Source organism: Cylas formicarius, unplaced genomic scaffold (assembly GCF_029955315.1).
Source record: "Cylas formicarius isolate icCylForm1 unplaced genomic scaffold, icCylForm1.1 PGA_scaffold_1__22_contigs__length_36826433, whole genome shotgun sequence".
NCBI classification, from domain to species: domain Eukaryota; kingdom Metazoa; phylum Arthropoda; class Insecta; order Coleoptera; family Brentidae; genus Cylas; species Cylas formicarius.
Genome location: NW_026844264.1, coordinates 3,074,580 through 3,146,668, shown reverse-complemented (window position 1 = coordinate 3,146,668; position 72,089 = coordinate 3,074,580). Strand labels below are relative to the sequence as shown.

The following is a 72,089-nucleotide window of genomic DNA, read 5'->3' as shown; positions in this document are numbered from 1 at the left end:
GGTGACTTGCTAGCGTCCAATATACACGGGAAAACTTTTGCATTCCCGCATCCTAGCGTCCTTATGTATATTTTTCATTTATTGCGCAGATTTCTGAGCGTCGGAGCAACGTTGCCCTAATAGGTATCGTCTTCAGAACACGCTTTTCATTTTTAACATGACGGTGTACAGTCGAGCGGATATAAGGCGATTCATATTTTTGCTATATTTTGAAAAACACTTTGTCGGGAACTGTTTTTTTTTATTTTATTTTAGTTGTTTTTGGTAGGTTTATTAGTTTTTAAGGCTCTTTGCTAAAGTTAATTTCTTTGTGTAGATGTTTTCTTTAATACGTCGCCCGATTTCGGAAAGTAATTCTTTGATTGATTTTAAGGCAATATGTTTGCCAGAAATATTGCACTTGTATCTATGTTAGTCAGGCGCGGGTTGGACCTAAACTTGCATAAAAAGTGTCAATTTCAGGGGTGCCCTAATAACCAATATTTTTAAAATGGAAATCTAAACCACTTTTTTTACAACTTAATAATTGAAAATAAATACAAATATTAATTTTTCAAAGAAACTTCCACAGGCTACTGTAATACTTTTTACAAAACTTTCTACAGTGTATTCTTTGCCGCATTTGCATGGAATGCTCTAAACTGCAGGCATCTCAAATGGAATTTTATCATTGACAAACCGAAGATGTCGAGAGATTTTGGGCAAGTAGTAAATCTGGTTTTGATGCTATACTTCTTTCGAACTTTTGATATGTGGTCAGTGATATTTTGAATGTAACTGCCAAATGTAGGCTTCATTCCTATTGGAAGGTTGTGGTTAAGTGTATTTTTTGCTCGAACCCTTAATTTCTTTAATGTGGAAATTATTAGAGAGAAGAGCAGAGGTAAGGTGTTTTAATTCTGGGTTCAGTGACTCAGGCTGAGATAGTCGGTGATGTTGAGAGTTTCAGGAATAGGAAACTATGAAACTATGAAACTAGGAAGCTGTTGCCGAACACAATCACAAAACCGGGCATAAAATTTTATTCGATAAAACTAAAATTCTTGGATGTAATCAATTCTTCTACCAACTGAAAATCCGAGAGTATATAGAAATCTATAAGCAAACTAACAATCTTAACCGCGACTCTGCTCTTGATCTGTCATCAACATGGGAATCGGTCATCCGAGACTTTGTTTATGCCCCTCATTTAGCTCCGCCTCCCTCAAACAATATATAAGCAGGTACAGAGTAAAATGCTAGCCAGTTTGAGTCACGCTCTGAAGAAGCCAACAGGATGATTGGCGAAACGTCAGCAATTTCGACTAAGCAAAAACGACGCAGGAGGAATCCAGAAGTTTTGTAAAAAGTAAATACTAATATTTAAGTACTATAATACTATATACCATAAAATTGATTTCTAAGTTTTTGGCGGATGACTTATTTGCAGATCAATAAATTATTGTACCAAATTAAGAAAGAGTGTTAATTTAGAAACTAACGTCATTTTCAATGATTTTCTTTTACGAGGCCAATTGAGGCATCATATTACTGTGTTGTGTGTGTTTAATGTTGATTTAAAATGGGCCAATGTTAGTTATTTGAAATATTTAGAAGGAATACTTAGAATTTCTTAGAAGCTCTCATCGCAGTTGTCTGTGTTCTTTATAATTTTATAAAAATTTAAATAATTCTTATTTTCACTAAAACTAAAATAGTAAGGATTTTTTAATTTTTTATAAAATTATAAAGAACTCAGACAACTGCGATGAGAGCGGCATTGGTTACTCATCAAAACTAACAATTTCTTCAGAAGGCTATTTACAAACCTTCACCATCGTTTGTTTATAAATTAAGCTAGCTGACGTTTCGCCAATCATCCTGATGGCTTCTTCAGAACTTAAGTGAAGCTTCTGAGCATCCTATTCTGAACCCACCTATATACTGCCTGAGAGAGGCGGAGCTACAAGAGAGACATGAACATTGTCTCAGATTTCCATATTGGTGAAAGACAGAGTCGCGGTTAAGATTGTTTGGTTGTTTAGAGATTTCTATGGATTCTCGGATATTTCCGGTTAGAAGAATTGATTACATTGATCAATTTTTAATTTGATTGAATGAGATTTTGGTTTCATTATTGTTTTCGGCAACTGCTTATGACTTTATTTGTCATAGTTGTATATTTTTCGTTCTGCTTCTCTGGTTAGTTTTGAAATAGCTCTTTCAGATATATTGCAATTCGGGAATCTGGAATCAAACCTATTCAACTAAATTGAAAAATGCTTATCTGGAAGATATTTTTCTTGTAACGGTCAAATTTATGAACAGGACCAACTGTGAGATCTCCAGCATGGTTGACGAGACGTCAGCAAGTTCGATTTATCAACCACCGACGCAGGTAGAATGCAGAATATTTGTAAATAGTCTTAACATTATTATGTGAAAGTTTCCTTTAAAAAAAACTTCAGAAATCTTTGCTAAACAAGTTTGTTAAACGCCATATTAGTTTATTTGGCACGAACGGAGCGAGTGCTTAATAAATGAGTGACTGAAGAAATTTACAAGGTGTTGCATACTATATGTGTACCTTGACCATCAGAATTGACAAACCAAAGCCCTGGCTAATATATCACCGGAAATATGCGAAGTGACTCGCACCCCACGTAACGTCTTTAAGCCACACTGTATAATGGGTATTTTAGAGCAGGAATTTGAAAGGGGGATTTTTTTAATGAATTTGGGAAAAAAATTTAGATGGTATCCAAGGAACTAAAGATAAATTTTTTATCCCGAGGCAAAAGTTTATAGAGAATATGTCGAAATTCACCTAAAAAGACACTTCAGTTCAGAGAGTTCAGATTTACGTTTAGCTACATTAAAAAAGTAATATATAAAAATAATGTTCGGTGGCAGTGGTGACACATTATTGAATATTCCGTACTTTCCTTTTTATCCCTCTCATTCCTTGTTCAACTTTATCTTATATCTTATATATCTTACATGTTAGGGGACATTTAAGCAACATAAGTATTAAAAAGAAAGTGAAGTACGTTCAAAAAAGTAGTTTTTATATGTTGCGGACTTTAATAGGCGACATATTAATATTAATATTAATATAATACTATTAGACGATAAAATCAAAATACTATATTACCCAATTATTTAGATAAGTATTTAGCAAATGATATTTTAATTTGCAAAATTTAACAACTTCTTTTCCTATTGCATTAGACAACCGTTTATATTGAATATTTATATAATATAAATATTTATATCCGATATCTTTAATATTTCGAACACCGCTCTAAATAGTATATAGCAGAAAGTATCGGAAGAAAGTAATAAATCTAAAAATGTACCCAAAAATTAAAAAAGATTCAGAAGATTCAAAACTTGTTGGTGCCACTTTGTTTAATCAAAACATGATTTTAATAATGTTGCTTAATGGAGCTTAAAATTTATATAATGCAATAATAATTAAATAATCCAAAAATAGCAATTCGTGCAACTAAATAAAAAAAGAATATATATTTTTTAAGTGATCGAGGATGACCCATTTGGTAAGTCGTTAGACCTGCCAACTCGACTTGCAGCAAGTTGTAGGTTCGATTCCCACCTGGAGCCTGGGGTGTTGTTATTCCGTTTGTTGTCCGACTATAACGACTGGCTACAATCTAGTTAGCCGTCTAAGTAAAGACGCGAGTTCATTGAATTAAGGGAAAAAAAATTGCAACAAGCGGACAACTAGTTGAAAAAAGATAAACTTTAAGCAATGAGAGGATTTTCTCTGAACGAAGAGAGCAAGCGAAAAAAAAAAAGTCTTATGATTTTTGTTACGTTTACGTTAATTCTTACTTAGCCTACTTCTTATTTTTATTTTTATTTTTAATATTTCGAACACCGCTCTAAATAGTATTTAGCAAAAACTATGTATATGTATATATATATATATATATATATATATATATATATATATATATATATATATATATATATATATATATATATATATATGTATATATAATTAAATAAGTAAATCATCAATAAATAAACAATCAACAACTATCATCAGTTATTTGGTTATTGCCAACGATGTGCCTGGTCCTGGATCGCAAGAAGGAATACCTCCATTTCTGGAAATAGATTACCTACTGAGAAATAATTTTCCATTGCCGAATTTTTTACCCATTTGTTTAGACCATTTCGGGTTCCGGATGTTCGGTACTAATAAGATTAAAAGGCTTGTAAGACAACCGGAGAGACATAAGCTTGCACTGATTGTTGATATGCTCATTCTGAATGTAAAATGTAGTTCAGCAAATATATTTCCAGTAGCTAAATACCTGAAACAAAAATCATAATGTAATAGATTTTTTACATACATTTACAGGGTGTTCTATCTTGAAGATGGTCCAACATTTGTTTTAGCAACTGTTTAGCATTTTACAGACTGTATAATGTAAAAAAATATTGTATAAAAAATATCAGTTTTCCATTGGTCGAATAAAAAATGCCATTTCACCTAAGAAATGTCTTTAAAAAATTATTTGGAAAATATTTTACGTATATATTTTTGTTAAAAATTTTGGAAAATATTTGAAAAAGTAGTTTGTAAAGAAATTTGTTTAAATGTGGAAATACTTAAAAAAAAAACGAACATATTAAGTTAACTTTAAAGTTATCTGAATAAATAATGACATTATCTTCAGCGAAAAAAAAATAAAACAATATTGCCATTGAGAGGCAAAAACTATTCTTAAGGTATGATACCTAATTTGCAGTTAAAATCATTCAGCACAGATGGAAGTCAGCTGGAGATGCCTACCGCAGAGTACCGCAGAGTACCGCTAAGTACCTCAAAATTAGGTCATGCTGCAAAGACCTATGAACAATATAATTATTTTGAAAATTTACCATTCTTGATCAAAATATTAGACCTCAATGAAACAGCAACAAACTTCCAAATGGAATGATTTGGTTTATGCAGAAGAATGTTCTACTAACACAAACAATAACAAGATTTTAATGAAAAGCTGATGGTGCTTTTAGAAAAATCGAAAAAATCTGGGGACAAAGGTAATAGAGCAACATTGGAGACCTTTGATGAAGAAAAATCGTTACAGTTTCGACCAGAATTTCTTCAAATTATGATGGACATAAAAAATATTCCCACCAATTCACAAATAAATAATACTCTACGTAATTCCCAAATTCAAGATATTTTCAACCAAAGGCGTGTTTCATATCAACACCTTTACGTCTAATTCCGCTTCTGGCTATTCTGATATAAATTCAAAACCTGTCTTATCTTACGGTCCTTCATCCAATGAATTGGATATTCCCCCACCATATAGTTACAAGATTATTCGCCCAATCTTAAACCGCACGACAATATAGACTGACTTTGTTGGAGTTGACAAGAGTGAATTATGGCAATAGTGCATATAAACAATAATGTGAATTATAGTTTCAACTGTTTTGTATCTTATTATTAAGTTCTCGATTTTTTTGAATTTAGTTTATGTTTTTTTTTTCAATAAAATATAAACAACTCAGTATACGTATAGAGATCAAAAAATGTAACACACCGGATAACTCATTTAAGATTTTGTGAATTGTTGCTCTGAATTCCAATTTTAGATAATCGAACAGGATTACATCATATTTTGTCTATTAAAAGAAAATAAAATTGTAAAAACGCATATTACGCACTATTATGTCGAAATCTGTTTCATTTCCGATTGATACAAATGTCCAATGTGAAGCTCAACTATTTAAAAGTAAATTATCTCTTCCAAATACTTGTCAAATTATTTTATTATTTGCTAAAGAACATAAGATTCATATTCTAAAATAATTATAGAAAATACAAATTTAACTTTGTACCCTCATTATAGTTCTTTTACTGGCAATACACAAGTACAAGCAAATCTAATCAAAATGTCAAATATGTCTTACTAATCACGTGTTGTAATGGATTCCGTATTATTGTTGTAAAGATTTACTGACTAAGAAGCGCGTGATTCCTCAACTTTCTAGAACTTTTCTACGCCCTCGGTCCAGCTAACGTAACCCAAATACCTACGTATAAAGTGGTGTCTTGAAAAAAGGGAATTTGTGTAAAAACAAAATACCCCGGCCACGAGAATAACACTGACGCAGTCATGCAGATTGTGAAAAAGAAGAATTAACACTCTAAAAAATTTAAAAAGAAGGGAGCCAGGGGACCTAGAAGTTAAGAAGAAAGAGTTGTGAAGAACAAGAAGATTGAAGAACTAAGAAAAATAAAAAAATAAAATTCATCGCCACACCAAAGGCAGGGACAGATTAGCACCCCTGTTACCAAAAAAGCTGACCGACTTTCGGGACAAGAAAAGTGAGAACCCAACCACGATATGCGGATTAGGAGCACTTGGTATCAAAAACATCTCAACAAGTCACCAATAGGAAATGAAATTTTGGAAAAAATGAAGTTGTTTAAAGCCAAATGGAAACAAAATATTAGTTATTCCAATTAGGTCACCATTTTTTTTCTGCAATTTTCAATGCGCCTTTGATTGTTGCTAACTACTTTCCTTAGCTCTCATCTAGTGATGCTACAAGTTTTTGGCCAGCTGATTAAAGCATATTGTTTCGTCCAATCCAACGATTAGGAAAAGTTTAGTTTAATCAATTCCTTACACCAGCGGAGTTATGGACAGAAGCACCCTCAAGTTGCAACTACAAATTGGATCGATCCTTGAAAAGTAATTCATCAATTTCACCAGTTAGTACATTTTCTAAAATTCGAAGAAAAGTGATCGCATTAAAATTTTCGTTAAAAAAGTACGGTTCAATTATTTTTTGTTTTAAAATTCCACACCTCACGTTCATCTTAGCAGAATGCTGTCTCTTGCACTGGTGATTTTCTTCACTTCACATTCTAATATTCTGAGATGAAACCATATCGTTGGTACTAAATGTTGCTTCATCAAAATATTGTTCAAGAACCTAGGATTTTCTAAGTACATACCCTGCAGCATAGACAAAACTCCATTCTTCTTTTGCCGTTACCACATTCAAGAGTATACAGGAATTTCGTTTTAAATGCCTTTTCGTAAATGTTTAAGTTTACACTTGCGCTCCTGGTACTGGTTCGGGGATTTTCATTAAAATAATCAATAATTATTTGACTTAGAGGAACAACACGATTGCGATGTTGGTTGGCGAGTTTAATGACAGTCTCGTTCTAATCAAAATGCCTATTAATATTTGCAACTGTACTGTGATTAATATTTAGGTCAGGATATCGTCTATTAAACTCTACAGCACAGAAAGATCGCGCACCATCACCCACTAGACGTACCATTACCTCTTTTTTTCCCAAAGATTAATTAAACATAGTTATTTTCTAAACAAAATTAAAATATAAATTAGCGAGTGAATTTGGCAGTTGAATATTCGCATCTCCCTGTAAGCTTGGTTTTACAAAAGAAACAGTATGCCGACGTCAACCAATTTTAATATCTCTGTTATTTTCGTTATTAGATGACAGTTAAAAATCCTTTATAATTAAAAAAGCTACAGCGTTGAAAAGTCTGTCTAGTTTATATCTAATCCTCTCTAATTATATGTAATTTTAAGGAAATCGTTAGTACCTCGCGCCGGAAACACTCCGTCAGTTTTAAATGCCAGGAATTTAACGAACTTTCTCTGTATACCCTCCAATTGGTCTAAATATTTAGCGTGAATGGGGAACCAGATTATCGCACAGTACTCAAGCTTGGATCTGACATAACTAAAAAACAATGCTTTGAGAGCCTGAATGTTCCGAAACTCTTTAGCGTTACGAAATATAAATCCCATCGATCTTGTTGCATCTTTGCAAATAGTTTCAATATGAGAGGCAAAGGACAGTTTAGTGTCGTACAAAATGCCAAGGTCTTTGAAAGAGGTGCATCCGGTAATTGGAGTAGTTTGCAGTAGTTACAAACTATTGGGCACCGTCTGTTACAAAACGTCATCACATAACACTTATCCGGATTCAGATGAAGATTGCTTGCCACACACCAGTTATTCAACGACTCCAGGTCCCTCAGCAATGCTGTACAGTCGGCAATCTCCACCACAATCCTAAACGGCTTCAGATCATCGGCAAACAATAGGGCGCAGCTAGTTATGTAGTCGGCTATGTCGTTAACGAACAATAGGAAGATCAGTGGAGCCAGATTACTGCCCCGAGGTGCCCCGCTTGTGGCGGTGTCCACGAATCTCTACATACTGATATCTATCCTGTAGATATGAAGCAAAAAAATCTACAAGTTTATTGCTGGATCTCATTGCCTCAATCTTCTTCAGGAAGATAGCGTGATCAACTCGGTCGAATGCTTTAGAAAAATCTGTGTACAGTACATCAACTTGAGATTTATTGTCTAGGGCCTCTCCAATATAGTGAGTAAGACATGTTAGATTGCTGGCAGTACTTCTATTGGTAAAGATTCTGTGTTGTTTCTGGGTAATAACATGCTTCACTTGTCCATAGATGCACTCGTACACAGAAGACTCAAAAATCTTAGCGAAGAATGATAGGATGGAAATGGGTCTGTAATTAGTAATATCATTTACACAGCCCCTCTTGAATACAGGAGTTATTCTCGTCTCTTTCCATACTCTAGGGAAGGTGCTTGACTTGAGACAGAGGTTATATGTGTAAGCGATAGGTCTAAGGAAAGCATTAATACAATCTTTGGCAACAAAGGATGGTACTCTATCTGGTCCCTGGGTAGCCTTATTTTTTAACTCCTTTGCTGCTCTTAAAATAGCTTCATCCGAGAGATAGTTTATGCTAATACAGGATCGAGGTTTGTTTGGTTCACAGAGATGTTCTGTGGTTGATGCCATATAGACATCTCTAAAAAATGTGGCAAATGCGTTAACAATATCCTGCGGGTCCGAGTATTGCACACCCTCATTGTACATAACCTCAGGCAACGGCGTCGAGGAACGCTTTGAATTAACAAAGGACCAGAATGTCTGGGGATCAGCAGCAATTGAATTTTCTGCCTTAGCCACATAGTTTTTGTAGAATGTGGCAATCATAGATTTAATTTGCACACGTAAAGTACTGTATTGCGCTTTAAGATGTTGTGAGTCACTTTTTCTCATCTTCTTGAAAGTTCGGTGTTTTCGTTTGATATTTAAGATAATATCTGAGGTAAACCAGGCCGGATAATTTCTCCGATGGATAACTGCCCTCGAGACACAGGTGCCAAACCTGTCAGAAACTAGGTTAACGTCATCTATGCCATACAGTGCTGACCAGTCAGTGTTAAGAATTGTGTCATAAAGCAATGGAAAATTTGCTTTCCTGAAGTTGTATCTAGACACTTCTGCGTTAACTGGAAAGTTGCACTTCTCGCTTTTACTCAATGAGAAGGTGATGTTGAGCGTTGGATGATACTGGCCCTCCCGAACTATCGGGATGAGCTCTCTGCCAACAGAACACTCAACGTTTGACAATACCAAGTCAAGTATCCTGTCATCAAGATTAGAAACGACGTTGTACTGCTCTAGGCCAAGAATAGTAGTGAGGGTCATTAGGCTTGCGGTCCTTGGATCAGATTCACCGGGGTTCGTAAGTGCGGGCATATTAAAGTCGCCAATAAGGAGAACATTGCTGTCGTAGAAATAATAGAGATGTTCCAAGCATTCCAGGAGGGGTGCACTCTCCAGAAGGGAGGTATTTGGAGGGATGTAGAGAGCGAAAACGTATACAGTCGCATGATCAACGCGTAACTGACAACCGACAATATCTACCTTGGTGACGTCGCTATTTACAGACTGCCAATTCAAAGAAACTGCTCTAAATCCCTTTTTGATGGCTAGAATGACGCCACCGCCCCTTTCAACGCCCATTCCGGTCAGATCTCGATGACAGCGAAAGACATAGTACCGATCATCAAACAGTTCACTCGACAGCACATTGTCCTGCAGCCAGCGAGGCGCCGGAGATATTTCGAGCACGCTGTATTCGAACTTCATGGAAATTAGTATACTTAGGTTTCAAGCAGTCCTGAATAAGAATTCGTCGACATTTTAGTCGTAAAGAAATCCCTAACAGTCCATCTCGATATTTGATATCAAAAATTGAGTCCCAATTGACAATGACTCCAGATTGATGCAATAACATAAGATTTTAGTACGTTTTTGAGATATCTATCCAACAAAATAAAATTATCAAAATCAAATCGTAATCAAAGATTTTACAACGATCTACAGCCCCTTAAGCGGGGCGCAAACGATATTTCAAACATACTGTATTGAAACATTATAGAATAGAACTCTTGAAAAGGAATTCGTTCTCTCTCTTTTGTTAAATAATCCCAGTTGGCCATGACTTAAACAGACGCATTAAGCAAAACGAGGTTTTAGTGCATTTTTCAGAGATTTATGGAACAACATCGAACATTTTTCAGAGATCAATCGAAAAAAAATCTATCCAAAAAAAAAAGTCAAAATCGAACCATAAACAAAGCTTTTACAAGGGTGTAGAGTTCTTAAGTGGGACAAACTGTATAACTGAGTTGGTGTTTGCCCTAGAGTCTTAACTCCCTTAACGTTCTTCTTTTTGCGCAAACAAATTTCTCTACTTACAACTTCGCATCTTCTGCACTCCTGCCTTTGGGTCGATCCAGTTTGCCTTTTAAAGCAATCCGTTGTAAATTAGCATATTGCACATCGAGATGATCTTGGTCCTTCTTGTTTTGAAGTAGATGGTGTGTTCTGGTTCCAACAGTGGTTGGTGTAATGCCCCAGCGTACGACAAATGTAGCATTCGATTTTGACCATTTTTCCAGGGGGTTGCATAGCGTCGCTCTACCTTGGGAGGTGTGGTAGTTGTCCATGGGAGCTATGAATCCTGCATAGAGTTCATTTGGAGTGGGACACTAAAAAGCACGGGCGTTCGGCTGCAGTTCCAAAGGAAGTCCTCGAATTATGCCAGATATTGTGACTTCGTTATCAAGTCGACATTATTGCGTAAGATTTAATTTGGCGGGATAATAGTGTCATACCTCGTCAGGTACCTTTTTCCGTGCGACTAGTTCTTCTAATACGTAATCGACACATATTGTGAATGCTTTAGATAAAGCCGTTTTCCACTCACTCCAGGTCCTATCGTAATTGTCGAAGCGACAGAACCACTCACGAGTTGCTCCCTTTAACTTCATTTGCATATAAGCATTTTTTTCATAACCAGTCCGTCCGTGGATTTCAGAGAGTTGGACTGTTTTTTTTAAGAAATGATACAACAGTATGTTGGCGGTCAACGGGGTCATATCGTATCCATTTTGTTCAATATTAAATGTAAAAAGTCCGTAAATCTCTCAAAATCTTCACATTTGTGTTAATTAAAATCACACACATATTTTGGTTCTTCGATTTAAATTAGAAGTGCTTGTAGAAATGCATCAACCCATTACAACATGAAGCAAAACGGCTGTTCAGGGAGTGAGTGACTACAAGGTTCCATTTCCTTTACAACCAAAATTTTTAGAAAAATTAGAACGTGAAAAATTATCTAAATTAATTGCTACAAAACAAACAAAAATAAAAAGAGGCAGAACAGACCACCAAATATTTACGATTTTCATAACCTCTAAACACGAAAAAATTGACTTATTGCCTACATCATTTAATCAGAATTGTACAATGTAAACATTTGTAGTAAATATTCGTGATATTCGTACACTGTGCCATTGAAACCGTGTAACGGGTCTGATTATATTTGATCTAGCTTGTGTATGTGAGATGCGGTGGGGTCTCTTTCTTTTCTTGCTTGACTGGGGGACCACTCCACTCTTAAAAAAATGTTTATAATTTTCAAATGTGTGGTAAAGGCGTAGGGAAAATTAACATATTTTGAAATGACCTTTGTGCGTTTTGTCATAGGGGTTAAGGGTTTACAGAATGAGTTGAACCATTAGGTTGAAATTGTAAAGAATAACCCCCATTTCCCCCCATAGTAACAAACATTTCCATCGGAACTTACAGAGATTGACTGTTCATCATCCGAAAGCCCGAAACTTGTGGATTGTTGGTTCTGCTGCTCGTTAGAATTTATACACTTCACCGACGCCCCAGAAATAGCGTACATATTATTCATGGCATCCGTGAAGGACAGATCATCAATTTTACAATGATGATGATATTGATTCTTAACATCAGATACCTTCTCAGGTTCCGAAATTTTGTTATGTCAGTGTTCATAAAACGAATTATATATTGGAACAAACCACATTCCAAAAAGGCAGTACATAATAATACCGAAAATACTTCAAAATCAGAAATAACAAATCGCAGTAAAATTATCCGCACTGTCAATGCAATTTGAGAGTTTTAAAGGGACTGTAATATTTACATGAACATTCAAATTTAAGAGGTCCGAAAGTGTACAAAATAACCTGCACCTACCTTTGTTTGATTTGATTTTCCATTGCCAGTCACGACGTGAGCGGAACATCGAGGCTTAATCTGTGCTCCAATTCGAATTAGAAAATTACATTCCAAGGGAAGAAGGCAGAATACCTAATTCATTTAATATCTATCTTAATCAATATTCAATTGCAGTTAATATAATATCATATCATGGCACAGACTAAGTAGTTGTATCTACAAGTAGTTTTATCTATGTCTATGATTAACTTGCAGCGTGCGCACGCGAACTCACATTTGTTTACAAGAGTAGTACACTACACAAAATAACAGGCAGCACGTTATAGCCAAACAGCCAACTACCAGGCCCTTTCCCTCTAAGAAAGCACAAAAATGACCTCCCAAAACGATTTCTCGCACCCGACATTTTTAATATCCACCAGCACCAGTAACGTTTTATACTTAAATTTGAAGATGATTTTCATAACAATACTAGTAAATACTATTTTTTTAGGAATTGCAAGTTATATTAAATGAAATTCTTTCAGAGAAGGTACCAACCGTCATAGAAACTCCCACTAGACTAGCGGCGTGTAAACTAGCTCAGTGTAATCGACGCTTAAGGGAATACCTACCCAAATTCACTGCAGTCCTCCACCAAAAATTAGAATGTACTCTTATATCGTTGAAATTAATCATAAAATTTGTTCTTAAACGTTGCTAGCAATAATTCGTAACCAGTCTTTTTTGGATCGTAACACCATGTATACTTAATATCGCGAAAAAAGTTTTAATTATGATGCAGGAAACAAAAAATTTAATTTAAATTTCCTGCTTGCAACTTAACCAAAAATCAGCATGGAATTTATGCAAAAGTTGGCAGCTTAGGAGAGTATTTCATTTTAAGTGCGTTATATCAGGGTATCGATTGGAATTTAATGGTTCCAAGATCAGAACATGAGCGGGAGTCAATGGCAAAAAGTCGTTAGGATTGTTACTTCGTACGTCAGCCTTTACTCTTCAATCATTCTAATGAGATGGGAATTTACCGTCTTAACTTCTGCCTCGTTGTATACGTTTGAAACTCAACCTTTCCTCGCCCTAAACCTCTGAAAACAAGTTATGCACGCATCACTTGAAAGATCAGAAGGAATAATAAATCCTCCAAGTTTGCCTAGAGTAACAGGGAATAATTCAACTCGACACACAAGAATGCCTTTATTTAGGAAATACGACAATATGCTAAGTGGCCTATATAGGGTGTATATGATTTGGGTTTATCTTTAAAACAGGGCACACACACACCGTGGTATGGTGTTTCGAGCTGATAATATAAAGAACTGTTGCAACAGTAGATAATGTAAAGTTTTCAATCCGGGATGCAAGTAAACTTTGTTTATAAAGAAAGTTGGGAAAACTTGAAACGTCCGCTCACCCACACAAGGGGTCCCAATGATTTTTCGGGTGACGAAAATTATAAACTGGGCGATTGCAATAAGCTAATTTTCTCAGAATTTTGTTGATCGAAGAATGTGTGTTCAGTAATCCATGTAAAATATTTTCTTTGGTATCAAGTGCTAAAACGACAGGTTTCACTACTGGAACTTCAACGAAATTTGTCAGAGCGCAAATTGAATCTTCTGCCCACTATTGGAAAGGTAAGATTAAACGCGGAAGTCCCTTTTACCATAAAACATATGCAATAAATTTAGAGGGAGTAAGACTTGAAACACAATCGGGAGGATTGTCTTCAAATGCGAAATATTTCAAAAAAATGGAGGGAACAAGTTCCAGTATATGAGTTACAACACGATGAGAAGACTATCCGAGTAAGTTTTTATTAGTTTAGTTTCATTAGTTTTGTTAGTAATTTTTTTATAAAACTTTTGGATTCCTCCTGCGTATGTTTTTGTTTAGTCGAACTAGCTAACGTTTCGCCAATCATTCTGTTGACTTCTTCCGAGCTTGACTGAATCTGGCTCGAATTTTACTTTGTTCCTGCTTTTATATTATCTCGCATGACTTATTTTCATATTGGTGACAATTAAAAATCTGAGTCGCCGTTAAAATTATTAGGTTGCTTATAGATTTCTATTTCTGTATTCGGATTTTTCATTGGTAGAAGAATTGAATTACATGCAAGAATTTTAGTTTTATAGAATAAAATTTTATGTCGGGATTCGTGAGGTCTAAGCGTGGTAGATTTAATATTTTTAAAGGAGCGACCTTACTTTTGGCGCACTCTAAATTTCTAGTAATTTTGCAAATTCGGTTTCAGAGAAAAAATTAACTGCGGCAGCGTAACCCTTTTCGTTGGCGTCACAAAAACTGTGATGGTCAAAACGCATGCATCTTTCCTAAATGGCCTACGGACAGGCTAAAATAGCTGATTTGGAAGGGAGGAGTATTAAACTCACAGAATTGCAGTTTAAAAATGATATATCAGCATTTTAAATACATTTTCAGAATAATTTTCACCGTTTGACGTTATTCATCGTTTTTATACAAATTCTTTATGATATTTTTTATTAGAACCTAACTTCCTTATTTTTTATTAGTAAATAATTATCTTAGAAAATCTAGGCACAGGACAGTGTAAACCATATCAATATATTACAACATTTGAAAGCCAATGTTGTTAAGACGAGTTGTAACTGATACGCAGCGGTTTTGCAGCTCCTCATAACCATCCATCCATTAAATGAAAAATTCAATTTATCTTTACCACTTCCCATTACCAAGGATATCTTTGTTTTATTTTAAACTTGTCATTTGCTGTTAATGCTAGCTAATTAAATGGTCATCAATGCTATTTTCCAGAGAGCATATTTAAAGGGTTTTTTCCATTAAATGGGAAACCGTTTTTTGAAGTATAAGAACTAATAAAAACAGATATTACCGGTAAGAAGTACAATACCCAAAAACCTATTTCACATAAAGAAAAACTATCAGTTTGTCTAAAAAATTAAAGGTTTAAATACATTGAATAAATAACAAAAATACTAAAAATTAGTAAGCTTACAAGTTTTCACTTTTTACATTGGAAATATCTAACATTTTGGTATGTGATTATAAGTTTATCAATGTGTAAGAAGAAGTTTGTTCTTATCCAGAGCAACCAATTTCCACTCCTTCACCTCTTAGAGTCCGTGAGTGATAAAAAAATTGAGGGTGCCATGTTACCAACAGATCTTGAGTACCAGAAGCAGCGGTATCTTTTTAGGCTGGTTACGCCGTTTCCAAATTTTTCCTTCGAACTTTTTTTTGGTAGTGTGCTGGTTATATTATTGCTTCATTGTAAATTGTTTCACCATAGGAGGATGACATGTACCTGACTCTCCTATTTCTACCTTTCTTTCTGGGGAGTTGCCTAGATGACCAATAGATAATCTATTTTTCATGGACGATATTAAAAACTTCATGTTTTTTTAAATGTCCATGGATTGATAATTGTAGCATCTTTTTTGCTGCCTTCGTAAAAACAGCACTAAAAATATAAATAATAAAAAATAATTTCCAAATCTGCAGAATATCATCTTGAATTGAGTTTTCTCTGGAGACATGTTTAGAACTATAGCTCTAAGCTACAGAATGGGTGAGACAACCGTCTCAATCATTGAAAAAGTAGTATTTGCCGCAATATGGCAACTTTTGCAACCAATTTAGTGTGTGTTAGTGTTAATACATGTTTTGTACTGCATGTACGTAAGTCGAATCTATCTAATTATTGCATCAGCAACGCCCATATATTTCCTTTCAAGATTTTTCACTCAGTTTTATTATTCAAACTTGCTTTCTCAAGAGGTTATGGTCCCAGGGCGTTTGGTCAGTATATAATTTTGAGTGTATATCGGGAAAATACAAGTTCCAAGCTTTCAGTGCAAAATATCGTTGAACTAAATGTCAGGTGTGATGGACTGTGATAATTGGGAGGCCTAAAAACAAGTGTCTTGATGGCAGCGAAACACATTCTACTAAGCGTTAGTTAGTTTGTTCTTACAATTTACTCTTCTTTGTATGTACATGTACGGGAAGCGAAAGATGCTAAAGAAGTGTGGGAAAAACTTAAAAACATGTAGGCCGACAGGGGCTTTACTAGAAAAATACATTTACTGCGTACCTTGATTTCATTGCGTCTAGAAAATTTACAAAAATATGGAGGTATATATTTCTTAAGTAATTGAAACAGCCAAAAATTGAAAAAAACGGGTTGTTCTATTGACGATAAATGGATAGGATCATTTATGTTGACGGGATTACCTAAGAAGTTTTCCCCCATGTTAATGGAAATAGAACATGGTCGAATTGAAATCAGCACAGAAAATATCAAGTGCAAGCAGACCACAGCCTTTGCAGCACAGAAAACACTTGGCAACTAACAGCAAAGGAAATCGCATAAAATGATTCCAGCAAAACATTGCTGCAAAATATGAAATGCTACCGTTGGAAACAATTTTGCCGTTATATGAATAAATGTCCTAAAGCCAATGGAAGCAAAGATAATTCGTCAAAGCCTGACGAAAAGACAAAGGGCAGTGCATTGAAAGTAGTGTTTATGAATGGACAATTTAGTCATAATGATTGGTATAATCATTCGGGCGCTAGTCAGTACATAACATCGAGAAAAGATTGGACTACCGAAATGAAGCATTGTAATAATTTACAAGAAATAATGAACGCAAATCAGTCCAAAATACCTGTTTTAGGATGTGGAATAGAGCTCAAAACGGTCGTAGATGACCAAAACTAACTATTATCCATTAGCCAGATTATGAAAAATGGCAACCAGGTTATGTTTGATGGTAACCATTGTAAAGTCATCAATAGTGTGGCAAATGTTATGAATTTTGTGCAGACTCATTTGATAGTTTTTTAAAGAAAGAGGATATAGTACATCAGAAAACAATTCCTCATATTCCTAAACAAATTTTCATGAGTCAACGTATGAACCGTACCACTATTGAGAGAGCAAGGTGTTTGTTGTCTGAAGGAAACTTAAGAAAAAGGTTTACGGTAGAAGCCGCAAATACTTCAGTTTATTTAAGAAATAGCTGCATTGCGAGTGGCCTAGATAACAAAAGACCGTATGAACTTTGGTTTCGAAGAAAACCAGATATTAGTCATTTGAAGATCTTCGGAAGCGAGGCAATGTTCATGGTTCATGTACCTCAAGCAAATCGCAAAAAGTGGGACAAAAAAGCATAATTTTAGTTGCTTTCAGCGATAATGTTAAGGGATATAGACTGTATAATAGTGTCAAAAAGAAAGTAATAACTAGCAGATATGTTGTTATTACCGAAAACCTTATAAAGAACTTTGAAATTTCGACAAATCAGATCCAAGAAGAAGACAACACCGTTTCAGTGGGGAGTCTGAGGACAATTTTGAGAACTCCGAGTCGTTTGCAAGTCAGGATACAGCCGCTGTCGGCTGGACTAATTGTCGGCGTCTGCTTGACAAATGCCTAACTTTACAATGTTGTTAGTGTGAGTCCTACATTTTGGGTTAATATATGTTTGAAATCAATAAAATTTTCCTTTGAATCTGACGACCAAGATAGGCAACTCTCATTATTGGTTAATTTTCAAATCAAAAATAAACCAAACTTCTTCATGATGACAATGATAATATTTATCGGCTAGGTTAGTGGCGAAAGTTTTCTCACAGAAAGTGGGACTTGATTACGAAGAACCCTATGCACCGGTAGTTAGGAAGAAGTTTGGTGTAAAATTGTATATCCTTTACGAACCCTCTGGTTTAGCTTTAAAAATAAGAATTTACACTGGTGCAGAAGATGATATGTCCGGCAAAGGTTATGCTACAGATGTTGTTTTAGCATTGATGCAAAAGTATTTAGGCATGGACATAGTGTGTTTATGGATAATTTCTACAATAGTTTTTCCCTTGCCAAAGAGCTCCTACTAAGAAACGCCTTTGTCACTGATGCTCTAAGAAAAGACAGAAAAGAAAATCCAAAAGAAGTTGTAGACTTAAATCTCAAGAGGGGGGAAGTGCTTACAAAATCCTCAGAAAACATAACGATCGGCAAGTGGAAATATAAGAGAGAAGTTTTGTTTTATTCTACTGAGCTTAACGGTACTTTGGGAAAAGAGAATTGAAGAGGCGAAACAAAAAAAAGCCAAAGGCGATAGCCGATTATAATAAGGATATGTCAGGAATAGATCTCTGAAAAAAAAAACTCTGAGATAGTATTTTGCACTTTATGTCCAGTGCAACATTAAATAGTTTTCTATTATATAATAAATATTCTTCCAAGGAAAAACTCGATTACTACAGTTTTCGGCATACTCTTATAAAAGAGCTGCTTTCTGCAGCAAACAAAACAAATAAACAAACAAGCCCAGCTACATCAAATATAACCAACATCTGTGCTTGAAGTTCGATAAAGATGATAAAGGACCAGAAACTGCTGAATGACACCGCGTTCTTCTGTCTCTCATGTCCAGAAAAAGAGGGACTAACTAGACCGTAGTTGCCGATTTTAAAAAAATAACTTTATTTTCGAATTACAAGTTTACAAGGTCACAACATAAATATTTTCAACTAACTCCTGCTGCGCATGTTTCCCATCCTTATATGTTGTGAGTCTTGCACACTCAGCAGGTTCTCAAGGTATATGGTAACATAACTCCTCCCCCCCTTAGAGTTAACTACATCTGGTGAGGGGTAGTTCAATTGTCGGAATTTCTTCTTCCATCCTCTTCGTTCGGAAACATCCTCTAGTGACCAAATACTTGTAGGCTAGATAAACAAAGGCTATAACTAAAATAACATATACAAAAATAGTCCATATACTAGGTGTTCTGTCTCCATTTATTTTTGTATTTCTTTTTCTTTTTTATCTTACTTTTATTTAACTTTACGAATGATTTTTTTGTTTATGTTGGGTGGTATTCATTCACTTTAGGAAGTGCTTTGGGTTTCGGGATATAGTTTAATTATTATTATTTTGTGCGTATATACATGCCTTGACAACTGTATACTCCGTCTTGTTCTCCCTCCTTTATTCCCGGGAAACCTTTCCTTCTTTTATATATACATTTTTTGTTACTCCATTTTTACCTGCCTCCGGCACTTCGCGAGCGGCCGTGCCGAAATCGAGAATTGCGCGTTGCGAGTCGGAAATTTGAACACCTGTTTTGAAAAGCAGTGTGCAACACCCTCAAGAGTCGAACCCTCCGGTAGAACCGTGCAGCGCATTCCCTTCAACCCAGCACATCCTCCACAAGGAAATTTGGGGTAAGTCAGGGCATGATTACGGTCATATTACTTCGGATTCGGGGAACCAGAGTGATCTTGGAATTACAGATTGGTACCAACAAATTTATACACAAATTTGTTGCGTAACCGAACACAAATTATTGGTCCTTCGAGCCGGATTCTCTGTGAGCCGAATCCTTACTCTTGAGACATTGCATAACCGCTTATTTACTCAAGAATATTTTTTCTTTTATTCATTTTACTTTTCCAAAGCACATCCTAGGTTATTACTTATTTCTTCAATATACTACTATGCCTTCGTATGCCCCCTAGAAAATGGTGTCATAAACTCTCAATATACAAATTGAGAAACGACCGATTCTAAATCAAAAAATACATCTTGATTTCTGCTATTTGCACGTGTCTTTCTCGTTCCAAAGACGACAAAAAATAATCGCGAACTCGCTCCGGCGAAATCCCTTTTTTTTTGTCTCACCTGCCGGTCAATACGGTGCCTGCCAAATTCAATAATTTACTTTGAATTCTCAATACAATTATTATTATTTTTTTTTACGAATCCATAAACATTAGACTTGTTGTTGGAAGCCATCCCAACCGCGACCGTTGAGTGTAGAATCGGGGGCGCTTCCAAAAGTACCTAATAAATTTGGTATTTGTTTCGTTATTTACGAATCATAATCCTACTACTTCTACCATGCCTCCTGCAGGTGAGAAAGAAAGAAAAATTGCGTGCGCTCAAGCCCTGCATCAAACCGTGCTTAATCAGTTGGACCTGATCGAATCCTCGGCTAATCATGTCAAAACGAACCCTGCCTCCCACTCCAAATTTAAAATTAATTTTAAAAAGTTGGATTCATGTAGCAAGAATTTTGAAAAACATCACCTTGCGGTAATCTCTCTACTTGCAGACGATTCCGAGACTCTTGCGGAGGAGCATAACATTCAAACCAATTTCTTAACGAGATGCGTAGAAATCGAGTCCACTTATTTTGATTTATTCGAAACAGAAACGGTTGATTTAACCCAAAGCAGGGAACACAATCAAACTATAATTGTACCAGAACAAGAATATTCTTTGCCCAAACTAAACGTCCCTAGTTTTTCCGGAGACATTGAGGAGTTTCCCTCATTCATTGAAATATATAACGCGATAATACATTCACGGGGATGTTCCGATATTGAAAAGTTTAAATATCTGCGTACTGTCTTAAAGGGGCCGGCTTTAAATTTAATAAAAAATATTAAATTAATTGGTGAGAATTATACTACGGCCTATGACGCGTTAATAAATAGATATGACAATAAACGCTTGCGTGCTGTTTCTTATTAGAAAGCTATAGAACATTCTCCGCGCCTTCCGAGTGATGACGTCATTAGCCTCCGTAGGCTCTTAGATACATTTAAAGATAACTTAGACTGTTTACAAAACATGGGTTACGTGACGTCGCAGTGGTGTTTTATTATGGCAAATATTTTACTGGACCGCTTAGATCCAGTCACGCGTAAACTGTTTGAACAAAAGCATTCATCTAATGAAATGCCCACATACGGTGACATTTATAATTTTCTTGAGCAGCACTGCACCGCGTTAGAGTCGCTCGAGTTATCACTAAAACAAAACGTTCCGCCGAAATCCAATCATTCGAACTTCACGCGATCCCCTCGTAAACATACTAACGCCTTTTTTACAAATAAAAGTCAACGACTTTTATCGTTAAAACAGAACACATGTTTTTGGTGCAAGAAAGGTCATTTGATATACAGATGCGATGCCTTTTTGGCTCAACCGGTGCACGAACGCGTTAATTTCATTAAAAATAACAAAGGTTGCACTAATTGCTTGGCAAACTTACATGTCGTGGCCCAATGTTCTTCACAGAAAAGATGCAGACATTGCGGTTACAAGCATCATAGCCTTTTATGTTTAAAATTTAAAAGGCAACCCTTCCCCTCCCCCCGGATCACCAGTTTCGGAATCTCGGAGTATGCAAGAATCAGACGAACTGACTCTACACAGAAATATCACTGTCGGCATAGCTCTAAATGATCACGATACCCTGCTTTCGACCGCGTTATTACATATTCGTGACGTTCATGGGAATTGGCATCCAATTCGCGCTATTCTAGATTCGGGTGCTCAAACCTCATTTCTTACAAAAAGGTGCGCTACAATGCTGGATCTTTCTAAATACAATATTTCAATAAGTATTAACGGCTTAGAAAGTATGAGTATGTCCGCATACAGCGCGGTACATTGCGAAATTGCGCCACTTGCCACCAAATCACACACGTTCCATGTAGAAACTGTTGTAGTCGATCAAATTTGTAACAAAATGCCAAACATGTCGTTTGATCCAAATTCTTTGGAATTTTTAAAAGGACTAAAGCTCGCTGATGCTCAATGGTATACTCAATCCGAAGTACAACTTCTTATTGGTGCTGAAATTTATGGATCTCTTATACAGGACGGTCGCCTTTACTTTGGACCCAATGTCCCTACTTGCTTAAATACAGTTTTCGGTTGGACCTTAATCGGTAAAATGCCTTTGGATGCCGGCCCATCCAATTCTAAAACCATATCCGCGTATTTTACTACGGTGTCAAATATCGACCTAAATAATGCCCTACAAAAATTCTGGGAAACCGAGGAAATTCCCAATGTGCTTCAAACGCCACCTTCAGATATTTATTGCGAAAAATACTATGCAGATACAACTACCCGCGATACGAACGGTAAATATACAGTTTCTTTGCCATTCCGAATAACATCTCCGGATTTTGGAGACACCCGAGCTCTCACCCTTAAGCGGTTTTACTCTTTAGAAACCCGGTTGCTACGTAACAAAGACTTATACCATACCTATTCCGAGATCATGGAGGAATATTTAGCCATGGGCCATATGCGTCCGGTTTCGCGCCCCAGCGATGAACATTTGCACGAATATTTTTATATCGGGCATCACGCGGTTATAAAAGAAGATTCTCGAAGTACTCCCGTACGATTGTATTCGATGCGTCAAGCCATGCAACCAATAAGCCAAGTCTAAATCAGGTGTTATACGCCGGTCCTAAGTTACAACGCGATTTGGTAACCATTCTGCTTAATTTTCGACTACATAAATATTGTTTCGTCACTGACATTTCAAAAATGTATCGCATGATAAATGTTGAATCAAGTCAAAGGAAATACCAAAGAATCTTATGGCGTTTTAATCCCGAGGATCCAGTGTCCGATTACGAATTACAAACCGTAACTTTTGGGATAAATTGCTCTCCTTACTTGGCGATTCGAACGCTGTTACAATTAGCTGATGATTATCACGACCTACCCCTCGCTTCTAAGATTCTAAAAGAGTCGGTTTATATAGATGATTGTGCGGTTTCTTGTCCACATTTAGAGCAACTTTCGCTTATGAAAAACCAGCTAATAGAACTGCTCCGTCGGGGAGGTTTCGAACTTAAAAAATGGGCTTCCAATGAACCTAAATTACTCGCGGATTTACCAGAAACCCACGTACGGATTCGCGACTTTTCCCTCGATTTGGAGAATGATACTCCGTTAAAAATACTAGGTTTGCGGTGGGATCCGCAAACAGAACTTTTTTTTTTACTCTTTTACTTGCACTTCTAAATTATGCACCAAAAGAAATTTACTTAGTACACTTGCTAGATGTTATGATCCACTAGGTATGCTTACCCCGGTCACATTTCTGGCAAAAACTCTAATTCAATACTTGTGGCAATTGAAATTGGATTGGGATGAGCTTGCACCCGCGGACATTATTTTAAAATGGAAAACATTCGTCAGCGAGCTTAATTTGTTTTCGGATTTTAAAATACCCCGTTCGATTGACCTTTCGAATTCCATTTTTTGTCAGATTGTGGGCTTCTGCGACGCGTCTGAGCGAGGCATGTGCGCCACTATATTTTTTCGCGTTTCGAACCAGGATGGCACCTACAAATCGTACTTTGTGTGCGCAAAGTCGAAAGTAGCGCCAGGTAAGAGAATTAGCCTTCCAAGATTAGAACTTTGTTCTGCGGTATTACTTGCCAAATTAATGAATTTTGTACAACGCTCCTTTGCTAACAAGATAATTTTCCAAAACGTCATCGCCTTTACGGATAGTACCGTCGCCCTTTCGTGGATAAAAGGTGCTTCTTTCGGGTGGAAAACTTTCGTGGCCAACCGGGTGACTTATATTCAAGAAAAAATTGCGGCTTGCGACTGGAACCACGTTCCGTCCGAATTCAACGCCGCCGATCCCGGGTCACGTGGTTTACTTCCCTCGGATTTAATACAATGTACGCTTTGGTGGCAGGGACCCGCATTTCTTCGCACATCGCAAGAATTGTGGGAATTTACTAAAATTAAAATCGAAACCCCTTCCGAAGCTTTCGAAGAAGAGCGCAGAATTGTACTCACGCCGACGATAACACCACACTTTTTAGACACTATGTTAAACAACATCTCTAATGCTAGAAAACTTATTCGGGTTTTAGGCTACGTTCTAAGATTTATACATAATATTCGTTCCAAAACATTTTACGAACCAAAGGTTCTTACTGCTCCTTCATGGCTACTCTTTTTCGAATTACAGAGCGCAACTAACACCTTTGTTAAACATATTCAACAGAGCTATTTTGATAACGAAATTTCACTCCTCAAAAAAGGTAAACGTCTACCTAAAGTTTTCAGGAAGCTCAATCCGTTCTTAGATCAAAATAATATTTGGCGTGTTGGCGGACGTCTATGTAATTCAGAACTAGATTACGATAAAAAATATCCGATACTCTTACCCAGAAATTCTCGGTTTACAGATTTACTTATTAAGGATTTGCACGAGAAATATATGCATACCGGCGTACAAACCACACTCTTTCTACTTTTCCAAAATTACTGGATATGTGGGGCTAAGAAACTTATACGCAAAATAATTTCGCCGTTGTATCACGTGCTGGCGTACGCACCTGACGCCTTTTCAGTCCCTTCTGGGAAACTTGCCAAAATTTCGGGTTTCACAAGCCAAAGCTTTTGAAAACGTGGGTGTTGATCTAACGGGAAGTTTTCCTATTACCATGAATCGCTTACGCGGCGCCAAGAGACTTAAAGCCTACATCGTACTGTTTATTTGCTGCTGCACTAAAGCAGTGCACTTGGAAATTGTCTCCGATTTATCGGCCGATACTTTTTTAGCCGCATTTCGACGTTTTATAGCACGGCGTGGCCGCGTCAGTAACGTTTACTCGGAAAACGGCACTAATTTTGTTGCCGCCTCAAAACATCTTAAAGAAATCTATGCTCACGTAGCTATACACGAGTCAATCCGATGGCATTTCAACCCTCCTTCTGCACCCCATATGGGGGGCCTATAGGAAAGTAACATTAAGTCGGCGAAAACACATTTACTGCGTGTTATCGGCGAACAAATTCTTACCTTTGAGGAGCTTTACACTCGCACGACTCAAGTCGAAGCTATCTTGAACTCTAGACCCTTATGTCCCGTTAGCACGGACCCAAGCGATTTGACCGCGTTGACGCCGGGCCATGTTTTATCCTTAGAGCCTCTGTCGGTTATTCCAGATCCCGATACAAGTCAGTTAAAATTGAACTTGTTATCTAGATGGCAACTTTTGCAAAGATTGCATCGCGACTTTTGGCGTCGGTGGCACAAAGACTATCTACATACACTGCAACAACGGGCAAAGTGGAACGACCACAATGCGTCCGTCGACTCCAATACTATGGTCTTAATCAAAGACGAACAGACTTCTCCATTAAAATGGGCACTAGGTCGCATAGCAGAACTGCATCCCGGTGCAGATAATATTGCAAGAGTAGCTACCGTAAGGACGGCAAAGGGTTTGATTAAGCGACCCCTAGTTAAGCTTTGCCCTCTTCCTCTAGCGATCTGATTCAGAAAATAACCTTCCGATCCCTCAGGTATTTTCAGGGAGGGCGGAATGTTCTGTCTCCATTTATTTTTGTATTTCTTTTTCTTTTTTATCTTACTTTTATTTAACTTTACGAATGATTTTTTTGTTTACGTTGGGTGGTATTCATTCACTTTAGGAAGTGCTTTGGGTTTCGGGATATAGTTTAATTATTATTATTTTGTGCGTATATACATGCCTTGACAACTGTATACTCCGTCTTGTTCTCCCTCCTTTATTCCCGGGAAACCTTTCCTTCTTTTATATATACATTTTTTGTTACTCCATTTTTACCTGCCTCCGGCACTTCGCGAGCGGCCTTGCCGGAATCGAGAATTGCGCGTTGCGAGTCGGAAATTTGAACACCTGTTTTGAAAAGCAGTGTGCAACACCCTCAAGAGTCGAACCCTCCGGTAGAACCGTGCAGCGCATTCCCTTCAACCCAGCACATCCTCCACAAGGAAATTTGGGGTAAGTCAGGGCATGATTACGGTCATTTTACTTCGGATTCGGGGAACCAGAGTGATCTTGGAATTACAGATTGGTACCAACAAATTTATACACAAATTTGTTGCGTAACCGAACAAAAATTACTAGGTATTTTCGACAAATAAGTAGGAAATGGATCAAGATCATTTTCCATTATCTTATTCTGGATCTGATGCAACTCGTCTAACTTAATTTCTTGTAGATAAAAACTTAGGTTAAGGACAGGCAGCTTCTGAGGCGTATTTCCAAAATCGGGCAAAATAATAGGTTGGGTTTTGGTAATTTCTTTCTTGTAGTTCACAATAGTTCTTTAACATTTCCTCGCGGACATAGGTACATTGACGTCGTCATTTCTTTTCAGGGACTTCTTACTTATATGTGGTGTAATTGATTTTTGATTAAATATTTACTGCGCGGTATAACAATCTTAAAGAGACACTGATGTTTAATAGGGACAGAATACAAATGGAAATATTCAAATTCATTTGAATTTATTCTTGGAAGATGTAATAAATAAGTTATTCTATTATTTAGAATAAAGCTATCGATAGTAAGCAATTTTTCAAAATGTATTATAGTTTCCAAGCTAATAGGTAAGGGCATTCTATTAAAACCAATATTTCTTTCGATTTGTTTAAGTTGACTAAAAAGATCGTTTAACTTAATAATACTAGGATGTAATATTCTTAATTTGGAAAAAGTTATTGAATTCTCAATATGAATGAAATGAATTATTTCGTAAACATTGATCATTCCATTAATAATATCTTTAATTAAAAAGATATTTTCTCGACATGTTGTTTTTTAAATAAGAGTAGCCTGATTTAATTTTCTTTCTATCAGTTTTTCATTTTGATTTATTTGTTTAATAGCAGAGTTAAATTTGACTATAATTTTGGTCGAGATTGAGTTTTCGATTCTAATATTCCTTTTTAACTTATTTTGATTTAATTCAAGATTTCGAATTAATTGCTCACCATCTAATGCGTCCAAATTACCGGTTATTAATTTAAACACAAAACCTAAAATATTTACTAATCCATGCTTATTTCTAGTTCCTGGAGGATGATCTGGAATAATTTCGTTAATTTTATATTCTACTCTATCCCTAATCAATTTTAAAATTTTTAAATAGTCCGATGCTTCGGCATAATTCTCCGGGTGTTTTATTAGTAAGTTAGTTATGTTATTAGATCGTAACATTGATTTATTAATTTTAGTTAGGTCGTGGTAATACATAAGGATGTAGGTGTCTTCAGTCAATTTTACGTGTTCTAGTTTAAATGGTAAAATTCCGGGGTTGTCGTCTAATTGTCTGATCGCGATTTTATCTCCGTCTCCGATAACGGTTCCGGCAAGGCTGAAATATAATATTTTTATTTTGGTAGAAGCTATACGTTTGTCGTAGTGTTCATTAATTGTTCATATGGACTTTGACTTGAGATTGCGTTTTTACAGTATTGCGCGCTTTATGTACGACATCTATCTTCATCGGTTTTAAAAATTTATCAGTTTTTGTCGAGCATGCTTTTTAACATGTTTCCAAGTTAGGTTGGAATAGGTCATTTCCATCTATGGTTTCATTTAATTTAGACGTAATTTTTTGTTTATTTCTTGTAACCTTTTATTAATATCCGAGTATAATAGTTTTGTTTTCTCTTTATGAGTATTTATACAGTCACTTAAGAGGAGTTGAACTAATTTTACATCAGAAGGATCATTTGGTGAAATATGACCATTTATTATATCGATCGGTTTGAATTTACTGGAAGAATGAATAGAATGATTAAAGGCCATTATAGCGTAAATAAATCATTTCTTTTTAAATAGGTGTTTTCAAAAATGTTTGATTGTTTAGTAATCGAATGTGCTCCGTTAAAATAGAATGGAGTCTTTCAATCATTCCGTTAGATTGCGAATGATTGGGCGAACAGAAATAAATTTTGATTTTGTGCAAATTTAAAAGTTCTGTTACAAGAGTATGATGAGAGAAAAATAGATGTAATTTATCAACAATTTTGGTCTCAGATATGAAATTTAGTGCGTATGCCTGTGCATATTTCGAGAAACTGTCTACTATGGTTAGTTTTGGTTAGGGTTTCGATTGCTGCAGGGGTAACATTAATTTCCATTCTTTCTGGAGACGTTCGTATTTGCGTTTCCGACAGATTTCGCAATTACTAATGTAAGTCTGTATAGAATTTTTCTGGCTAAGCCAATAATATTTTACCTTAATTTTTTCTAAAGTTTCGTCACGATGATTAGTTTTAGATTAGTGGTAATTTTTTATAATCTCCGGAATATCTCTTTTATAGGTCACAGCATTCAATTTTCTAAGATATAGTTTAAATTTTATAGACAGCCATTTGAGTGTTTTTCTTATTACTTCGCAGAAAGGTTCGTATAATTCCGGTTTCTGATAAACTTTAAAATATTTTGGTCAAATTCATTTTCCGATAACTGAACATTAATACGGCGTTTTTTTTCCAATAAAATTATTGTTTTTGGAGCTACAGGCGAATGTAATACTGAAGTTACATTTATTTGATATTGGGATTCCTACAATTGGATCTTCGCTTTCGTTGGTATGAATTGTCATAACGTCATCAGGAGGATCATCTGATTCTAAGGGTTCATATTCTAGTTCGAGTTCGTTATCACCTACTTGCGGAATGTTAGATAACTGATCGATATTTTCATTTTCCATGCCATTCCCTGTTCGAGTTCTTGATTAAACTGCTCTATATATTCCTTTAATGCAGATCGTGTCTCTTTGGTGTGTAATTCAATCCGGGAGAGGGCGTCGGAATTAGTGTTCGATTTTCCCTTTTTATAAATTATATTATTGTCATATTTGTCTAGTTTAATACGCCATCTTAGTAATTTTGAATTATGCTCCTTTAAAGAAAAAAGCCATTGCAATGGTTTGTGGTCTGTGATTAGGTTAATTTTTCTGCCATATATGTAGGGTCGTAAATACTTGGTGTCCCAAACAATTGCCAATAGTTCTTTTTACATCGTCGAGTAATTCCATCCACAATCGTTGAGGGTTCTGGATGCATACGCGATTGGCATATCTTGTTCTATTGGTCCTTGTGAGAGAACGGCTCCAAAGGCAATATTGCAATATTGTTTTCAAAATTCGGGTATTGGAGAATCGGTTCATTAACTAATAAATTTTTGCACGTTTCGATAAATTCTACAAATTCTTGATTATGATGATGATGATTATTAGATTAGTTTTCGGGATCGGAAATCTTTTTATAGCGTTTATTTTGTCCTGGTTCGGCTTTACACCACGTGACCCAAATATGCCACTTCTTTCCCCAAGAACTCCGATTTATCTAGCTGTATTTTGAAGTTAGATTCTCGTAATCGCTGGAAAACACTTTAATCTTTCTAGACGTTCTTGTAGTGATGTAGTGAGAACCCTAAAATATCGTCTAGGTAGACAAGACATTTTTCGTTTTGAATTCCACGAAGGATGTTATCTATTACCGTTTCAAAAGTCACAGGGGCTCCCTTTAAACCAAAAGGCATGGGTGTATATTCGAAATCACTTTGTTCAGTGCTAAAAGCGGTCTTCTCGATATCGTCTTCGTGATTTGATGAAACCCACTCGCCAGGGGATATCTGCCGTCCAATGTTTTCGCATTGACCCCTCTAAAATCAACTACTACTCTCCGATTCTTCACTCCCGATGCGTCCGTTTTCTTCGGGACTCTCCAAATTGAAGAATTGCAGGGTGAACAGCTCGGTCTAATAATTTTCTGCTCCAATATTTTATTAATTATTATTACTTCTGTATAAATGAGTATCTGTATGATTTTGAATAGACGGGTATTTCATCTGAGGTTCTTATTTGGTGTTTAATTTTACTAGTAAAAGTTAATGGTTCGTCTTCATTATAAAATATATCGGATTATTTAATTAAATTCAAAATGTTATATTTTTCTTCGTCGTTAAGATGATTAAGTTCGATATTTGGAAAAATCTAATTTAGGTAATTCTTTGCCATTATCAAAACAATTTAAATCAATTTTTTCCAATTCTGTAGAGTTAAATTTTTCTACAGTAATAGGTTGTGAAGAATCCAATGTAACAGGTTCCCAAGTGTTATTTAAAACTGTCGTCAATGCAAAATAACTTCTAGAAACTGATAAGCATTCTGGAATTTCGCTGTCATGATACTTTTGATGTGGAATAAGAACCTCACCGTTTTTTACTGACGTTTGAATTCTCACGACTTTTTCGACTCGCGTAGGAATTGTTATGCTGTTATGTTCGGATTGCGTGTAGGGTGCTATTAAATATCCCTTGTTAAAGTCAAGATTTGCTTGTAAAAGTTTAAGATTGTCGAGACCTAATAGACCGTCGAATATGTTACTAAATGTGAATAAATAAAATTTCAAATAGTTTGGTTCCGGTAATTTGAAAATTTTAGAAGCTGGGATCATTGCACTGTATTGATGTGCTGATTTTTGATATACAGTAGATACTATAAAAGGATCATTTATTATATTATTAGGATATAATTTTTGTGCAATATTGGGTTCGATAAATGACCTAGCCGAGCCTGAATCAATTAAAATTTTTATATTATTTTCTGGAAAAATATATATGATAGGTCGCTTGGATCTGACATATTAAAAGATATAATTTGATGTGTTACGTCTTGTGATTTTTCGGAGGCATTTCTCGAAAATTTTTGTTTTCAGGTTGTTGTTCGGCATAAGTTTGATCTTGTTATAATCACAGGATGCATTATTTGCATAGTAATGATCATAGATAGGTGTATCCTGGTAATTTTGATTATCGTTATTTAAAACTGGGTTTTCTTGGTCCATGTTTTCGGTTTGGGAATTATGAACTTCTTCTATCGTAAACGTTGGTGGATTGTAATTTTGCATTGAAGTACTAGGTAAGGGTTTAAATGTTTTTGACTCTATTCCCGACATAGGGATGGGTGGTGGAAAGTGTTTTTGTTGATTGGGTTTAAACACGTTTGTTTGATTATTAGGTTTACCGAATACTTGAAAATTAGTACAATATTTTTGTGGATTTCTATTAAAATTGGGCCATATATTGATGGGTTGTGAAAGAAATTTAGTTTTAAATGCATAATGCGGTGTGCGCATATGAACACTTGATGGTCTAGGAAAGCCATATGGGTTTTGTGCATTGACATTTTGTAGTCTGAACATAACGTGATTTGGTTGGAATGAGTGCACAATGCCTGCGTTAGGTTATTTGGCCGCATACACCTGATTGTAGTGAAAAGAGGTTCTCTTAACCATGATAAAAACGTTTTTAAAGCAAGACTATTGTAGAGATTTCGTTTTAAAGTTTTAGTTGCATCGGTGGTTTCATGACAATCTATATAAAAACATAACAAATTTAAAATGTGTAATATTCGGTCATAAAGCTGAGATGGTTTTTCGTTGGGAATTTGTTTCATCATAACTAAATCTCGGTTCTCTCTTTGATCGACCATTTTTTTTTAATATTTACAATAAGATTGGCTTGACCGGTAAGTTGACCGACTACAGAGTTTAATAAATAAGTATTTTGAATACTATTTCGGTTAGTGATATCGTAAAAATGATCGATTAATGATTGACATGTCGCTAAATAACGATTAAAATCATTTGGGTTACCGTCAAAATTTGGTACGCAAATTTATAATTAGCCATTTGAGAAAAGTTATCAATGGAATGGTATATTTGATTTGTAAATAATGTTTCTGGATTTGAAACAGAGTCAGTTGAATGTCTATTTAAACGCAAATTGCCTAATTCTCAAATAATTTCGTCGACACTTGTCATTAAATTATCAATTACACTTAAATAGGTCAACTCTGGTCATGCTTCTTTATAAGGATTCGACTTCTGGACTAGCTGACTGTAATCCGCTGATCTTCGATGGATTGGAAGATTTTCGATGTTCGGAAAAACTCCACACTGCTTCAAGCAGATCCACTAGTGTCATAAGAGTTCTTTTTTTTTCGGTTAATTTGATTGGAACGAAACACATCGAATACATTCGATAAGTATAAATTCCCGAAAATTCTTCCCGACTGCGCCAATTAAATAACTAGACCGTGGTTTTCAAAAAAATACTTTATTTTCGAATTACAGGTTTACAAGATCACAACATAAATATTTTCAACTGACTCCTGCTGCGCATCTTTCCCATCGTTATATATTGAGAGTCTTACACACTCAGCAGGTTCTCAGGGTGTATGGTAACATAATACATGTGTTGCGTCAACCGCTGGTCAAGGGCAAAACTTTTGTGCCAGACCGATGACGCAACCCTTGTGTCATGTCAAAATGTCATTGAAATCTGTCAAGTTGGCATCTGAAAATATAAAGGAATATTTGGAAAATTTTAGGGCAGGAACGTGCTAACAAGATTTGAGGTGTACAAAATAAAAGAAAATCTTATTTTATTTATCTAGTGAAGGTGAAGTTGCATGTAAGTATTAATATTATAGTTTCATTTTCATTTTATTTACAAAAAGGAAAAATCGTTTAAACGAAAATTTAAAAAAAGAGTTTCCGTTTATTGCAGTCAAAAATCGAAACGGTTAAATACACTATCTGCAACATTTTTTGAAGGGATACTTTTAGAACTAATGAAAAAAAAGGCAGTTATGGAGGGTATGTACTTTCGCTTTTCACACAATAATCCATGATCAAAGTTTTCTCAGCATGGATTTTTACCTCTAATTCTAAAAAATAAACTCACCGTCTTAGAAAATTTCAATCCCGGAATAAAAAATAAATTTTTAAATAAGTTAATTTTTTTATTTTGTTATTTGTTATTTGTTATGAATATATCGAAGAATGGATATTGAACTTTAAAGCATTAAATTGTTTCAAATGGACCATTCTAAATAGTAAAACTGAATAGAAAGAAGTTTCTTCAGCAGTCGAAGGAAGTAACGAAGGAATTAAAGGATGTTGTTATTAATGACAATTTTCTCTTTAAAGAAATTCGAAAAGGAAATTTATATTTAAATGAAGAAATGGAACGATGAGAAAATAGAACTTGACAAAAGATGGGTAGAAATCTTTCGGCATTTTATAGTAGAACATATCCCACATGAAAATTTAAAAGTTTTAATAGAGATTTCCTTATGTTGACCGGGCACTAATGCTGCTGTTGAAAGGGTATTTTCACCAGGTATTTTCAGTAGTGAAAATTCACAACTTTCTGTAAAAACATTATCTGTCTTTCTTAACAGTCAAATTTAATATGCAAAATAAAAGTTGTTCGGATGTGACTACATTATTAGACGAACATCCTCATTTAGCAAAAAAAAATCCACTCCGAAGAAAAGCACGTCTCTAAAAGAAAATATTGTTTTCATCGTTTTTTTTTTTCACAAATGAAATACTTACAAAGTGTACTCCTTTTGGACAAAAAATACTTGGTCACCTGAAATAAAATGTTTCAGTAGGAGAAATCCATAGATATGTGTTTTTTTACACCTGCGAATATCACTTTTGACATAAAATTCATATTTCAAAATATATCTAGAAAGTTCTACGGAATTCAAAAATACAGGGTAGCTCACAAAAGCGGTATTTTTTACAATTCCCCAACTCGAAAAATTTTGCATACAAATAGTTGTTTGAAATTGCTGCACGCGATGAAAATAGTTTTCTATATACAGGGTATCTCATAAGTATATTACATCACTTAACTTGCTTATTTTTAATGGAACACCAGTCATATTACTATTTTATTTTTGAATTTCTAAAAACCTCCGGGTTATCCTACACTTAATCCTAATACTTTCTTAATTACGTTATTGTAAAAATTTGAAGAGATGTAACATTATTTTAAACAATGCGATTATTTTGTTATTTCATATTTTCTATCAAAATTCTTAACATGTCTTTGACTTCATTTATGTGAAAGAAGTGTCTGGAATTGAAAACTTAAACGAACCTATGTTGTCACCCTGAATTGTTCTTTTATTCTTCTTTGTTTATTCCAGCTTTATAGGTCTCTATAATTTTTTTTAAGATCAAGAGATGCATGCCACGAACGGTGTCTTGGCTGTGACAAAAAAATTATCTTTAACGGGTTATACTCAACTAGCGAAAAGAAAATATACCAGTCGTTTTAATTTTTTGCAGAAAATTTATGTTAAGGCAAAAAATTTTTGAATAAGGATCTACATTCTTAAAAAAAAATAAATGAACAAACAGGAAACATGTTTGGAAGTTGTTGATAAATCCAGCATTGGTATTATTTTATAGGTTGAGTATAAAAAAAATAAAAAGCTTTAAGCAGTCACTCTCTAACATTGTGGGATAAAGCAAAAAATCAATTGTAATATAAATAATTTCGGGTATTCTAATATCATTAACATTTTTTCTTAAAAATACAAATAACATTTCCGATTTCAAATTTCTGTGTCCAGTAAAACTTTAATAAGTTTTAATGTAGCTGATTATATTTCTATGTTGATATCTTCTAAAATGCAAAAGTACAATGTTAATTTATGTAAAAGATTTAGGCTAAACGAAAGCTGAGCCCAAAATTTTTGATTTCTTAGGGAGATGTAAAATATTGCCATAGCGGTAAGCTACTCTGTATAAAATATTGTAATACTTTAAACGCGTCAATGGAACTAAACAACTTTTGCTTTGAAGTTTTCTTGATATTTTTTACAGATTCTAAGATAACGTAGTTATAAACTAACTTATTAGCTTTATGTTTAGTCAATTGTAAATATTTCTTCGAAACTGCAACAATTAAGAAATTAGCGGCACAATAATTGGGCAATGTACATTAAAAATTACAGAAATCCATTTGCGAAAATACTCTTTTAATGTCCCAGATATTGACTTGTATTTAATTGGGGGAAATTTATATGTAAATATATGGAAAAGATGCAAACGAATAGATCCACTTGTTGCCGCATGAAACCGAATTTCAGTAAATGCAAGACTCGTTCAAAAAAATAAAAGCAAAAACGTGATGGAACATCAAAAAAATATCTTTTAAGGCACTGCCAAATTACAAAAATAAACTTATTGCATAGGAATCGCCTCAAACAAGAACTCAAAAATTAAAAACGAATTCCAAGACATAACATTCAGCCGACGTAACACACAGAATCTACCAATGTGGAGTTGTTACAATTATGCAACATCACAAACGTGCCTAGAATTTAATATAATTGGGACATGGAAGTATTGGGTAATCTTTAAACCACACATTATCCTCCAGATATGCGTGGAACACTTTCTTCTCCAAAATGGCGGCAATTGTAATCATGACCGTACTGCAATTGCACAATCGCTATATAACAAACATGGTCTCAAACAACCACAGAATCAAAAAAGATTACTTTGGTAGAACTTCCATTCGGCCATAACCATAGAAAGAGAAAGAAACTGGCTGCAGACCCTTCTCGTAAGAAGGCATTCTTTAGGATATTTGAATAATGTTCAAAATTATGTAAGCTGGTCGAATGACCCTATGTCATTTTGGCCATTAGAAGTAAAGAATAAAGAAAGAAACCTTGGAATATTTAAAAACATCCAATGAAAAGGAAAACCTTAGTATTCTGCAAACAAACTTGGAAAGTTGAGAATTTGACCGCCATCAGAATTCGGAAGCGATACACATCTGATTTGACGACTGAATCTTCTAAGTTCGTAAATTGCTGGGTTTGCGTGTAGGCGATATGAGCAACATTACTTTCATGGTGTGTAAACTTCAGGGTGACGGTGTAGGCGATATGAGCAAGATTTGTTTTGTTATAACGATTTTTCCGATTCAGCCCAAAACAAATTTCCGGGCATGTTTTGAATTAAAGATGGCTGGTGAACCTCGCAGGCAATAATAAATAAATTCTGTAGTCTTGATCGCTCACTTGTTTTTTCCAGAGTATGGATAGAAATCAAAAGTTGCTGTTTTTCTGAAGCCTCATGTTAGTTGCAACCATGACAAATTTGGGGTGTTGTGTCACCTGGGAAACCCTTGGCATGTTGGCACTACCATTTGGAAATGCAAGGGAATTTTAAGGTAAAAGTTTCTTCAAAGTGAGTTTTACAACTGACGTTTGTATTTAGGACCTTTGTGAAGAATTCAACTTTGCCATTTTGATGGGCTTTGTCAATTTGAATGGATAGAGGGCTTAAAATAATACTGCTTCTTCATCATCATGGATCAGAGCGATGCTGTTGCTACCAAGCTGGACATGTCAAAATTGTGAGGAAATTTTAGTATGGGACTGACGGAGCGAAATTTTCACGTAAGTTTTTGTTATTAGTCTTGCCTCCACCAGACGCATGTTTGACAAAAATTTTTATTTCACCCGAAAGGGCATCTTTGAAATTTGTTAATTATTCAGCAATAAAAAAGAAAATAAAAAAAGGTTGATTAAAACTCACATTAATATTCCTTAATTATAGATTCCTTATTGATATGTGAAAGATTTATCATACTGCAAAATTGATTCATTTTCTTTTCTTGAACATATAAAACAATTTGGTTTTACCCGAAGTAAAATCAACCAACGCTAAACCTGGATAGGTCCTAATGGTCAGGTAAGGTGACTGGTCAAATCACAGGACTTAACACCCTTAATTTTTTTTTAAAAGGGCCCTATTAACGAAAAGATATATACAATGCTACTCCTAAATCAGGCCCATTTTGAAAATTTAATATATATTGTTTATATTGTATTATTAATTGTTCCCTAGTATGTGATATTATAAAACTTTGGTGATATTATAAAACTATTAAAAAAGTACTCCAATTGTACTTGCTGTAAAATCCAAAGTATGTTTTTTTTTACTTTTTTCAGGTAGTTAATAAATCATTATAAAAAACAGTACTTTTCAATTTTTTGGTTGAAATATATCTTTTTCCTAGTTAAATTGACTGAGGAGAAATGACATATTCATACTTTTGATTCCTATTTACTATTTCCCATACACATAGAATATTGGCTCCACAGATCCCCAGACTTACATCACTTCACATGCTTTCAGCCACACCATATAATGCGTATAAAGACACTTGACAGAATCAGCAATAGGTTCAAAACAAGGCAGTGGAAATAAAAAAAATATTGTAAGTATACGTGTTTCTTTGTTTTTATTGTACTTTTAGTTAATTGCCGTTATGGCCTGGAAAATAAATTACTTTTAAGTTTCATAAAATTTTTATAAATCTCATGTGTTATAATTGTTATTATCCAAGTTTGTTTATAGTACCTGCCTAGTTGTTGCAAACATTAGTTTTTCAACATGGCCCAAGTTGTAACGGATAAAACTGAATTTGCATCAATATTAATAAAGTATTAGTACAATAAAATCTTTCAATAAACAGACATTGCAACAAAACCACACCAAATATAAATTTATTCTTGCTAGTCCTGTTGGTATTTTTAATTTTCACGTATTATATTTAATGGCTCCTAAAACCACTATTTCTTGTACAAATTGGCTATTCATTATAGCGTGTTGCCGGATTCCAAAAAGTGTTATATGAAAATTGTTGTCATACACACGAAAGACTGTTGATTGCAAATCACAAACTATTGGTCTATTTCCCTTATCTGCAATTTTTCTAACGTTTTAGAATCACTCCTACATGACAATTTTTCATGCTTTTAAGAAATAAATGTCTACGCTCGGTTGATATTTTCCACTTTAAACTTTAATTTAACCTTATTTTAAATATAAGTTCTATTTGCAAATTTCCAAACTTGAAAATTATATATTGTTACATTGTTACGCATTGCTCGTTGAAATGTATTAGTTGGTTAATAAGGTTACGAATATTTTTAAATAGATTTTAGTATTACTTATATTTCAGAGTTTATGACTCAAAAAACACAGTGCAGAAAATGCGAATGCAAACAGAAAATAGCAAGGCAAAGTAAAAATAAGGCACTCCAAATGAAGTGAAGTGAAACATAAAAAATATTAAAATAATAAAAAATGCCAAGGAACAGGAAAAAATATACTTTCAATGTTTAAAACCAAAGTTTTTATTGCCATCAAATTATCTAGTTATAAGCTTTAAGGTTCTCTCCCTGTTAAAAGCGAAAAATATCTTCTTCCTCATTTTTTATATATATTATGTAGATATCTTGTTGCTCTGGATTATTCTCCCAATTTATTTTCCATATTCCTTCAGAAATGTTAGTGACAAGAAACAATTTTCTTTTATTTTACTATAAGCAAAAACCTATTAAAGTCTTTTGTAATATGTATCCCTAGAACGAGCCTTATACAAAGTAACCATTTGTGAGAAATGTGATAAAATTATAAAAATAGGTTATTTCCAATTTGAAAAAATAACTTAAAGATTTTTTTCATTTAAATTTTTTATATTAGTTTTTGGCCACTCTGTATTTATTTATTTTACCAATATCAACAAGTGCCACTAAAGTAGATCTCCTTTTATTAGGAAATCAACTCCATTATTTAGACCTGCAAATGCCTGACTTAGATTTAGAGTGTTTCGGAAATAATGTTGGAATAAATGATATGATGAAAAATAGGAATTTTTATTTTATATAAATTGGGATCCGGAACTGTATAGTTCTCAAAATATAAGGTGTCAAACTTTCAAAAAAATCTTGCTTGGTTTGCGAGAAAAAATTAAAAATTTAATATAGTTCCGGAAAATTTAGTCACATAAAACTGTCACATTAATAGGAATCTGGATAACAGTTATTAAAGATATTAATAAAAATCCATTAGAATTTGTCTTTGAATAAAGAACATGGAATTACTGGCTTTTTGTTTCTGGAAATGAAAGCAACGTAAAAAAAAATTAAGAGACATTTTCAGTTGTTCAATTTAAAAACAAAAATGGTTGAAAAGTCATTTTTTGTTTTGTCAAAAATATTCGACGGGGTGTCCCCCGGGAGGCCACTGCACATCATAACAGACAAAATTATCACGTTATTGAAAATTGACACCCTATATCTTGAAAACTATGCATGCACTCATGTTCATATAAAAACAAATATTATTTTTTCATGTAGAATGCAAATAAATTATCAGTATCAGTATCAGTATCAGTTTTCAAATCACATATCTAAAAGTTTTCAAAAAACTTACTTCAATTTAAAGATTATTTGCCTAGTTGAAATCGCATTGATATTTTTCATATTTAGAAATTACACAACTGTTGTATGAGGCTGATATTCTTTTTAAAAAAAATTGAGCATTTAAGTCACACTGGGTAGCATGTAAAATCGCTCATTTTCTAAGATTTTTGTGAAAAAATCTCCTTCTTACTTATATGAAAAAATAAAATATATAAGACGCTCGCACTATCACTTCACTCGATTGAGCTTTAGGAACGGTCATTTTCTTATGTAATAAATAAATTTCTTAATCAATTACCAGGTAAATTAAATATAATAATTTTTTCTATATCGTTTTGAAAAACAGTATTTGCTAGTTAATTATAGATGAAATAGGCATAAGTTCAAATAAACGATATTGTCCTACGGTTATTGTTCCTCCCTGTAATATTAAAGATTACGTTGTGTATGATACTTTTTCATAATTGTCCCTGTATTTCTTAGGCCTCAAGTTTTCAGGTTAGGTCGTCTTTTTCTAAATTAATGTGTTTTTGTTTATTATTGATCATTATTATTATTATTTGCAGGGTGTTCTATTTCAAATTAAAAGTTTTCTACTTGTCATTTAATATTATATTTTAACTGTATAAGTCCATACAATATTTGACTTTTTTTATTTATTTTTTACAGATTCTGGGATAAAGTATCATCGTCTGGAAGTGCGTGCCATCGATATTTGTCTAAGAATGATTGTAGAGAGGCACTCACACAGAGGAACATCAATATACTTGCGAATACCCAGGCTGCATTCAAAGGGTTGAAAACCGTTGGAAGCTGTATCCTAGAGGGAAACTAATAAGACAACCTTCTCGCAGGAAGGAGTCAGGAACTTCACCGATAGGACCACGACCAATATTGGCATTTTCTCATCTATTGCTAAGAAATCCACTACAAGAATCTTGCCTATACTGGCTGTGATTATGACCCATTTCAAGACATTAAAAGATTGCCCTATGAAGAAACTCAAAAGTGAGCTCTGTTAGGCATCTATCTAATTAGTCTTAAGCATCTACCTCTAGCTATAGGCCTCTTCGTCTTTCTTCCATGCCTCTTGTATCACGATTGATTTGCATCCATCCTAGGTCCAGGATGTTTCTTTGAGTTATCTGACCAGCGCATCTGTTAGGCATGAGCAAGGCAAACCTGAGAAACCCAATAGCGATGAACTGAACCTCAAACACGATATGCACAGAAGAATCAAATCAAATCAAATTTATTGAATAGTGAATATATCAGAATAAATATTAGAGGCACCTAGATCCAAGGTTTCTGTGTATGCTGCCAAAGAAATATATAATACGTTCTATAATATCCTTAAACCTACACATAGATATTGCAAACAATACTAGCAGGTTTATATAAAGGTGTTTTTTGAATCAAATGCTGGACTCTCTAGGCATTACCTTTATTTTTTTAAAATCATTTAGTAAAAGGTTATAATATGTTGGACCTAGAAATATAGCGGAGTGTTGACTCAGGGCTCTATTCATTCTTGGGCAATTTAATGTATAGGTTTAGATTATTATACTTGGCGAGGAAGATTTGTTGTGTTTTGCTTAATATACAAAGTGACCGGTTTAAGAGGAGCCTATACGTTATCTGTAAATCTATGAGTGTTGTACAACTTGTTTCCAGTAAAATTGTCTTTAATTTTTATTGTATTATTTACATTTTCACTCAATTACATACATAGTGGTCAAATAAAGTTATGTTTTTAAATAGAAGATCTTGGGGATTGAGGTTATGCTGGAAATGTTTTGTGACATTGCATATAAACTTTTAAAACAATTTCCTGCATAATGTATTACAGAAAATAATACTTGTTCTTAGACAATATTCAAAATTGAAATATTTTTATCAAATACGCGGTGTTGCAATTGGTGATGTGCATAAAGTCAATTGGCTACTTTTTTCTCACATTTTTAAGGAAGCCACTCCAGTGCATAAAAATGTCCGTCCATTGAGTATGCGATGACCGAATTTATGCCTATTTAGGTGTTTAAGGTTCGTAGGAAATCAAGGGAAGTAGACTATTGTGCCTTATATTCTTTAGCAGAGTTAATGCTCAGTGGATAACTAACCATTTTCTTGGAGATACTGAAGAATATAGGGGCGGCACGTTGAGTAATGAAGAAAGAATTAGGTTTGTTGTTCCGTATGCTGGTGATCCGGGATTTGCGTGGCGTGCCCATCAATCGACGGTATCCAACTGAACCCTTACCAAAATCATTGCACGTGTCGTGCAGAAATCAAATGTTTGGACCAAATTTCCATCTTTGCGTAAAGAACTACAGAATGCAAAAAATAAGTGAAAACCTAATTGCAGCCAAGTGTACGTCAAAAAGGTCAGGTTAGAAAAAATGCTATATCAACAATTAAAATACTTGACAATGGAAACGTAATAGGATTTACTTAACAGTAATAATAGAAAAAGTAACATTTATGAAATACTGTTAATAATCAATTATTCAATTCTTTCCCGGAATTAGGCTTATGAGAATTAGATTTTACGTTTCCTCATTTTATCCAAATCAATTAATATATGGTCAAGGCTTTTTTTGAAGTAATAGTGGCTTAGCTAGCCGAAACACTTGCAGTTATTCAAAAAAACGAGACGCTGAAGCTCTGTTAACATAAATCTCTAGTTGCCTCGATTTCCACTAATAAATAAATAATACAATAAAAAACATTTATTGCTACCAGAATGAAAAATTACAATAGGATGCAAAATTACAAACATGCAGCAAAAGACTTGACTAAATCGCAGCCATCCACGCAAAACCCAGATCCTGTTAAAGCATCATTGAAAAAGAAAAATCAAAGATAGCAAAGGATATGTCTTATATAGTAGTAAATAATCAATAAATATCCTAGAGGGAAGGGAACGTGAAGAGGTAGGAATAAAAGGAGAAAAATAGGAAAAGTTGAACAAAAATGAACAAGTATTGCAAGACACTACTTTTGACGTTGGAGAAGATTAAATTTTAACTGAGAGTAGACCAGTCCAGAGAATTAACTAGTGAAGCAACATTGTAAGAATATGACCTTTTAAATACCTCCCTTCTGTTTATACATATCACTTTATGTTTCGCAAAATATCCAACAATATATATGAACATTGGTCTGTTACACCGTTTTGAATTTACTGTCAATTTTTATCAATTCCAAGGCAACAGTAACATAATTAATCTTAATTCTGAAAGCGTCTCCAATGAAATTGCTATATTGACAACCTTTTATTTAAAATATTCTAAAAATTATAGATTATTCTTAAAGTAGTAATATTTGACAAATCTTTTCAAAAATAAAAATTAAATATTTTATATTATATTTCCACATGTCCACACTTTTCAATAATGTAAGATATTACCTACAAAGTAATTTATGATATTTAATATATATTTGGTTGCATTAAATTTTTTAATTGCATCCTCAATTCGTTGTAGTAATGCAAAAATTTCTATGGGCTTTTTTTTGTATACTATCTCTTATAAAGTGCCCCACAAAAAGAAGTCCAAGGAGTTTAAATCCGAGTTCCTTCACTGATATCAACACTTCGATGATAAGGAGCGCCATCTTATTGCCAAATTAAATTACGATGTTCTACTTCTGGAATAGCATCACCAATAAGGGTCTTGTTATTTCTTAATAAATCTAAAAATCTGCTATCAAGTTTTTTCCATAAAATATTAAGTATCGTTTTGCGAAACCTCGCAACAGCGCGTATTTGATAAAACTATTTAAATTTTAAACATATGAGAAAAATTATTATGTTCTAAAATACGTTACCCAGAAAAACTTTTCCAGCATAACCTCAATGTATATAGTGAGATTCGTCTTTTAAAGGGGTATTTAAAAATGTAATAAAATATAGGGTATTCTATTCTATTTACTTTACTTGACCAACCTGTATGACAATTGAGTGACAATTGAAATAATACAAAAAAATAGAGATCATTTTACTAGAAACAACTTTTGAATTCAAAGTTTTTTTTATAACACTCATAGATTTCGAGATAAGGTATAGGCTGATGTTAAACCGGCCACCCTGTAGATAAGCGCAGCAGGCAATTATAGTTTTTTTTTAAGTTACTTATTTCATGACTATTCGATTTGTTTGTGGAAAAACACCTCGGTTTTTTAAACATTAACTGTATAATGGTATTTTGTATTACTTTAAGAATTTTAATTTTTAATTTAAAGATCAACAGAGGTTCAATGAGGGCTTTATATAATAACACCATTAATCTTAATTAATAGATAACATTTATGCAATAGTGTTATCTTTTTCGTAAGGTATGTGAGGTGAATGTCCCACCTTAAGTTTTTGTCTTTTTATACTCCCAAATATTTAGTGAAACCCACTTGTTCTTCAATATTGTAACACACTAGGTGGCGACATCCTGGAACTAAAAAAAAAAGCAATTGTATTGATGAATAGGATGTTTCATATTTTAGTTTAAAAAAAGGAAGGTGGGTAGTATAAGAAACTTATTAGACACCCTGTTCAATAGCAACTATTTCCACATCCATACCAAAGTACTATATTTCAAATTTTTCGGTAAAACAAATCTTTATGGAGATATAAAATAATCCGACAGCCTTCAATTGAGTGAATTTTGGTATTAGTTATAAAAAATTTCTAATTGATTGTTGGAATTTCATATTACTCCGTTGTCTAGTAGTACCCCTAAAGGTTGCCCATATTTTATGAACTACAATGTATATCTGATTTTTTGATTCCCAGTGACCAAAGACTAATGTCAGAAATTCTGATTTGTTTTCCAGAAATTATGACCTAATTCTCAGAAATTCTGACTTGTTTTTCAGGAATTCCTACTAGTTTTTCAGAAATTCTGGCATATTTCTCAAAAACTTGCTTAATTAAATTAAAACCTATATTTTGTTTCTGATAGCCTTTCATTCACATTTCCTTAACATTTTTTCTTTTCTTTTCTCCATATTTTTAGGGCCCTAAACGAATTTTATTTAGGGGAAAACGGATAGTAAATCATTTTGTCTGCATCATACATGTTAATACTTATGGCAGATACCTGTAATAGGAGATTGTTGTATATTTTTTTCCCAATTTTTGTAGCAGGTCCTTAACATAGTACATTTTCTAAAAAGTAAGTAAATTAACAAATGTTCTCTATGCCTGCTGTAATCAAAACAAAAACAAAAGATTTTAGTTATACAAGAAATGTCCTCCATATCTTCACACTGTTTTACCTTCATAATGTTATTGTTCATGAAATACATTTTCGTTTCCGAACCTCATACTCTCATTGAACTCAAATGTTTATTTCACAAAAGACTGAGGTGAGTTTATTTATTTCATAATATTGATTTGATAGTTAAGATAGTACAAGTCTGTGACGTGCTTACGATCCACAAGATTTTCACGATCTTGCCAGTGGCCTTTAAAAAAGCAGCACCTATCTGTGCCTGCGACTTTACCGCCACACATTCCGTGCTTCAACCGTCATATTGCTTTTTTGTGCTCAGGACACATTTTGCATGTGCGTATTTTTGGATAATAATTCCTTTAGGGCCAAAAAATGGGTGGCAAGAAAAGAAAAAAGCAGTTCAAAGGATTCTCTAACATCCAGGAGACCCGAATGAGAATCTAAACATAAAAAGTCTGAAAAAAAAAAGACGCGTTCAAGGTCACCTTTAGGTTCAGACGCGGATAAAAGCGGATTGAAGATCTTCTTTTGAAAGCCTGCAATACAAGAAACCCTGAAATTGTTTGAGACATTCAAGTTTTGGCTGTGAGTCCAATGCTCAATGAGAAGCCTTGCAACTTCACTTAATTCTACACAAAGTTGAACTTTGAGCCCCATAAGTGTCGAATAAAGTAATTCGACTTCTCATAGGGCAGTTTCAAGATCTGCTAGCCATTATCAACTTCACAATTTGTCTTCTGTACCTTCTTAAAAATGGTCCAGGCAAAGAGAAAGGGGCTAAGGAAGAACTGTTCTGTAAATATGGAATTCCAAATAATTGTAGTCTATTAACTGCACTACAATGAATGAAGAAATCAAAATTTTGCTGAAATCTTCAATAACGACTCCTCTCAAATGCAGTTGCAGAACCAAATAGGTAAGGGCATTTCCACTATTGGAATGGCAATGAATATTTTCCTAAGGGACAAAACCTTGTGAAAGACTTCCCTTTCCGAATGGCGCTGTGAAGCTGTTGGCATACCTTCATTTTTTTAAAAAAAGTGGCGAAGATATTGCATGCCAGAACCAATCTGAGCAATATTTTTTTGGTAAAAACTTTGCGGATAAATGGAAATCTGAAATACAATTGGTCCATACAACCGGAGGATTAGAGGCCATTAATTTTGAAAGAGATATGATATTTGCAAATAATGAGAGAAGGTAAGTAAGGTATTCAGATCACAGGAGAAAGTCGATAACAGAAATTTAAACAGCAGGGCCCAAAGGGGCATTACAGCCCTCCTAGGAGCCACAAAAATAGATGTTATTGATATTATTATAGATTGGTAAGTAAATGCATTTCTGGAAAATTACTCTTCCACCTCATTGAGTGGACGAATATTACCAGTAATGGTACACTGTTACTGTTATGCTCGAATCTTAATAGTCAACAAGAACAGGATATGTCAGAAGAGATTCAGGAATTATTAAGGAAAGAAGTTAAAAAATGTAATCCAAGTGTTGGACAGTTTGTCTCATCATTTTTTAACTTTTAAACCAAATTAAAATGAGAGATTCATTTTAAATTAAAAAAAAATTAATAGCTTTGTATATATTAGTGAATATTTAAACAGCCTTTAAGCTTCTGCAACCGAACTTTTTCATAGCCATTGTAGATCTGAAAGACGCATATTATGCTGGCTGTATTGCTAACAGAAAACCTTTAAGGTTTAAATTTAAATCTTACATTTCCACCTCTCTGCTTTCCCTTAATTTTTTTCAAAACTTACAAGGCTTATAGTGACCTATTTTAGAAGGAGTATATTTGTAGTAGTTTACATTGATGATTTTCTAATTATTGCCAAAAACGCCCATGAATGTGCTAACAAAGCAAAAAGAATCTTAAAAAATCTGAAAAAATGTGGTTTCTAGGTAAACTATGGTAAGAGCTTATTCCAAAACAAAATTGTAGATTCCTATGCTTTATACTGGAAACTACATATGTATCAATCAACTTACCTTCGGAAAAATGCAAAATCGTTTATTCAAGCCTTATTAACTTTAAAAAACTAAGTTCCTGCAATATCAAAAATTTTACCAAATTGTTGGGAACTTTTAAGTTTTTAATTAAAGATTTTATAGCTGAATCTGATATTCACTATTCAGTGAAACATGCAGCGATATCCACAGTCTTTAAGAATGGTGTTCTACAATTAGGAGAACTGCTGGTTGAACCAAAATTCCTCAGTATTGACAAAATTTTACAACATCCCAATAAACAGTGTTCAAAACCTTACAGAAAATATCTAAGGGAAAAACTTTTGTTACCAAGAAAACGCTGATTTTACATTAGTTTGAACTACTAACATTTTTGTAAAATAAGTATGGATCCTGCACTAATTTATTTCTTATATAATCGTTTAATAATTCTGATTTGTCTTGTAGATAAAACTTTTTATATTTATTATTTAGCAGGATTGCTAAATTAAGTGTCTTGAAACATTTTGGTTGACAATGTGTAAATTAATACCAATTCTTAGCCTAGTTCTGAGTTATAAGTTTTTTAAGTTCAATTTGCCAAAAAATTTTTTAATCATTGAAAAAGTGCTATTACCTTTAAAGTTCTACCTTAGTGATCTATTCGGACGAAATATGAAATAAAATTATAAAATCAAACGAACTTTGTGAAGTTCGAGGGCGATTTTATAAACAATCTTGTCCGAATAGATCACCCAAATCGCGCTTTTTCATATCTTTAAAAATATGGTGGTTGAAGCACGGAGTGTGTGGCGGTACAGTCGCAGGCAGGAATGTACCCTACGTCTTCCTGTCTTTTTACTGGCCATTGGCGAGATAGTTATAATTTTGTGGATCATGAACACATACTTGCTATACTACCTCAGTGATCTATTCGGACGAGATTATTCATAAAATCGCTATCTTTAAAAATATGGTTGTTTAACCAGGGAGTGTGTGGCGGTATAGTCGCAGGCAGGGATGTACCCTACGTCCTGCCTTTACGGGCCAATGGCAAGATAGTTAAAATTTTGTAGGTCATGAGCGCAGGCTTTCTATACTCCGTCAGTGATCTATTTGGACGAGATTATTCATAAACCCCTCTCGAAGTTCACGAAGTGCGTTTGATTTATGATTTGAGTTTTCATTTTATGTTCACGGTTTCCCTGTTGTTTCTGCGTTCCTTACCGAACCTCATAGTTCAGACCAGAGTCCGCTAAACAATGTGCGTTCTGCATTTTGATACTGTAGTTGACAGCGTCTCCCTTGCTTTGGTTATGGCCGAATGGTTCTTGTGTGTTTATATTATACCAGCTATTTCTAATATTTTTCAGTGGTGTTTGCTATTATGCGATTGTAACATTGCCGTCCATTTTGGCGGAGAAATTGTGTTTGAACGTGAATGTGGAGTGTGGTGAGTGGAGTTTTCGTGTTGCGTAAAGACTTGTTGTTATTGAATTTTCTTATCAAAGTTCATGACCCGATTGTATTAAATTCGAGACATGTTTGTGAAGTTACGTTATTTCAGCGGCCCCATATTGGTAAGTTTTGTGTGTTATGTCGGTAAAGCACGCTCCTTTCGGAAATCCGTTTTTATTTTTTTAATTATTGTTTTCGGCGATCCAAGTTTATTTTTGTGTTTTGGACGGCGTCTTCGAAGATATTTTTTGGATGTTTATAAGCTGCTTTTACAATTTGGGTTTTATTTTGCGTTTGCTTCTTATTATTTTTATACGAGGCTTAAGTCTCAGTAAATTCTTTTTAATTTTGCAAAAATTGGATCTTTTCGTTTACATCCTTGCTGATCTATTTACATATAATTACCCCAAAAAAAAAGAGTTTTTGCTGTTTGCTGTTCGCAAGAAATATATGCATTTGCTTGTATTTAAAACTAAAAAGTTGGTTTATACCTACTTATTGGGTGGCTCGTTTATTGTTATATTGGATGACACCTTATCTCAAATCGAACTTAGAGACAAACATTGTTTACATTTATTTAATTTATACCTTGAAAATATTGCATTATATACGCGGTAGTTCATTACTGCGGGAATATTTTTTTATATTATCGAAAAATTTGGGTTCGACTTTTGTTTAGCCGAAATCATTTACATTAATAAACATTGTACTTTTGTATTTTAGAAGAATTTATAAAAATAGAAATACAATGAGCTACATAATACAGCATAACAGCATGAGTGGCGAAACGTCAGAAACAACAACAACCGGCGCAGGAGGAAGGCAGAGTTAATTTTGAATTAACCAAATTGATATTACGAAGTCCAGTGCCGTCCCGGGATGTATCCTAATTGTATTGTCAAAGAAATGTACGCCGTTGACATTTGCAATTATCCTTATTTACTTTGAATAAGCCAATAAGACTCGCAACGTTTCTGACTCTTAACTAGTTTGCGTATCTTGCTTGTTTTTGTGAGAAAAAATAATTGGTTCTAAAAATTAGCAAAATCAGTTTAAAGATTTCCAGGTGTTAGGTGTTATATTTTATTTGAAGCCATATTTGATAAATATAGTACTTGATTTCTATTTAGATTAAAAATAAAATACAATCTTTTTAGTGTAGAAAAACGTATAAAAGAGCACAACACTAACTAGGTAACATTTGCTTAAATCAACCAAAAAATGCTATAATATGCACGTAATTTACGGCTTTATTTTTGTCAATTATCTACATCATCTTCATAAGAAGAATTTTCCTATAGTGACATTTGAGGGAGAATTACTCCTTGATCGATTGACTGAACTTGTGTTAGGTGGCATAAAATTTTAGTTGTTCTCATTCCACATAGGGGTGTGACAGACAATTGTGAAGAAGTAAAATTTTCCTGTTCCTCGTTTTCAGTTCATCCAATTCACGTAACTCAGCTGTAAAGATCTCAAGCTTTACTGTTTGATTTATACTTTATGTTTTTAAAACATTTTGGATTAACAGATTTTCATATCCCCAACAATTTCCTTTCTGCTCCAGACATGTTTTCCGCTAGTAGCACTGTAACTTTTCTTTAGACAATTTGCCTGAAGCACATTGTGCGCCAAGATATTGCAGTGTTGTCTTGGGTGTCATTTTATAAAAGTAGGCCTTTTTTATCCGCATTAAAAATTTCTTTGTGATCAAATTTTCTCTCAGGGTAGGCAATGAAACGTTCTATCCAACTTTAGAACAGTTACTTCTGATTTTTAAACCCTAGTTCCCAATTCACTTATAGGAACGTTTTATTCCCTTTTCTCCCACTTTTCCGTTATCAACTTCTTTATGCTTAGATTTTCTTAATTTCTTACATTTAACATTTGTTTTGTCATAGGCTGATAAGTTGCGCATGTGGAATTTAGTAAGGTCTCGATAATTAGAAAAAGAGTATTAGTGAGCTATGAAAAGACCGCTTGTTCAGTAAGAAGTATGGGAAAGCTTAAATATCTCCAAAACTGCCAAAGCTGGTACGATTAAATTCAACGCATGTGGGTTTTTGAATTACCAGAATTCAAAAATTCTAACGGCAATGTTAAATTAAATGCCTTATAGAACGACGTGGATGCAGCGAGTTTGGCACCTGACGTTTCTATAGCTTAGTATAAATATTTGTAAATAATTCAATAAAAATTAATATCTAACAAATCGTTTTGTATTGACTACCTTTTTGGTTATATTCTATTCTATAACTATTTGGTTACTTACTATTCTCCCCTTACAGTATCACCGATGCATAAATAAGTCCACTCTTGGCAACCTCTTTTTGACTAGTAATAAATATTTGTTAATAATGCAATAAAAATTAATATCTAACAAATCGTTTTGTATTGACTATCCTTTTGTTTATATTCTATTCTATAACTATTTGGTTACTTACTATTCTCCCCTTACAGTATTACCGATGCATAAATAAGTCCAATCTTGGCAATCTCTTTTTGACTAGTGACTCGGTGCAGGTCTAGTTTTCATTTGCCAGCAAACCGCAGCTGCGGAGGGCTTTTTTTTTAAATTCTCCACGACTCGCGCACGACTATTTAAACGAAACTGAACTGCGCCAGCATGATGCGTAGAGAAGGGATTTTAACCCTTTGATCGCTCGTAAAATTTGTCGGATCGTGCAGAAAAATGCGACTACGGGTGCAGGGTGCCGTTGCCTGAACTGAGTAGGGTAACATCAAGAGGGCATCCCCAAAAGTAGTTGTAGTTTCGCCACGAACGACAAAAATTACAGTGAATATTTAACACCATATAATACAAAATTGGCAAAGGAGCCGGCGTGGAATACCACCATTACCAAAAACTAGCATCCATTGAAATAATTGAACTATAATAATATATACGAAACGAAATAGAAAGAGCAATGGAGAATCGTTCCCTATGATCACTCGAATCGGAACTAGTTGGTGCACATCCAAAATAGGTGTCATTCACACACTACAAAATCGAATGTGATCCCACCTGTTTAGAATTGAGTTGAATTCCAGTTTTTAAATTTAGCTTTCAACCTTTTCCTGCATTTAGGTTGTTCCATATATTGTTTATGACTGCAAATATACATCTAACAAATGGGAGACGGACTTTTCTGTTTGAGTTGAGAAGTATAAGTGACTCAGCATTTTGTCTGGTCACACTCCCGAGGGTCGGTTCTGTCCTTTGGTGGTGGTGGAGTTGATGTCGCTTTCTTTGAAGTCGTGGTTGGACTTCGATTTCTTTTCTGCGAAGAGTAAAGTAAGGATTTACGGTTTAGACTGTTCACTCTGAATTAACTGCAGTTTTGGTTTTACAAAAATGCTCTACATTAATGCTTATGTTAATCAGACTAAAAACTGAAGAAAAAGAAAAAGTTACCCGAAATGAACTCTAAATTAAAGAAAGAAAATAAACACACACTAACTTAATCTAAATTTTGAAAAAAACTTAAATCTAGAAACAGACTAAAACTAAATTACTCAAGTGGAGCATCACGAGCCGGTTGTATGAGGAAACCCTCTTAATTCTTGACAATATTTTAATTAGCGTTTTTGCCTATAAATTATTTCGGAATGATATTGCTACACATGTCTGAAGTCAGGGTTGCAGGGATTATAAAAATCAAAAAACGGTCTGCTCTGAATTGTCTGATTAGCTGATGTGTACAGAAGAAATTTTAGTCTTTCGATCAAAGCTTTATCAAGAAATCGTCAAACAGTTAAAATCGCAACAACGAGGGATCTGTAGGCGCTCCTGCCTCAAGCGCTTGTAAAATTCGTCGAATCCTGCAGAAGACTGCTGCGGCTACGAGTGCAGGGTGCCGTTGCCTGAACTGTGTAGGGTAGCATCTAGAGGGTATCCCCAGAAGTAGTCGTACTACTACTAGCCAATATCTAATAATATATAATGTTGGGAAAGAAGCAGGATATGCTTGTCCAAGTAGGCAACCAAGGAACATTCAGATATCGGTGTGCAATACATACAATAAACGGCGGCTAACTATTTAAAACGCATATACTGAACCAAAATAACCAAATAGAAAGAGCAATACCAGATATTTTATTTTTCGAATGCTCAGAGCGCGAATGAAAAAAATCAAAATGGTTCCGTATGATTACTGGAATCGTAACTGTTCGGTGCACTCCAAAATAAGTTTCATTCACATTCACAATTGAGTTGAATTCCCGCTTTTAATTTAGCTTTCTTTTTTTTCTTTTTTTTCTTACTTACAATTAGGTTGTGCAGTTGGTTATTTATGACTATAAAAAATACTCTGATTATGATTGATTTTTTACTATTTTTTTGTTGCTATTGAAATAAACATAGGAGATTGACTTTTCTCCTTTTAGTCGAGAGGTAGGAGAGGTAGAAGTGGCTCACCATTTTGTCTTGTTACACCTCCGGGGGTCGGTTCTGTCATTTGGCGGTGGCGGTGGTGGTGGTGGTGGTGACGGTTTTTTTGAAGTCGTGGTTAGACGTCGATTTCTTTTCGGCGAAGCTTTTATAACGGGATATTTGAGGCTATAAGGTAAAACAAGATTACAAAAAGTGTTTTGCCCGTCCATATATACGAGTGGGTATCCAAGAAAAACCGGAATCATTTTTTATAAACTATATATTGTTTTGAAAATCACAGAACGAACTTATCCCCTTCAAAATACTCTCCATTACAACTAATACATTTGTCTCAGCGATGCTTCCACTGTTCGAAACATTTTTTATATTCATGTTTGGCCATAGCCGACAGCTCATCCCTCGTTTTTTTCTTGACCTCTTCAATGTTGTCAAATCGCTGTCCTTTCAGGTCCCTTTTCATACTTGGAAATAAGAAATCACACGGAGCGAGATCAGGCGAGTAAGGTGCATGAGGCAGAGGAACCATGCCATTTTTAGCCAAAAACTGCTTAACAGAAATGTCTGTGTGCGCAGGCGCATTATCGTGGTGAAAGAACTAGTCCCCTGTCCGCCACAAATCGGGTCTTTTTTGTCGAATACTGTTGCGCAATCTTCTTAAAACTTCTAGATAGAAAGCTTGATTAACGGTTTCACCTGGTGGAACGCCGTTAATGTCGAAAAAGCAAATCAGCATCGTTTTGATGTTTGATTTGACCTGACGACATTTTTTTGGACGGGGAGACAGTGACGTCTTCTATTGGCTGGACTGTTGCTTCGTTTCTGGATCGTAACCATAGCACCATGACTCGTCACCAGTAATGATCTTTGAAAGAAAAACTGGATCCGTTTCAAGCTGTTTCAAGCTTTTTGCATGTCAGTCAGAACACGAGGAACAAACTTGGCAGCACCTCTTTTCATTCCCAAATCTTCGGTTAAAATTCGCCGAACCGTGCTCCCAAGACAACCCACTAATCTTTGATAATTGTTCAATTGTCTGTCGACGGTCTGTGAGCACAAACTCTCGAATCTTTTCAATATTTTCTTCGATTCGAGCAGTTGATGGACGTCCAGAACAAGGTCGGTCATCAATTGACTCGTCGCCATTTTTGAAGCGAACAAACCACTGGTACACTTGAATTTTTCCCATCGCATCGTCTTTATAAGCTGTTTTTAACATTGAAACAGTTTCAGCAGCACTTTTACCAAGCAGAAAACAAAATTTCACAGCTGCACGTTGTTCCAAACTTTCAGGAAATATAACATTTAACAATCTTGCCACTTCTTTTCTGCTTGTATCCGCAAAACAGACATACTGTATTTTTATTGATAGTTGATGTCGATTGAGAACGTGCTGAAGATGACTGCGTAGATTGCGATGAATCGATGTTATCAGATGTTAAAAGATTCAAAAGCTGTTGTAGGGCGAGGAGTCGCAAGTAAAGAAGCTGGCTCTTCTACAATGGAATCATTCACGGGAGATGACAGTAATGGCGTCTGAAACAAATAATAAAACGAGATATGACATAAATATGAAGTGAAAAAGCAACAGAAAACGTAGGAAAAAAATGAAATTAATGGAATTTGCTTTATATAAAACATCAATGAACTGTAAATAAATCAATAATTAAAAATGCATCAGTACCTCGATTAAATCTGTAACAGCTTTATCTTGCGTGTTAGCACTGTTTTGCTCAGTCTCTTCTGTACTGAAATTTTCAGTAGCTTCCAAATGACTACCATGATCATGAGCTGTAGATGTACTTGGAGTCATCTAAATATTTGATTCCATAAAATAATTAATGAAGTAATATACAACATTATTGTACATAAAAGCAATGTCAATATGCTTACCAAATCTTCTGATGAAGAATTTTCATTACGCGCATTAAAATTTAAAGAATGTTCTCGTTCTTCTTTCTGAAAATAATAATAACAGTAAACTTTCAATAAGTCGCACAATAACTATAAGTGATTAATAAAATATTTCTGAATTGAGTTTTTAATTTTGAGATATTACATTTTTATGACAATAAATGCTATGCATAATTAAACGCCAGGATCAGATTAAAGTATGAAATTACTATTAAAATGCACTCCAAAACTTACTATCATTAGAAATAAAAAAAAATTAATTTACAAAATAATTTTGAGAAATTCATGTTAACTATTTCTTTAACAAAAAAAAAATCATTCTCTTCAACAATATATGTTTTGTTAATAACAACATTTATTGTTAATCGAAAAAAAATGTTTACAATACTTTTAATCTAATGTCTGTGTTTAACCTATAAAATTATTTACCTCGTCTACTTAACATACACAGATAAAATTTTTTAACTTACTCCATAATTTGCGACAAATTCAGCGAATTGATCATGGTATTTTTTTTTAATACCGTCACTTTTTGATAACATAATCTATGATATCGTAAATTACGCCATGAGTCTTTGGTTAAAATAACCTCACCATACTTGAACCCACTTTTTTTACGGAATAATATTTTTAGATAACAGTTTCTAAAAAATTTTTGATCAAAGTCAATAGTTTTCGAGTCTTCACTACACAAAAAACACTTCTTCATTTTTTTATGTAAATTATCAATGTCATACACTAGTAAGTATTAGAAGCAGAAAAGGATGTTTATACACATAAAACAAATATATTAAAAACGTGGTCTCTCCAGCATGCTCTAACCAACTCAAAGTGGGAGAATATACTTATCTTTTTCTATTACACAGAGAAGTAAACACTCACCTTTCTCTTTTCTGACAGAGGTTACTGCGCAGCTGCTATAATGCATCCTTCTCTGCCTTACATTATAAAATATATAGCGCTCACTGTTGCTCCCTATTTTCAAATAGAATTAATGGAACTTTGATTCGTGGCAGTCATTATTTTTGACAGGATTTTAACTGGCAATCATATAGCATTGTATTCGCAATAAATAAAATTACAATTGCATATGCAGTTTTTTGGGTATAAGAATGAGGGTAAGTCATTAAATTAATTTACCTGTGTTACACCTGATTGCCACGTACTATTCACTGGAGAAATGCTGGCAATCAGGTGGGGCTTCATTCTACATGTTATTTACTATAGTTTTTTACTAAATTTATTTGGGGTAAGAATAACAGATGAGAAATAAAAAAAATTAATTAAATAATTTTTTATTAAAAATAATATAAACAGGATATGGATTGGCAATCAGTCGGTGACTTATTTGTTAATAAATTTTATTATTAAAAAAGTATGTTTCATCTGGTATAGCGATCAGGACAGATTTTTTACAGTACATCTTAGACTGTAACAGAAATTGCTTTTTTTACTTGACTAGTAAAACAAACAATTTTTAAAGAGAAAAAACAATATATAAGGTGAAAGTTAAGGTTTTCAAACGACGGGTCTCGTTTTTAAAAAACTTTTTATTGTTTTATAAACAACTACGAGCTTTAGATTAAGCCGTTACAAGGAGAATTCTCTACAAAGTACATTGTTCACATGTTTATAAGGTTTTTATGCGAACGTCGCGTCGCAGATGCTAGGAATACTGAAGCTGAAGCTAGTCATCAGCATATTCTTCATATAATTTGTATGAAATTGGAGGTTTTATTTACTATACATAGTATGAACCGATGTAGCTCAACTGTGCACCGTTTATCTCTTAACTTCGCGCCATTTAAGTTAATTTCATTGCCTGCTAAAAAACTAGAAGTCGGTTTTCACAAGCCTCCATTAAATCAGCAACATCATAGGAAGGCACAGATGTGTCACTGGGAGCAAGATGTGGATGCACAAGAAACTCTTATCCAAGGTCCAAACAGTATTTCAAGATTTGTGTTTTGCGTTAGCAGGTCAGACATATGCTAACAGAAAGCTTTTTTTACTTGACCAATAAAACATACAAAACATAGTGCGAATTGATGTCGCTGAAATATGCACCGTTTATTCTCCAACTTTGTTCCATTTTGAAGATAATTTCATTGTCCGTCTGTGCTAAAAAAAAGGGAAAGTCGGTTTTTACAAGCCTCCATTGAATCAATTTTTTTTTCATCAGCATCATTCAAGCTCCCGAAGAAGATGTATTACTACGATAATAACGCCTCTAATTGTTGAAATCGATGGTATAGTTTTAGAAAGAAAATAAACAGAAAACATTTCAAGACGACAATAAGACTATTTCCTGCACAATTCCCCTTAATTATGGTTACTTTTTCTTCTATTGAACAACGCATTGAGCTTAATTATAAAACGTGTTTAATCGCGTATAAAAATCACAAATAAAAATATTACTGTTACGAATTTTTGTGTTGCCGTTGTCAAAATATGTTTTGCTGGCTTTTGATTATTACCTAAACTAAACGTTTTCAAGTTTTGAATTGATATTTAGGTATCGGTATTAAGATCACTTGTGTATTCTGCCCTCCCTGCTTTCTGGCGTGCAATTTCATACGAATCTAAAAAGTTTAATTTTTATTTCAATCTTTGTAATGGTGCAGGAGAAAGTATTTATTGTGAAAAAGGTAAAGTAGTTTAAAGGATATTCTGTTTTATATTAGCGTAAACCGGGGTTACTTTGATACAGGATTCGCATATTTTGAATTGTAGCACCCTCATTTTCTAAGATATTTCAACAATTCTTGATCAAAACGATAGCTTAACATCTCAGCTTTAAATTACTGTTGGGAATTCTTCGATATATTGAATAGGGAGGGAAGGGGGTCATTTGTTTTTTGTATTAATGTTACCCCACCACCCGGGGTTACTTTGTAACAACGTGTTTTCTCCATCTAAAACTTCTGTTTCGGTGGTTTGTAATAAAGTAACCTCATCCAAAAGATAGCCTGAGTTTTTTTTTAATAACAAAAATCAATTTTTCCATATTTTTTTGTTTGAAAAGCTGGATTTACATGAAAAGTGGTTCCTACCACTCTAAGCATGCTACTCTGACAGGAATAATGTTTGATTCAAATTGAAAACAGAGAAATTCATAGAAAACTTCTTTTATTATAAAACATCAGTTGAAAAAAGCTTGAAATCACATCTAGCGTGTTTTTTAAATGTAAAACCGCAATGTTTTTCTTAATTTCGACAATCAAAAATATTACCACTGGATAAGGAAATAAAACTTGAACTAGAAGTTGAAAAGAATAAAATTAAAAAATTACCAACGCTCGAAAAAAAATTAAGAATAAGGCACAGAAATCACAAACTTTTTAAAATAAATGAGGCGCTTGTAATGTTTCTCATATCGTGAACATTATCCAAGGTGCACTCACAGCAGTCTTTGATTTATGGCTTCAAGTCAACTGAAAACAGTGCTTTCTCTCCAGGTATGATCCTCGGGATTCGAATCCTGCAACAGATGCGGCTAGGATTAAACCACAGCTTATCCTCTTCTTGTGGCCACGTCCACCACTTTCCAGATTTTTTCATGCATGTTACTTCAAACTCTCCATCCTCCTCTTGTACAACTTTCCCCGGGTATTTCCGTCCACCGTAAACTACAGCTACATAGTCCCCTTCAATCAAGGGTTCTGGAAAGATCTGGTGACTTGTTGAAGGAGCAAGACGGCTGTCTATGGGGAGTAGAGCTTCTTCATCTGACATATCTGATTCGAAATTGAGAGGGCTTTCATCGCTTTCAGCATATGGCAAGTCATCACTGTTCAGACTACCAGCCGCGGAGCACTCGGATTCATAAGAGGCACGCCTGGCTCTTTTTTTGCCCTTGGGTTTCACATTTTGGCCTTTCCCCTTCTTTTTCGTTGCGGGAACAGCTGGAACGTCTTTGGGATCCTTAAGATCATCCGCTGTAATGCCCTTCCCAGCTTCGATAATCAGCTTTTTTTGCGTGGCTTTTTTGCAACATACTCAGTTCGAATATTTTTCAGGTGGAAAGCTTTCATGAATCTTGTTCTTGAAGTCGGCCTTTTCACAGATAGAGTCACTTAACCTTTCGAGAACTTTATTCGGGTCCAATGGGAAAATTTCACATTTTCGGAAGCCTGCTTGCAAGTTGGTGTCGCTCCGAGGTTCCAGGATTTCTAAGGTGGTTCTAAGTAATTTGGGGAACATATCCTTCGGCACTGTCCCGCACCTTCTCCCTTGAGGAGTTACTTTCCACGCGTCCAACGTTTTCCGCCATTCAACCTTTAGGGCCTAAAAAATGCCACATGTAGTGGTTGCAGAAGGTGGGTTGCATTGGGAGCAAGAGCCACGAAGACAATGTCATTTTCTTCACATTTTTTTATGACATCAAAATTGAAATGAGAAGATAAATTGTCTCCTAAGAGAACCTTTTTTTCCTGTTGTCTTCTAACGAATGTTAAAGAGTGGTTTTAAAACCAATCACCAAATATGTAGGTATCGATCCACCCACTTTTAGAACGATGGTACCTGCAACCTGGTGGCCCTCCCTCAGTCCAAGTGTTATAGACGTTCTCTGCTCGGTAGATGACATAGCATAGCATTCCCACACATCATTACTATTGTGCAGGCTTTTGTTGCATTTCTTATAAGTTCAGGGTACTTGGTACCTCTTTTCACAAGTACATTTGGGCATCCTGGGTCATTCACGAAATTTGTCTTATCATAGTTGTAAATATTCAACCTTTTTTTCAAAATGTTTGAAATAGTCTATAATCACAGTTTTATCCACAGAGGCACGGCTCAATGATATATTTTTTGCCGCTCTTTGAGAGATTTCAGGATGCCTTTCCATGAAAAGTTTGACCCAGTCACTTCCAGGTAGGTTACCTTTAAAAACAGAAACATTCCGGCCACACTTCTCCAGGTATGACTTGACAATGACTTTGAGATCATTCAGGCAAACAGGAAAGCCATAGGTTGCTACTGCCAGGATGTGGCTTGGAACCTCCTCTTCCTCGCGGGAGAACACAGTTGAACGACCTGCCGACTTAAGGCTGAATAAGACTGAGTCTTCTACCGTGGTTGCTTTTTTTGCCTTCATATACAAAGCTATAGTCGCAATTGGAATACCGTATCTACAACAAACAAAAAGATACCTGTATAAATCACATGCATTCATCAAGAAACACTTTTCCATGTCAACATAGGAGGTTAAATTTACTTTTCAGCAGCAGATCTGATTGTTATCTGACGTTTGAGACATTTATCGACAGCTTCATGCAAAGTTTCAACACTGTAGTTGCGGTTGGCACGTGCCCCAAGCTTACGAATGTATTTTCGTGTCATTTCAAGTCATTAAACTGCGAAAAATAATACAAAAAACATGATGTTCTAAAGTAACTCCATGGCCATGTTCAGAATTCCCCATGTATTAAAGTTACCCCTTGAACTTGTGTTGTTTTGTGTTTTAATTCATAGTAAATCGTACAATTGAGTCACAGAAATAAAAAAAAGACAAAATCATCTTAAATAATTGTGTAATCAGAAAATAACTCACCGGAATTCAACAGGTTGCTCAGTTGGTGGCACCAGAAGAGGTTACGACGACAAACTGAAAACAGCTAATATCACTGGTAACACATTAATCAGTGTTGCGAAAAATAATTTTCTGTTTCAATCGATTGGCGATGTCAGCGCACTCGGATAAGCGATTCTTGAAACCCCGACACCACCAGGATGGCGCTAGTTGTAAAAGTAATCCCGCCAGAACGGTTCAAAAATAAAAAACAGGTTTTTATAAAGTTACCCCGTCAGTCTAAAGTAACCCCGGTTTACGGTATATAGAATTATATATTTAGTGAGACACTGTTATATTACAAAATACAATTACCATAAGTTGCATTGCCAAATACTTTCACTTTATGGGATGGCCAACATGCATCAATCATCTGGTTGTTAATTGCATTAGTCAATTTCTCAGTGGAGAATGTTGGCCACAAACATTTATTGTTGTCTATCCAACCAGTTGGAACTGCAGCTACAGAGTTATCATCTATAAATTTGACCACTGTCCATATTTTTGACTGCTTCGACACCTCCATTTTTTATCAAACCAAATAATACTACCACTACAGCTATATATTGTAGAAATGTACACACTATTCACAAAGTTTCCTTCGCCAACTAAACCAAATAATATAGTTATTTAACAAACAACCACAATATACTACTACTTGTAATGTTTGGTTATGATTATAACGAAGGAAGTGAGGTTCTTGCTCGCTTGATTGAAGATATTTATTAATAAAATAAATAAACAAATACTATTCTAAGTAAATGGGAGGCGATTGTTAAACTGACGAGCAACAGTATGACAAGTCTGTGGTATTAACCATTCCGAGTGGAACGGACTTACGTGGGAGCGGAGGACGTTCCCTTGAAGGATCTTTCAGGCGGTAGTAGGCCATCGCCACCCAACGGTTGTCCGGCAACGATGTTCCCAACACCTAGAAATATTCGAACGTAAGGTGATCGGACGTCGTCAACACTGCAACGCAACCGCTCTTCTTGCCCTCCTATTACCCACCTTAACTTCGCCATCGTCTCAGCACTTCCCCTCGCTTAACTTAAACTTAAATGGCAACAAAATAAATAGCCATTCGCATACGGTATGCTACTTCACCCCCCTTTTAAATTAAACATGTGGTTTGGTTTAAAACTAATCTTAGCGAGCTGGCTGCTAAGTAGCACCCTTATAATGTTTCAAATTGTATAAATTCTGAAGAGGAAGAACTTTTTAATTTCTTGATTTTCTCCAGACGACAAATTGTGAGTTCTTACTAACACCTTGTCACAAACCTTTCTTGACGGAAGGTGATGTTGTCGTTTCTCCGCCTTGGTTAATAGGTTTTTATAAGCTAATTGGATAATCAGATCCCTTGGTGGCAAGTCTGATTCAAGGAACTCTGCTGCCTTCAAGACTGGTTCAATTGTTTTATTACCAAAGTGTAGGTATTCTGAATGGATCGCCCGGTTTAGCCATTTTTGCACCAAGGGCAAAATAGTAGCCCACGATCTTAACAAACGTCCTATCTCCCGATGGGTAGTAAACTGACGTATGACATATTTTAACATTTTCCTCTTTTAAAGTTGAAATCCATTTCTTGTAAATTGCGTTCCGTTATCGGATAACACAATTTTGGGACGTCCTATCTTCGAAAAATAGTTTTTTATTAAGTACTTTTTATTAAACCTTTTTGCCGTTCGCCCACGGGCCGTTCGCCCATTGGCCGTTCGCCCGCGGGCCAACCAAACCGTCGTCCGTGGTGCCAACCAAACCGTCGTCCGTGGTGCCAACCTAACCAAACCGTCGGAGGGGCCCCCGCCGACCTAACTTAAACTCACCGTCGTCCGTGGGTCTATGGGGGTATTGGTATTGGTATTGGTATTAAAGGGGGGCGCCCTCGCGGGCGTCCAAGCACTTAGGCCACCAGATGGGCCCGTTGTGCCCCCAGGCCGCTCTAGAGGGCGTCCAGAATGCCGCCCCTCCTGTAGAAGGTCAGCAACTCCTTTAGCCCAATACCGTGCACTGAGTCCGGATCGATCAGGGCCGTTCCGAAGACTCCCAATCTTGCCCATGTCAAGGCAGGGCACTCGGTGAGCAGATGATACGGGGTCTCCTCGCCTTCCATGCACCACCTACACTCCGCGTCGTCTCCAATGCCTAGCAAGCAGAGATGCCTCCTAAGCCTGCAATGTCCTGTGTAGGCCCCTGTTAGTGCTGTACACTCCCTTCTGGTCAGTCTAAGCAGCTCCCTGGTCCGAGGAAGGGCGGGCCCATCCATCATAAGCCTCGCCTGCCTCATTCCCGGAGCAACTCTCCAGCCCCCCGCGGCCCGGTCTCTCGCCCAGGCTTCGAGAGCTCCCCGCCTCACACACGGGGCGATCCCCAAGCGGGGCTCTGGCCCTGTATGCCTATGCGAGGAGCCCTCCCTGGCTAAGGCGTCCGCTGCCTCATTGCCCCGGACACCGGTGTGACCCGGGTCGTATGGGGGACACGCGAACAAAATCACGCCGCGTTTTGCGCTTCGAAATTCGGCCGTTGGTCGCGGCGAAATGTGAATGTAAATTGCATTGCGATTGTGTGCGAAGACTCAGGCGCGTGGGACCGCCGCACAGTGGAACGAAAGATACGATTTTCCGGACATGAGTCAACCGTTCGCTTAAAAAAATATTTCTGATTATTTTGAACATTTTTATTCATAAATTTATTTAATTTTCACAAATATATATAAATGTTTATACGGGATGATAAATTCGCTATGGCAAAATCCAAAAATTATATTTGAAAATAAGGTAAGTTAAATATATTTAAAAAATTTTAAACTAACTAGAATTTTAATAAATATTTAAAAGTTAATAAAAATTAACGGAAAATAAGTAACTAACTAAATATAATATTACTTTAATAATTCATTTAACATATGCCAATATGAAACACTATTTTATTTGAGGCTTTTGACCTCTAGCGGCAAGCACGATTTTCTTTAGTAGCCATTGTTAGATAAATGTGATATATATGGATCAGACCAAAGTAATAAATTGTGTAATATATCTTCATTTGTAACCCTCCTATTGGTCTTTCTTGCATGAAACTCCCTGACGTTTCTGAATTCTTTATGTCTAGCTTCGGAGGCTTCTTCTGAGAGCTTTCCAATTGGTACCACAAAATTTCTTATAATATCTGCTCCGTGAACTAGTATTTTATGGACTGAAGGGGGCATGTAATACCAGTCGTAAAGAGAAACATATAACTTAGCTGTCTGGGCTGTATAGAGATCAAATTTTAAAGGGCATATTTCTTCGGTACATGAAAGGGTTTGCAGGATTATTTTAATCCTTTCAAGCAATGTAAAATCGATGCCTATTATTTTAGAAGTTGTGGAACAGTCGGAAAAAAACTTTCTTGCCGCGTTTCCATCATTCGTGGTACCAACCCCTTGTTTTACCACATCAACTAAAATACCTAATTCATTTCTTAAGTCTTCCTGTATTCTGGCCTTCCTTGTAGCTTTTAAATTTTTATGCTCTGTAGTAGTACACGACCATCTCTTAAAATCTGAATTGTACGAAATATGCAACATCCATTCCATGCATCTAATCCAAGCATGCAAGCTCGAAATACCAAAAGAATAACATGTTTCGTCCGGTTGTTTTTGATAAATTTTGTTTAAGATATTAGTCTCTTTTGGTTTAGCTCCACAAATATAACAACACATAGAAGATGTATTTGTAAGGGTATTACATATTTTACCATCTATCATAGTAAAAAGTAATTTGTGCCCTATTAGCCCGAATTTTGTTTGGGTGGCTTGAAGATTCTCAATTTCTTTGTCAATTAATTTTTTTTCTTTTCTTATTACCTCTGGGGTTTCATGAACAAATGTAAATCTTAGTGGACGGCAATAACGAGTCGAAGATGGTCTTTTATTTTCCCAAATAATAGTGTCGTTTTTTACATTGTACAGTTTTATGGGTACCAAACTGGAAATAAAAATGCTCGAATCTTCACCTGAAGTTAGCTTTTGCTTATAAGTACTTTGCCCGGATGCGCCATCAAAACCCCATTTACTAACTAAAATAATATCATTGCTAGACGTAACACATTCCACAGTTTTCAATATCCTTAAAAGGGTATGGTCTAAAAGAGCCTGAAGTTTAACAGATGCTGATACCTCTGTTATAGTGATATATTCTTTGGGTGGATAAGATTCTAATTTAGTCTGTTGTATGGCATAGTATGAAGGAAAATGGTTCATATTTTCGAGGATTAAGGATTGTCGTAGAGTATTGTATTGGTGTTTTGACATCTTTGAATTAACAAAGATGCTCATCGCTTTTTCTCCCGAAATATTTTTAACACTGTGCCTGCTAGTCTGGCAAAATTCTCTTACTTCTTTGGCTTGGCTTGGGTTTTCCATGAGATATTCTATGACCTATAAATAAGAAATACACCTTTGTAGGGACCTAAGAGTTTGACAGTTGGCATTATTATTATTTTTGACTAAGAAAAGGAATTATTACAATTTTATTAAAAAGACGTGCTTATTATAGTTTGCAGATACATTTAAACATTTCTCTAAAATATTTTTAATATTTAACGATAGCATTTTGCTATAGTAAAGTGCTTATTTTTGGGCCCTAAGATCCAAATAGGTATGTAATAAAATATTAAGGTGTCCTATTTAAAAACGCCCTGTATATAGGAAAGTAACAATTTTTAAAATATCAAATAATTAAAGGAAATAAGATGGAAAATTAGGCCTGTATTTTTAATAGGCCTTTTTGATATTTATGAGGGTCTGTAAAAGCTGAACGGTTCGACTTAGCGCAAAACCGCTTGCACTTTGCTATCTTAACTTTTTATGAGCTATCGTTTGTAATCAAAAACAAAAACTTGTAAAAAAATAAAAAAAATTAAGGAAAATCTGAAAAAAAAAATTTCGCCTATTCCTTTCCAGAAATTTTCATAGGACACTCACCGTAAATAACCCTATATAATAATATTATTATCGTTGGTTATAGTTACCTTTGCAAAATCCGTATATCCTTCAGAACGTAGGTTTGTTTTGGCTGCAAAAAGTAACCCGTAGGATGAATATTGATCTCTAATGTCTTTCGTTTTCCTCCTTTTATGTCTTGCACTTAAGTCCTGCAAATCAGAGAACGATTTTCTCTTTTCTAATTGGATTTCCTTTTCTTCAATATCAGGTTCATTAAGCGAATTTAACATTTCTTCTCTTACAATTTCTGGGATATCGAAATTTTTTTTCAACCAGTTGGAATTTTTTGAAAAAAAGCGATTATTATTGTAACTGCTTTTAATATATCTTTCCTTCAATTTAAAACAAAACTTTCGTAAAGCCTCTTTTAACTCCAATTTAGCACCACTCGATAAAGCCTTGTTGATATTATCTAGCACTATTTCATAAAGGTAATTATAATCGCTAAAGTCTGTTTTATTTTGTAGGAGAAAATTGCAAAAATCTTTGTTAGTAAATTCCATTTTTACAACTAAATTACGTCAATAATAACATAAACGTCAAAATATTGTTGCAACTCGAGGCGTCATGCGTCACTTATTTTGTGCATGGCATGCTTAAATTCGATGTAGATAGGACGGTCGGATCCCGTCGGATCAGTCGGACTCGAATTTGTTTTGTATAAAATATTCAAAATGATAATATTTTAATATAAACGCGGGCATGTCTGGGCATTTTACTTACGGTTACTCTAAACTGCCAGAATAGTAAAGACCCAGTTCGGGGAGGCGGTTCTATTGGAGTTAGAATTATCGGTGGTGTTCCTGCCGAACCGGGTGACGGACAGCTTCCGGCCGAATATAGAGCAGTTTTTGAAGGGCCGCTACAGTCTGGTGTATCGGGGCGTTAAAGAAGTCGGCAGTTGGCCCGCTCAATAATTTGAAATTGTTCAAAATAAAAAATTACGGGGGGAGAGAGAGAGAGAGACGGTAAGTCTTATTTTTCAAATATTATTATTATTATTAAGTCGCAATGAATTTTACGCGAACTATTGAGGACGCTTAAAATTTTATTTTGGTTTTACGTCAAGTGAACAAATACGTGTTCGATAATTTAACGGAAGAAGATAAAAATGCTTGGTTGGGACGTTTACGCAGAAACATCATTCGGTGCAACAAGATTGTTCGTAGTCCAAAAAAAAATATATCCATGGGGTTACAAAGAAAAATACAGACAACAATTAAACATCTTAAGACTATTAAACAAATGATTTTGAATCATCGCCACCATTTTGGGATGGGTTTGTAAAACAACAGTCCCGCAAATATAAAACAAAGGGTTTTGTGGGAGCAGATCGTGTGTTGTTTCCAGGGAAGAGTTTTAACGGGTGTAATAATCAATTTGAAACACAAATATGAACAACAGTTTTTAAACGACTGTCTTGTCATATTTAAAAAAAATATATCAAAATTTTTTAAACAAGCGTCGCCAATGCTAAAAATAAATGCCACGTTTTGCGGGGAATTTATAATGAGAAAAAGCGACGACCAAGACGACCGACGTGAAATATATTTCTACCAAAAATGCCGTCATTGACTTGGGAACGGATTTAAACGTTGAAAATGTTAAAAGTCAAATTCTAAATAAATTATCTGAATTTCAAGAACGCGATTCGGGATTTGCCTTGCAAAAAATTCGTTATTTGGAAATTAATATTAACAAATTTGAAACATGTCAATTTACTATTAATTCAAAATAAGTATTATCCAAAAATTAATGATTTTGATCCGGAACCGACGACGACGACGGTAGAGGACCATCAATATGTAAAAGAAGAAGAAATAAAATATCATTATTGTTATATTAAAAATTTATCTCGACTAGTGTCGTCCCAGCTTAGTAGACATCACGGTAAAAAATATGTTTGCAATAGGTGTTTGAATTACTCCAATAGCGAAACGCTCTTAAAGGATCATGAAAGGTTGTATGCCAGTTTGAACGATTATAAAGTGTCTTTTCCCAAATACGACTATGTTGAATTTCGAAACCATATATACAGACAAACCACGCCATTTGTAATCTACGCCGATTTCGAAAGTCAGCTTAAAGATGTAAATTTGGTAATTTCAGACAAAACGCGAAAATATCAAAATCATGAGGCACATAGTGCTGCATATTATTTTAAATGTTCTTATGACGATTCTTTGTCCTTTTTCGAATCCTATCGCGGCCCAGATTGTATGGATTGGTTCGTCCGACAAATATGTGACTTATCGAAATTTGTCCAATCGAAATTTATTGATAATCGTACCCATGGAAGGGTCAATTACTTTCTCTCAAGTTTCGACACATTGTCATATTTGCGAAGAGCCTTTCTCACCGACAGACGTCATTGTCCGCGACCACGACCATTTTACCGGGAAATTCAGAAATTTCGCCCATCAGGCTTGTAACTTAAATTTTAGAAAATTGTTCATAGTGCCCGTAGTATTCCAGAATCTCTCAGGGTACGACGCCCATTTTATCCTTTCTCTCAAGTTTCGACACATTGTCATATTTGCGAAGAGCCTTTCTCACCGACAGACGTCATTGTCCGCGACCACGACCATTTTACCGGGAAATTCAGAAATTTCGCCCATCAGGCTTGTAACTTAAATTTTAGAAAATTGTTCATAGTGCCCGTAGTATTCCAGAATCTCTCAGGGTACGACGCCCATTTTATCCTTAGGGCCTTGGGCAGTAAAGGGTCTTTAAGTTTGGTTCCGGTCAACAAGGAAAAATACATATCTTTTACCTATTACGAGCCCGTATATAAGCTAAAGTTTCGATTTATAGATTCGTTTAGATTTTTGGGGGCGTCTCTAGACAATTTGGTAAACAGCGTCGACAAAAATGAACTTTACATATTAAAAAAGGAATTTTCTCACCTTCAAGACGAATCAAAACTAAATTTATTGTCGCAAAAGGGTGTATTTTGTTATGATTACATAGACGACTACGACAAATTAAACGAAACGAGTTTACCGCCCATCGATGCTTTTTACAATAAATTATATGAGTCCGACATTAGTGAAGAAAAGTATGCTCATGCGCAAAAAGTCTGGTCCGCGTTTGGAATTAAAAACTTGGGCGAATATTCGGGTTTATATTTGAAAACGGACGTTATTCTTTTGGCCGACGTATTTGAAAATTTTCGAAAAAATTGTATGGTGACGCATATTTTGGACCCGGCATGGTATTTTAGTATGCCCGGATATACGTGGGACTGTATGCTTAGATTCACAAAATGTCGTTTAGAAATGATGCGTGACATTGATCAGATTATGTTTATCGAACAGGGTATACGGGGTGGGATTTCGGTGTGCGTTGGCAGGTACGTTGAGGCAAACAACAAGTACATCCCCAATTACGATCCATCAAAGCAATCGAATTATCTCACATTTTTTGACGTTAACAATCTTTACGGCAAGGCTATGTCCGAGCCTCTTCCCTACGGCGGATTCACATGGTTGACTCGGGAAGAAATTGCCTCCCTTAGCATTAATAATGTTCCAGACACGGGCGGGGTAGGCTATATTTTGGAGGTAGATTTGCAATACCCTCAGAGTTTACACGATCTACATAAAGATTTCCCATTTTGTGTCGAGCATCGCGTGCCTCCCAATTCAAAATTACCAAAATTGATGACAACCCTTTTTAATAAAACCAATTACGTTATACACTATCGAAATTTAAAGCAAGCTTTAAAACACGGACTCGTTCTTACTAAAATACACAGAGTATTAAAATTTAGGCAATCTTCTTGGCTAAAAGAATATATCGATCTAAATAATCACTTACGGACGCAAGCCACTACCACTTTTGGTAAAAATCTTTTTAAATTATTTAACAACGCGGTGTTCGGAAAAACTATGGAAAACATACGTAAGCATCGGGTCGTAAAATTTGTTAGAAAGTGGGAGGGTCGTTACGGTGCTAAAAATTTAATTGCTAGTCCCCGATTTCACAATAGAACTGTACTAGATGATAATCTAATGTTGGTGGAACTGAAAAAATCGGAACTTATTTTTAACAAAGCCCTTTACATTGGAATGTCAATTCTGGATCTATCTAAAATTTTCATGTATTCGTTTCATTACGATTACATGCTACCCAAGTTAGGTCCGGAGAAATGTAAAATTCAGTATATGGACACGGACAGTTTCATTTACAACATCCATTGTGATGATGTATACGAAGAGGTTATTTAAGCAAATTCGACACGTCCGACTATCCCATTGATAATCCATATAATATGCCTCGCGTCAATAAGAAAGTACTGGGTCTAATGAAGGACGAGGCCAACGGTTCAATAATTTCACACTATTCCTGACTAAGATCGAAAATGTACACTTATAAAATATTAAACGGAAAAACTGTAAAAAAATCAAAGGGTGTAAAATACCAGATTGTTAAAAATAAAATAACTTTTGAAGATTTTGTTGATTGCTTGAAAAATTTAAAAGAAAAACATGCTACTCAACGAACCTTTCGTTCTTATACGCACGAAGTATTTAGTATCGAACAAATCTCTGTTGTAGGTAGACAATGGCCGAATTGTTGTTGAAAGATCTATGTATAAAATCAATTAGTGAAAACGTTCATTCTGTTGCACATTTTCTGCTTGAAACGACCTTACCGAGGACGCTAACGCTACAGATAATGGAAAAATATCCCGAATATAAGTGGAAATATATTAATGCACTCGCTGTCAAATGTGAACGACCACCTCCACCAGATTTGAGTTTGATAACCCGTCAAAAGAAAGTATCGTTGGAACATCGGAATGCCATTTTAGTATGGCCAAGGTATACAGACCATCCTTTTGAGCATTATAGTTATTATTTACGGGAAAAACACTATATAGTGATGGCCCGAACATTTATGTTGATGGTTTGTGAATCTTGCAAAGACGCTTTTATAACTTTTGAAAAAAAATCAAAAATCAAATTTGACAAATTTGATTTTTGCGATTATCGACACGTATTTACCGTCGAAGCCAGTGCATTAATATGTATGGTATACCAGAGTCAGAGGAGTTGGTGTGAAAGTTGCTATTCCGAAAAACACTTTGAATTAGAACCCTCAGAAAACGATCACACCAGAATATATAATAATTTAATGGCGATAATTGATTTGTTTTAACATATTCCTTGCGACCTAATATTAAAAAAATATGTGTGTGTGTGTGTGTGTGTGTGTGTGTGTGTGTGTGTGTGTGTGTGTGTGTGTGTGTGTGTGTGTGTGTGTGTGTGTGTGTGTGTGTGTGTGTGTGTGTGTGTGTGTGTGTGTGTGTGTGTGTGTGTGTGTGTGTGTGTGTGTGTGTGTGTGTGTGTGTGTGTGTGTGTGTGTGTGTGTGTGTGTGTGTGTGTGTGTGTGTGTGTGTGTGTGTGTGTGTGTGTGTGTGTGTGTGTGTGTGTGTGTGTGTGTGTGTGTGTGTGTGTGTGTGTGTGTGTGTGTGTGTGTGTGTGTGTGTGTGTGTGTGTGTGTGTGTGTGTGTGTGTGTGTGTGTGTGTGTGTGTGTGTGTGTGTGTGTGTGTGTGTGTGTGTGTGTGTGTGTGTGTGTGTGTGTGTGTGTGTGTGTGTGTGTGTGTGTGTGTGTGTGTGTGTGTGTGTGTGTGTGTGTGTGTGTGTGTGTGTGTGTGTGTGTGTGTGTGTGTGTGTGTGTGTGTGTGTGTGTGTGTGTGTGTGTGTGTGTGTGTGTGTGTGTGTGTGTGTGTGTGTGTGTGTGTGTGTGTGTGTGTGTGTGTGTGTGTGTGTGTGTGTGTGTGTGTGTGTGTGTGTGTGTGTGTGTGTGTGTGTGTGTGTGTGTGTGTGTGTGTGTGTGTGTGTGTGTGTGTCTGTGTGTCTGTGTGTCTGTGTGTCTGTGTGTCTGTGTGTCTGTGTGTCTGTGTGTCTGTGTGTCTGTGTGTCTGTGTGTCTGTGTGTCTGTGTGTCTGTGTGTCTGTGTGTCTGTGTGTCTGTGTGTCTGTGTGTCTGTGTGTCTGTGTGTCTGTGTGTCTGTGTGTCTGTGTGTCTGTGTGTCTGTGTGTCTGTGTGTCTGTGTGTCTGTGTGTCTGTGTGTCTGTGTGTCTGTGTGTCTGTGTGTCTGTGTGTCTGTGTGTCTGTGTGTCTGTGTGTCTGTGTGTCTGTGTGTCTGTGTGTCTGTGTGTGTGTGTGTGTGTGTGTGTGTGTGTGTGTGTGTGTGTGTGTGTGTGTGTGTGTGTGTGTGTGTGTGTGTGTGTGTGTGTGTGTGTGTGTGTGTGTGTGTGTGTGTGTGTGTGTGTGTGTGTGTGTGTGTGTGTGTGTGTGTGTGTGTGTGTGTGTGTGTGTGTGTGTGTGTGTGTGTGTGTGTGTGTGTGTGTGTGTGTGTGTGTGTGTGTGTGTGTGTGTGTGTGTGTGTGTGTGTGTGTGTGTGTGTGTGTGTGTGTGTGTGTGTGTGTGTGTGTGTGTGTGTGTGTGTGTGTGTGTGTGTGTGTGTGTGTGTGTGTGTGTGTGTGTGTGTGTGTGTGTGTGTGTGTGTGTGTGTGTGTGTGTGTGTGTGTGTGTGTGTGTGTGTGTGTGTGTGTGTGTGTGTGTGTGTGTGTGTGTGTGTGTGTGTGTGTGTGTGTGTGTGTGTGTGTGTGTGTGTGTGTGTGTGTGTGTGTGTGTGTGTGTGTGTGTGTGTGTGTGTGTGTGTGTGTGTGTGTGTGTGTGTGTGTGTGTGTGTGTGTGTGTGTGTGTGTGTGTGTGTGTGTGTGTGTGTGTGTGTGTGTGTGTGTGTGTGTGTGTGTGTGTGTGTGTGTGTGTGTGTGTGTGTGTGTGTGTGTGTGTGTGTGTGTGTGTGTGTGTGTGTGTGTGTGTGTGTGTGTGTGTGTGTGTGTGTGTGTGTGTGTGTGTGTGTGTGTGTGTGTGTGTGTGTGTGTGTGTGTGTGTGTGTGTGTGTGTGTGTGTGTGTGTGTGTGTGTGTGTGTGTGTGTGTGTGTGTGTGTGTGTGTGTGTGTGTGTGTGTGTGTGTGTGTGTGTGTGTGTGTGTGTGTGTGTGTCGTCGTCAGGATTGGCCGTTTTTTGCAATTCTTCTTCGTAAACTCCTCCCATTATAGGTTTACCGTTCATATCTATACGTCACCGGGTTCGTGATCTGCACTTTGGCCACTTTAAATAGTTCGATGGTCCAATTCGGCGTGTATCCTTTGTTAAACACGTGTTTGGCTTTACTAATTCTAACCACGTCACCCACTTTCAATTTCCTAGCTCCGAATATTTTCAGGTGACTGAAGGCGCTCTTCAAAAGTGAATTGGCGTTACTTTTATTCACTGCATTAGGTTTCATTCCCGTCGTTCTGTGTTTCTTGTTGTTGTATTCTTGAACGACAGAGGGCAGCACGTCTGTCCAGCGGTACGTTCCGATTAACGAGAAATAGCGATGCAATTTTTCTTTGAGTGTCCTTATTACGCGT

At 35.4% G+C, this 72,089-nt stretch overlaps 1 protein-coding gene and 2 long non-coding RNA genes across 5 annotated transcripts; 1 reads left to right on the top strand and 2 right to left on the bottom strand.

Annotated features, from left to right (window-relative positions):
- The first annotated feature begins 35,575 nt into the window (after positions 1-35,575).
- Positions 35,576-50,106, top strand: LOC132696471 (uncharacterized). Of its 3 annotated transcripts, XR_009618034.1 has the most exons (6): positions 35,576-35,782; positions 35,964-36,102; positions 36,150-36,331; positions 37,074-37,155; positions 39,818-40,156; positions 48,514-50,106. It is a non-coding gene; the product is annotated as an uncharacterized LOC132696471 (long non-coding RNA). The 3 variants fall into 3 exon arrangements; XR_009618033.1 differs by lacking the exon at positions 48,514-50,106 and having other exon boundaries at positions 37,040-37,155; positions 39,818-41,558; XR_009618032.1 differs by lacking the exon at positions 48,514-50,106 and having other exon boundaries at positions 39,818-41,478.
- On the bottom strand, positions 43,463-48,519 carry LOC132696472 (uncharacterized). Its single transcript, XR_009618035.1, has 3 exons — positions 44,420-48,519; positions 44,242-44,309; positions 43,463-43,596 (listed from the first exon to the last, which is right to left on the bottom strand). It is a non-coding gene; the product is annotated as an uncharacterized LOC132696472 (long non-coding RNA).
- Positions 50,107-62,637: 12,531 nt separating the features above from the next.
- LOC132696240 (uncharacterized) lies at positions 62,638-65,364 on the bottom strand. Its single transcript, XM_060660962.1, has 2 exons — positions 64,680-65,364; positions 62,638-64,086 (listed from the first exon to the last, which is right to left on the bottom strand). Exons 1-2 carry the CDS (start codon positions 65,154-65,156, stop codon positions 62,638-62,640), a joined length of 1,926 nt encoding a protein of 641 aa, XP_060516945.1. The 5' UTR covers positions 65,157-65,364.
- Positions 65,365-72,089: the final 6,725 nt, after the last annotated feature.

Coding starts and splice junctions, on each gene's coding strand:
- LOC132696240 (XM_060660962.1), bottom strand. CDS start 65,156: ATGGAATTTACTAACAAAGATTTTTGCAATTTTCTCCTACAAAATAAA. Junction 64,087..64,679: donor GATATACGGATTTTGCAAAG/GTAACTATAACC, acceptor TCTTATTTATAG/GTCATAGAATATCTCATGGA.